At 37.8% G+C, this 72089-nt stretch overlaps 2 protein-coding genes across 2 annotated transcripts in view; both read right to left on the bottom strand.

The window, feature by feature from the left end:
- Positions 1–27590: 27590 nt before the first annotated feature.
- LOC145989076 (2-amino-3-ketobutyrate coenzyme A ligase, mitochondrial-like) lies at positions 27591–48174 on the bottom strand. Its single transcript, XM_083124370.1, has 3 exons — positions 48162–48174; positions 40745–41117; positions 27591–27594 (listed from the first exon to the last, which is right to left on the bottom strand). Exons 1-3 carry the CDS (start codon positions 48172–48174, stop codon positions 27591–27593), a joined length of 390 nt encoding a protein of 129 aa, XP_082980496.1.
- A 19905-nt stretch (positions 48175–68079) lies between these two features.
- The window catches only part of LOC145989403 (uncharacterized), a 4459-nt gene continuing 449 nt past the window's right edge, over positions 68080–72089 (bottom strand). Inside the window, exons 2-4 of the mRNA XM_083124743.1 lie at positions 70158–70277; positions 69608–69737; positions 68080–68445 (exon numbers count right to left, since the gene is read on the bottom strand). Coding sequence (XP_082980869.1) covers positions 68209–68445; positions 69608–69737; positions 70158–70222 — 432 coding nt within the window. The 5' untranslated portion in view covers positions 70223–70277 and the 3' untranslated portion in view covers positions 68080–68208. The remainder of the gene's footprint in view (positions 68446–69607; positions 69738–70157; positions 70278–72089) is intronic.

Raw genomic sequence — 72089 nt, 5'->3', positions numbered from 1 at the left:
GATATTCAATAAACATAGATAGATAGCATTTCTTAAAAAAAAAAATTTAAACTCGAAAGTTCTCAGATTTAAATTTGAATTCAATATTACTTTTGAGGCATCAGTATGGCAATTTATCATTTCGAGAATTTCAAACGTTCACTCTTACCTTGAAGCAATATTTGAAGCTGCTGCTATTGTTAGCAGGGAGTTATAGTTCACTGCAGTACCCATGTCTTTTTGATGCCACGGGTAGTTACTTTTCTGGAAGTAGTCAAAGCTTGCACACAATTTTTTACTTTCTCTTTTCTCAAGAGCAATTAAGCAATGATCCCACTAGAGTATACAAACATTAAGGGATGAAATATAACTTCTTTCTGCACACTCCACCGTGACCGTATATGAACGTTTTCCACTTTCAGATTCAACTCTTAACCAATGGCGTGAACGCACGTACTATTCCACAGGTGTGTGCTGGACTTAATCAATAATAACTTGCACTCTATGGTGCAATGGACGTAAATATATCTGTAGAGTGTATCGATTCTCGCACTTTACCCAACTTTGCCGACAGAGCAGTGGCTAGTATACAAGCCGGGAAATGACGTAGACGTAGACTTGATGTGCTGACAATGTGACCAGCGAGCTGTGTCAATTGGAATCCCGGAAACACCTTGGAAACTTCATTCTTGTATACTAATGACGCTTGGCACATTGACCCACAGCCAATACAATCCTCGGTTGGTTTGTGTTCTGTCTCCTGTCCATGTGTGTGCGCAGTGCTGGATCTACAAAGATTGCCCCCCCCCCAAAAATATTACCAAAGGCCCAGCTCTACCTACCTACATTTACACACACACACACACACATATCAGTCTCCTTGATGGCGCAGTGGTTGCGTCGTCACCTTGTAATCAAGGGGTCCCGGGTTCGATACCCGGTGGAGGCACATAGTAGTTTGGATCCCACTTTAAACTGTGGGTCCAGTCCCGATTAGCCTTACTGTGCATAAAGTGGACTTAAATCAATCAATCAACACACACATATCATATATAAAGTATGCGTGTGTGTGTGATTATTGATCTCGTGTTGACAAAGTCACATATAAGGGTCTAGAGATTGATTCCAAAGTCCCTTAACACACCCTATAAAAAGTAAAGGGGTTCGGCTGGGTACAATTGGTCATGATTGAAACAGGTTAGGTTTAGGGGGAAGCACATTGTTGTGTTCCAATCGGACGTCCAGCATATTGGTGGGCGCCATATAGAATTCAACTCATTTTTTTTAAATGGGAAGGGAGTGATGTCAGGGAGCGTGATGTGATATACGAGATGACACTTGGAAAATGATACATTTGTCACAATCATACAGTCGTAACTTTTTCTTGATTTAAATTTCTTGACGAAATCTTCACCCCTTCAATTCTCGTGAAATTCTAACCTGATTGGATTATATTCTGACTGCCACGCGGAAAACAAGGGGTGGGTGATCTTGGATTGGAATTATTCCGGCTTTGTCCCCGCATAATGCAGCTCTAGGAACCACCCAGCCTCAAATCAAATGGAAACGGGAGGGGTAGGGGGGCTAAAGGCGGCCGCAACTTTACTGATCACATCACCTCAAAGATTGCCGACATCGAAAATATGAGGGGCCCACATACCCTAAATGTGCCTTCATGGCACTGTGCTATATGCACAGGATACTTTACATTTACCTGTATATATTGTATTCGCTTCTGTACCCCAGAGTACGTACGTTTATTTTTTAAATAGGCATATACGAACCCTGTACTATGCCAATGGCTGAGGGCCCCTAAAGGCTTACTTGTCTCCGGGCCCACTCGCACTGAGGGGGTTTACGGATTGTAGATCCGGTACAGATTGCATCTCAGATTGTCAGTGGGACAGGCAATTAGTCAATAAACAAACAAAAAATGAAGTTCTTAAACTTCTTCCTTTATTCCTTGAATGGTACAAACTTATGCTGTAGCATTCTAAGTCATATAGATTGACTCAGTATTCTAAATTTTTGCTGTTGCATTTTGGAGACAATAGAATCATCATCCATCTTTAAATATACAGCGTGTTCAAAAAGTGACGCAACCTTATGGGAAATGTCATGAATTGTTCTTGTTTCGTTATACCTGAATACCCGAAAAGATATTGTCATTGGTTCATGGAATCTGTAACGCCAGAAGGGAAAGAACTCGATGATTGGTACTGGACTGATGAGGCATTGTTCCATCTGGATGGATACATTAATGCCCAAAATTCTCTGGAATGGTCCAGTGACAACCCACATGTGATGGAGTTGCCTCTGCATTCACAAAAAATTGGCGTTTGGTGTGCCATATCACGTAGTCGCGTGTTCATTACATTCTTTGAACAGACAGTGGACCTCTGAAGGGTATGTGACAATGGTGAGAGAATTTGTTAACACGTTGTCAGCTGAGAAGTTGGAACGCACATGATTATAACAGGACAATGCCACAGCCTACACAGCTGGGAACACAATGCGTTACTTGGAGTGTTTTCCAGGACGACTGATCTCAGTGGGGTTATGGCCACCGCAGGTAGGTAACTTGGTAGGTAACTTGCTTTATTTTACTTGGCTTGTGTGCCACTTTTGGCTAATTTGCGAAGATGGGGATGAGCGATGATATGATGAAGTTGATGAATGGACACTCACAAACATCCATGCCCAGGACGGGATTCGAACCCAGGACCCCTGGCATCGTAGTGCGCCACTTATGGCCACCGCGATCTCCAGATTTATCGCCTCCAGAATTCTTCTTGTGGGGTTATCTTAAGGACTCCGTCTACGTTACTCATACTCATCCGGAATTGAAAGACAATATTCGTAGCTGTGTTGGTAATATCTCACAGCTAACATTGAAAAGGGTTCGTCGTGTCCACTTGTGTGAAGAACAAAACGGCAGCCACTTTCAGCACTTAATGTAAAAAATGTATTAAGAAATGTTTTCCCATAAGGTTGCGTTACTTTCTGAACACCCTGTACAAGCAGAATAGACATACAAGTAACATGTAAATAAGTTTTAAACCTGCAAAATGTTATTTTAACAGCATGCGTATGATGTGAGGATGGTATACCATTAAATCAGACCAATGACCACATCGCAACTGGGGGCGAATAATACTGTGCCATGAAAATGGCGGTGTGCACACAGATCCTCTGGAGTAAATGGTGGTCAATGGTCTGGTTTAATGGTATACCATCCTCACATCATACGCATGCTGTTAAAATAACATTTTGCAGGTTTGTCTACAATTCAAAGGGGGGGGGGGGTAATGGGACTTTTGGTACACCCTGTATATATATTCTTCGTCATATTGGAATCTCCAACAACCAAAGAACAATATCACTGCCGCTGAATACATACACCCAGTGGCGACGATTGGGTCCAAAAACCGGGAAGGAGGGAGAGGGGCAAGGTGTCAAAACTGAGGGGGCAAAGACAGTTTTATTTCCCTTTGTCGAAAAGGTTTAGCATAGAGAGGGAACAAAAGTGGCGAAAAGTTGGATGGCAACTGCCACCCCTCACCCCCCAACCATAAACGCCACCACTGTATCCACTACCATGTAGGCAACAGAGTATCATGACAATTTAGTAGCAAGTTTGGCAACTTATTTAGTATCAAATAATCTGTTGCCATTGTTGATTCAGTCAGATCTGTGGGTGCCCCCCCCCCCCACCCCTATGCTTTTAGAGCGCACCGTAATAAAGTAATCTTGCGACCTTACTAAAGGAGGAAGTGTACGAACGAGTACTTGAACATTGTAATGGCGCCTTGACCAAATGGAAGTTTTATAATGGAAAATATTACATAAGAAAATGTGTAGTTTTTCTGTAAAAATCCGGAATGGGTGGGGTTTCAGGGGGCTGAGATTTGTCTCGGCGGCTTCAGCTCTCCCTAGTTCCCCTGTAGTGCCGGCCCTGCCAGTGATGCTAACGAAGATCAAATTAGAAGTGTGTTTTTAGATGTAGGCTTATGAAAATTGGTCCAAATTTATGAACTAAATTTGGAGTAGGGGGTTTAAGAATTGATAACTCAATAAATATTTGAGGAGGCAGGGCACCGTTTAAGCAGGAGCTGGAGAAATGGCAGCCTCTCAAAGCAATTTATTCAGCAGTTACAGCTTGCTAAAGTTTGGAACAAATTCATCACAATATTCGTATTTGCCTCGGCATTGAAAAATTACCTACAGAAAATCATCCCTGGTGCCCGAACCAAACTACTTATGAATCTGAAAATTTGCAGGTCTGCATGTGGCATATATTATATGCACAAACTGTAGAAGTTTCATCAAAATTGATGAGGTCCGAGGAAGGACCATATTTCAATTTAGGGCGCTTGAGATGGAATGACCCATTGCAACACGTGTTCTTAATGAACACGTCACAGACACTCCATTATAATAATCTTCCTGTGGTGAAGCTATTCAGAAACGAGGCTTGTTCAAAGTGATACAATACAAAAAAAGTCTGCGGATTTCCTGTTTTGCACACTGTGCTTGATGTCGCGTCAACATATTCCCTTTTATTATGCTTCACCCTCTCGTGCAAAGACATTGCACTTTAAAACAGTCGCTTCATAGTGAGCATAGAGTATATTTTCAGTATTGACTTTGCACGATTGAATATCAACATTTTCCACAACTGGATACAAATTTGAACATAGAACAGAAAAATTCTGATATATACAGTGCTCGAAGTGGGGACGGGGGTTTAAGGGGATGGTATACTCCAGCTAGCAAAATTGTTCACAAAGCATCCCCCCAGCTTTCTCATTCTCACCATGTTAAACCATAGGAGCATCCCTCATCTGGCCGCAAGGTTCGACAAAACACCTCCCCAGTTAACATTTTCCACTTCAAGCGCTGATATACGTATATATATATATATATTATATCCTGTGTGTGTGTGTGTGTGTGTGCAAAATGGAAGAATACTTGCTTTGAAAAGGTCTACAAAATGAAATAAGTTACAGAAATTTGGTTAGCTAAAACTTAAAAATAACTAAGCATTTAATGCCGCCGCCTATTTTTGATATGGCTTGTACACTCATAAGAAATGAAACAAACATTTAAAATTTAGGCAGGATTTATGTATCCCGGTATATAGAGGCACTGGCTAACAACAATTGTATACAATTATACAACTCTGTTCAAACTTTTAGGCAAAGTTATGTCAGATACAGTGTAGATAAAAATAATGATTTCTATTTAAAAATATCATTTTTGATAATTTTCATTAAATTGGATTTTTTAAAATTTAAATCGATTTTCTGGAAAACAGCCCTGTAAGAAACGTTACCACCAATTTACAATAGATGACAAGAAATTCGAAGCAGTAACAAACTTCAAGTATCTTGGAATGACGATAAATGACCAAAATAATATGCATGATACCGTTACGTATCCCTCATTTTCATTTTCGAGTTACGTTTAGCTAAGCAGCCTGACAGGAAGTATAGGAAAGTGTTAACTTCAGCACCAGCTCAGCAAAAAGCTTTCGCCAATATTTGCAAAGGAAAATTGATGAGAGAGAAAAAGGGGAGGAGTTTTGATGAGGAGGAAGGCAAGTTGGATCTGGCTCGGGAGAGACAGGGGAGTTGGTCTTGGGTTTTGAAGAGAAGAGGAGAGTGGTTCGGGAGTAAGAAAAGGGAGTTTTTGAGTTTTGGAGAGAGGAGAGTGAGTTGGATTTTGAAGGAGATTGAGGCTGGATGCAGACTTTCAGAAACTTGTTTGGAAGTGGAGTGCAGCGAAGCTGAGTGAGAATTTAAGAGGCGAACTTCAGCAAGCGAGTGACAGTTACTTTAGAAACTCTTCGGTCCACGCTTCTAAAGAGAGACAGGTAATATACTTTTATAATGCCATCCTTTGCCAATGCAGACTTAAGGTCATAGTAACCCAAATCATGAGAGTTGCCATTTTATAAAGGGTTCTGTAAATTTAAGTTTATTCAGGTACCTCCTGCAGTTAGCAGATGCAGCCAAGCGAGAGCTTACGAGCTACCGCTAACCCCCAATAGAATAATTACTTTAATCTAAAAGGCTCCAGGTTTGATCCCCGTACCTTCCTTCTGTTCACCTGTGTCACAATACGTGGTGCAGGTGCGGAATTTCATCAATTTCTATACGAAATGTGATGAAAATTAACGTCATTTAGCCCCCCTCCCTAACCCAACGATTTGGCTTTTCTTTTTACACAAAACCCCTTTAACAACAGGAGATTCACCCTTTCTTCCAAATTAGAGTAATTAGTGCACTACCAACTATAACTAATGCTATTTCAAATTGCATGCATTGAAGCTATCTAAATTTACATTGGTGAACGTGAAACTCTTAAAAGAAATTGGCAGCGACGATACGATTGTTAATTATGTAAGATGTTGAAATTTGAGTCACTTCCCACCCTGATAGGCTAATCACAGCCGCAGTCACGCGCAATACAATGCGGAGGAAAAGAAAATAGAATGTTTTCTTCCATAGCCGCGGGCGATCTGGGTACAGCCCAGCGCCCTAGCTTCGTCGCGGTTGTCCGCGTCGGGCTGGCACTGTGGTATCGGGAGCGTCCGTCATTCCGCTTCGCGGAAAGTTTGTTGTCGGACTTTAGGGAGGCCCATTTTGCCAAAAATGCGGCCGGCCCAGGGACGTCCTTGGACTTTTCCCTATCGCTTCGCTCCTGCTAGCGCTGTGGTTCGCTCGCGAACCCGGTACCCCGACTATGACAGATCTCCCATCTGGAAACTTTTCATCATTTCCAGGATTTAATCTACTCTTGAAAAGTGCAAATTCAAATTTGATGATCCTTTGACGCAAAATTTAGAATGAATTTTTTACATTACTTTTGTACGTGATTTATGTGATAAGTGATATAACAGTGCAGTAAGCTACAGAAATTATGTGAACGATTTTTTTTACATTTTATGTTCGCGATAATTTTGCTCAGATCATGTTTCAGTTTTACCTTTCATGTCTTTTAATTAATTATATCCTTAACTAAAAGTGAATAGTGAGATTATCGCTAAGGAGGAAAATAATTTAGTCTTGACTCCGACTCATTTGTACTATGTATTCACTGAGTCCAGCAGCGAGTATGCTGAGTCATTTTTTTGTTGTTGTTTATTAATTAAAGATCTTTAAAGATAAAATTTATTTTCGTTCAAAACTGACCGTAACTTGTCGATGATCAAAAATGCATGAGCTATAAACTGTTCAGATTATTGCCAAGAGGATATTAATTTTAAATAAATGTAGTTTTGGGAACGAACAAGGTTCCGCGGTTGACTCATTTATATTCGTAATGACACAATGCTCCTAGCTCCTCAAAGAAGGATGCTTAGCTTCAGGAGATAGTCGAGGAATTCACGAGTCAGTCGTTTTGCCTTACGTTACCTTAATTAAGGACTAAATTGTTTTATGAAACTATGTGTTGACATGTGAAGAAATGAAACTCTTATTATACTTCTGGCAATGAAGCAGCAATTATGTCCGCTACTGTACGCCGGTCGTACGTAGTTAGAGTGACGCTACCATTAGTTCAGAGTATAAACCGATCGATTAATTAGTGGATTCTGGTTTAGAAATACAAGGTGCTTTAGTGATATGCATAAATAGGCCGAGAAATGAATAATGATGAATAAAGCGCATATATAGATAAATAAAGCAGTCTGCTATGGCAGAGTGTAAGATGTTTTAAGCCAATGAATAGGCTTTAGTGATATGAATCAGTTCGTACACATATTATATATATATATATATATTTCTGTTTCAAGCACCCAAAAGTTAGGCAAAGCCAACTTATAATGATTTAACTGGACCCAATTAAGAGAGCACGGCGCGGATGTTTCTCACATGTTAGCGAGATTTTTTTTTGTTGATGTTATATTTTTTACCCTCTCTGAGCTATTGCTTTGATGGACAGTTGAATATTCCTCCTACGCATTCATTTTATAGCTCATGACAAATTTTAATACCTTAAATTTCATGTGTATTTATATTATATATATTGTTCAAACTTGACGCGCAATTACGATATTTATATTTCGAGTTACGGCATTCATCAATATCAACGTTCCTTAGCGTTAATTAACAGATTTGTGCTTCCCTAATCACGACGTTAATCACTTACTCACTGAATAACAGATAGACGTTAGAGATTGTTTAAATTAAGGTAAAATTGATTATCAATTTTCATTAAATAATGTTAAAGTTTTGCGAATTTGTACCTATATTTAGAATTAATAAAGCAGAATCTTGTACGCCTTCCGGCTTAAGACCTCATCGTGTTTACATTCAGTCAGACCCTAAACAAGCGGAGAATACGTAGGAATTTGAGCAACCACTAACACATGAGAACGCGTTTTAGCAGTCACAGAGGTTTTGTAACATCATCTCTGTCCATCACAAGAACACGAATAACAGGCAACAGCTATTTGGGCGATTTTACGAAAAGTATTAATTTTATATGTGAATATTTATTGGTTATTAAACACATGGATGTACTTTACTCAATTTATTTGCCAATTATGCACACTAGTTAGGCGGAAGAGTGTGACGTTCACAGGGCGACGTTAGAAGTTTATGCAATGCGCATTTATACAGTGAGATTTATCAAGTAGCTCCACATAATGAATAAACGGTGAAAAATACGAAATAATATGTAAATGCGCTTAGTGAATACCATTTTCTCCAGTTGCCCAGGGATCCCAAATAACTGGTGAAAGTACCTTCTGCTATCGGCAGAATGGCGATAATGTCCAGTCTGAATAAAGACTTTAGTAAATGTTACGTATATATAAATATTCAAAGCATATTTTAATAGAGACCCGTGAACAAAATGTTTTCTTGACCCTTCGTGTGATATAAAACTAGTAATGGCTGAACTATATTCACATAATTAAGGCATTATATTTTTTCCCCTTTTTTGCCCACCCACCCTACATATATTTAGTTCCAAAGAGAATAGTTGTAATTTGCATTAATATAAAAGAATAGGAAACGCATCGCTACGATATCCTTTTAAATATGTCAATATAGAGCTCCTAGCACGCCTAATTAAAGAGAATTCAGCGCACTAAGTGGTCCAAAAAGGATTGCAACCTTTTTCACTTTGCATAGTTTGTTAGTAAATATAATATTATATATTAATTTCCCGTCAGTTCAGATGTCATCATTTTCGGAAATATTTTTCGAAGCGTTTCAGTATTCGTATGTACTTTGCATAAGATATTAATAATAGCGATCCTTGCCATATATTTTCTTAATACGATTATTGTGTTCTCGTTTCCCGTGCTCCTAGCCTGCCGCGATGAATCCGAGCTGCAAATCAAGAATTTACCCCCCCCCCTTTTCCTTTTCCACTCCAGATTTCCAGTGAAGCTTCGTCCCACCCGGCGACTCAAATTTCTTGCAAGTTAATTTCCTCCATTCCCTTTTACCGGTGTCAGTTAATTCCAGCAAACTCCGAAGGCTGCGATTCAGCGTTCCCATACATCCAGTAACCTTGGACAGTTCCGGCCGAACGATGAAAATTGATACAATGACAGGATTGCAATATGACAATGCACAATGGCTAACTCCGCTCCTTTTCCAAGGAACTGATTCTGAGCAACGATACATCTCCCGTTACTTTTTCCTGACTTCGCATAATCTGTTGCCTAGCGGCGACTGTATTGCTCTCGCAGCCGGACAAGATCGAACCATGTTCCAGCATGCTTAGCTTTTAGAATTTCCCCACCCTAGAATTTTCCCCCTAGAGTTATTCTCACGTCATGACTTTCTTGCACTTCGGGTAATAACTCGATCCAGCGTTCGACGTCGAAACATCAATTCCAAGTTGGCACTTCGAAATCTTCATACATCTAAGACAAAAATTCAGTACTAATAATGGTGAACTGTTGGAGTTATTTAAATAAAGCATTCACATATATAATGTAGTATGGATATGACAAGTACCTTGACAATTTATTTTTGCTGATGAGATTGTTCATATTCCAATCAATGGACACGACAATTGAGATGAGGCATGTTCAATTACATTTTTAGTTTGTTTACAAATTTCTCTTCAACTAGTACCTAAGGGATACTACGTCATTATTGCGTCACTTCAATTCCTTTTACGTCACCTACATAATTAACATTTAAAGATAAATTCAAAGAATTTGGTTCCTCTCATTTACTTTTGTTTATTATCACCTCTTTAGATTTAGAGGCAATTATTGCAATTTTGTTAGCCTTCAATCAATATTTTCACCACGTTTACACTCCCGTAATGGTAAAATAATGTCTCACATCGTGAACCTTCACATTTTTAGCATATCAGTTATTTAAAATTGATTTACATTCTTTATTGCTTTTTATTATTAGTTATTATATTTTATTTGACATTAGGCCCCATGTTTAGTGATTTTGTACCTTTATTTGAATGGCATACTCTGGGTTATTGTCATTTTAAAGACTGTATTTTGAAACCTTTCCCTGTTCCTTTTTTTTTTAATTGGCCACCTCATTCCTATCCTCACCTAAAAATGTCTCGTATCTCCATGACGTCTACATCGCATAGCAGAGACTTCCTGAGACGCCTTCAACATTGGAATTCTACGCGCCGGTGACCTTCAGAGAGCAGCTCCATTTACCATCGCCTCTCAGTTCGTGGAGTCAACAATTTCAGTTTTCACCCGGCATACATAAACCCGCCGAGTACTTCGCATTACCTCCTCGAACTCAGGACTGCACAGCGACCGTCGGCCGATGGGATTTGTGCCAGCCACCCGAGCACACCTATAATTTTGTCCCATTTCTACGCTCCGGCCCTCAAGATGCAGCGGATACACGCCCACTTTTCGCAAAAGTACTGTCTTTATTTCCGCTGGAATTCCAGTCAGAACTACATTCCAGCTCAAAGTGATGCAGTGGATGAACACTTTTCCCGTCATGGGTCCCAGCCTACAAGTTTCAAGTGGCCAGAAGAAAACACGACACCTTACCCCATCTTCAGTATCCTTCGATTTGTTTACCATTCAGACGCCCGTACGCAGCAAGACCAGCCTTACTTTCATGTACGGTCCCCACCACAAGTGTGTTACCATCTTCGAGTGCAGTCATATGCAACCCGCCAGGCACACCTACTTTAGCTGTTACTTCTACAGCAAGGCAGACTTTACGAGACTAGGTTCCCTAGTCCGGTGAACAGCATTCTCCCCTGGATGATTAATTCTACAGTACAGTTAGCAGCACAAATTAATCCAACTGTTTCTTCCTTCTGTTCACCCGCCGACCTTCAAGATTTACCCCCCGCCTCATCAAACGTCCCTCACCCAGAATTTTACATCCAGTGGTACAATCATGAACACTTCTCGTTCCTTAAGCTACAAAAGGACCGATATTCTCACGTGATGATTGGGATGTAAATTGTGACACCCTCGTTCCGGGTTTCGCAGTTCCAAACACTCTTGCACGGACTCCATGGAATGCAGTGGATACTACACGCAAGTGCTTTCGTGTGTTTTCAGAACATTCCGGACCTTACATAGGAACTTTTACGCCATACAGCAAGGACTGTAGGATTTTAATTTTTTTTACTAATCAAGATATACACATATAATGGACATTTGATTTTAATATTCCACTCATTATGTATTTGTAGTGGCCTAAGTTGGGTTTCTTTACTTATCACGTGTGTATTCAAATATCTACTCATATTTAATGGACGGTGTTGGACAATTTTGGTATTTTAATACGTAATGCAGTATAGCATTATTCACTTTAATATGATATATTTTCAACAATCTTTTTTCTCTCATTTTTATTGGAAGATGGTACTTATATCTTCTATACATATATTATTCTCTCAGAGAGATTCAATGGACGGAGAAACTTGCGTGTGCTTCGATACAATATACATTCACCAGGATCCTCTTATATTAGTGCAAATTGCCTTGCAATTTATTGTGTCGTGAGCTGTTGCTCCCATATTCCTAATGTTTTGGTGTTAACCCCCCCTCCCCCACATGCTTAGTGGGTGGAGCCACAACTTATGGCTTTGGCCATTCTGACGTCAGTTCAGCTGACAAGTGAGTTCAGTGGTGTGTGTTTGATTTATCAACATCTTTTTCATGGTTCTCTGACCCGAGCTGACATTACCGCTTAGCTCGCGTTGATAAACATTTCTTGGAAGCCAATGTATGCGTGCTCAGCATAAATATTGTAGTACGCACGCGTTCATTTCATTCATGCAAGAGACGAACGAAATATGGCATTGGACTTCTCATTTTTGATTGCCATCTCGGCTTTTAATTTTAGTTTGCTCCCACAGAGCTTTTGTCTTGATCTTCGATAGTCCAAATTAGATTACGACTTGACACCTGTCAACCGAATCTAATTTTGACTGCATTTTTTTTCCTCCCCTATAGTTTTAGAGTTAGTCTGTAGTGTTAATTTTCACTGATGTGAAATGTATTTTTATTTTTCTTCACTAAATAAATAGACCTTCTAAGGGACTGCATTGGCATAACCGGCACTGTACCTGCAAATTATCTAAACGTTTTAAAAATTCAAAGGAATTTTTTTTCGCCCAGCTGGATACCGTTACGTATCCCTCATTTTCATTTTCGAGTTACGTTTAGCTAAGCAGCCTGACAGGAAGTATAGGAAAGTGTTAACTTCAGCACCAGCTCAGCAAAAAGCTTTCGCCAATATTTGCAAAGGAAAATTGATGAGAGAGAAAAAGGGGAGGAGTTTTGATGAGGAGGAAGGCAAGTTGGATCTGGCTCGGGAGAGACAGGGGAGTTGGTCTTGGGTTTTGAAGAGAAGAGGAGAGTGGTTCGGGAGTAAGAAAAGGGAGTTTTTGAGTTTTGGAGAGAGGAGAGTGAGTTGGATTTTGAAGGAGATTGAGGCTGGATGCAGACTTTCAGAAACTTGTTTGGAAGTGGAGTGCAGCGAAGCTGAGTGAGAATTTAAGAGGCGAACTTCAGCAAGCGAGTGACAGTTACTTTAGAAACTCTTCGGTCCACGCTTCTAAAGAGAGACAGGTAATATACTTTTATAATGCCATCCTTTGCCAATGCAGACTTAAGGTCATAGTAACCCAAATCATGAGAGTTGCCATTTTATAAAGGGTTCTGTAAATTTAAGTTTATTCAGGTACCTCCTGCAGTTAGCAGATGCAGCCAAGCGAGAGCTTACGAGCTACCGCTAACCCCCAATAGAATAATTACTTTAATCTAAAAGGCTCCAGGTTTGATCCCCGTACCTTCCTTCTGTTCACCTGTGTCACAAGACGATACAATTAGAGAAAGAATAAACGCAGGGAACAAAGCATATTTTGCCAATATACAATTACTAAAAAGCAAGTTGATTAGCAGATATACAAAACTATTGATTTACAAAACACATATAAGACCGGTAATAACTTACAGTGCTGAGGTATGGACAATGAGTTTAGAAGATGAACAACAACTAAGGAAAACAGAAAGAAGAATAATCAGAAAAATATATGGACCAATCAAGGATGGAGATTTTTGGAGAAGTCAAAACAGTGAAGAGATAAATTCCATCTTAAACCAAAAGGATATATAGTAAGATTTATTAAAGCCAGAAGAATTAGTTGGATGGGTCATATAGAACGTATGAATAAGGATAGAATGTCGCGAAGAATCATGTATGAGAGAATGTATTCCACAAGAAGAAGAGGCAGACCCAAACTAAGATGGCGGGATAGTGTCGTACAAGATCTACAAAGAATGAGTGTCCATGGATGGAGGGAGAAGATATTGGACCGAGATGCTTGGAGGCTGATAGTACAGGAGGCCAAAACTCACCTAGAGCTGTAGAGCCAGTTGGTAAGGTAAGGTATTTAAAAATATAATTTTTGATGATTTTTATTAAATTGGATTTTTTTAAAATTTAAATTTCTGGAAAACGGCCCTGTAAAATATTTGAACAATTTCATTAAAACAAAATAAAAAAAAATATGTGTAAATACACATTTATCTGTTTCTGATACTATATATATGGACTTACTATGAAAATGTTTGTTCAGTGTGTTAATGAAACTATAATAATTTCAGTAACTTTTCTTCCAGTGAAAATAAAACATTCTGGATGTACTATATGCTAGTAACTTAAAATATTTATTATAATCTTTGTAGCTGAATATTGGTGATTTTTTTATGATAATTTGCAAAATACAGCTGCCATGTTTCTTTATAGTTTAATAATAATGACACTAATTACGGTTTTACATGAAAAGTACAACACAAAATGTTTGATATTTTTGCCTATAAAAATTATTAAATTTAAAATCAAGAGAAATGTAAGTGTGTTTACAGGTTACATATTACATTTCCGTTCGTATGAACTTCACCCCATCAGTACATATATTTTATTTCCTGTCTCTTCATATCTTAGAGCCTAGTAAACACCATTAAATGATTACGAGATTAATGCACTTTCACCAACAGTGATTCTGATATCTACAAAATCCTTATTCTATAAATTATTTTTTTCAAGGGATTTAAATCAACCTGATTTAAATCAGTCCACCTTGATCAGATAGTTATTTTTTTAATTTTTTTAATAAATCACAATTCAAATGTCCCACTTCTCCATTGGGTGGCTCTTTTCAAAGTAACTCCCCCCCAAGGTGGAGTTTTCTTTTTGCAGAGTTCGGTGTTGTAACCTCCACGTCAAATATGTCTGGGCCTTGTGAGGGAAGAAAAACTATTTCGAAATTGCCAAAATCTGAACATGTCATTCTGTATAATCCAATCCAGTTCTCCTTTTTTAAAATTTTATTTGCTTAGCCTGTACACAATGTGTCAAAAAGTGTAGACCTCTCACCAGTATGTTCTATAAAACTTTCTGTCTCAAAAGATCTTTCCATTGCGAACAATGCAACTCACAAATCTGTCCGCACTTACACCTCAACACTTACGCCACGACATTACTGGTTCATCCGTTCATCTGCCAGGAACTACTAGAGTTCGGAGATGAAACTTGGTAGACGGGCGGACCTAACAATTTGTTTGTACAGTCACGGACACTTCTGGGTTGTAACGACCCCATTGACTGTACTTAGTTCTCTCTCAACCACATAAAGATCATGTCAACGTAAATATCTATTATTTATTAGAAATATCTGGTACGCAATTTATTGTCAGATGACACGTGGGCGTGTAATTCGCGTGGAGCATTTGTGTGCGAGTGTGCACCCAAATGAGACAGAGAGGCACAGAGAGAGAGAGAGAGAGAAAGGGAGTAGCGAGATAAGTGGCAATTTTAGGAGCAAATACGTAATGCAGATCGAAACGAAAATCTCAAAATTTCTCTTCACATAAATGTGATTATCGTATTGTCAGATGCATATGTGTTTTCTCTAAACGTCACAAATTTCTGATTCACGATTTTTAAATCGTGCTTCTCTATTCGTCATGTTTGCTCTTTCAACTGACATTGTGAATGCACAAATTAATGAGCTTGTAAGAATAAATTGAAAAATGAATTCAGTATTTATACATTTATTCTTTCAATAATATACAGAACATTACAAATGTATTTCCTCTAATAAAAAATATATGGTATTAGATCTAAGTCGATTCGACGTTATTAGTGAAACAATTGGTTTTTATTATGACATATGCCACAAAAACTATAAGAAAAGTAACACCCAACTGAAAGCAAAAAATAAAATTAATTGTTAGTCAATTATAAAAATTAAATCGTATTACATTATCTATTATTATTAAATTCTTTGACTTCTTATATTTTATAATTTTCAGATAAACCGAAGTGTGTTTATAGCTTAAATAAATTGCAAGGTTAGTGGGTATTTACAGTGTATCTTACATATACATACATACATTACAAACACACACACACACACACCATCACTTGTGTGTGTGTGATGTGTGTGTGTGTGTGCATACAGAGTTTTCCTAAAGTCCTTCCCACATTTGAATTCACTATAATTTTATAAAGAACAGAGATATTTCAGTAAATAAAGTTTGTACTGCACAGCAGTCTTTAAAGTTTTACCTGGCAAAACTGCACATTGAGAGGATCACGTGACTGCGAGCGATCAGGTGATTCCAGGATGACGTCGATTCAGGAGAAGTCATTGCGTTTTGTGGTATGCAGAGCTGAAATGGTGAGTTTTGGTGCACGAATTCCAAACCTACGAGAGGGATAGCTCAAAATTGAATGTGTGGTGCGCTGTGTCGACGGATCATCTCATCCGGCCTTTCTTCGCAGAGCAAGATATCGACCTCAACACGCTGCAGACGTTCTTCCTTCCCCAGCTGATTGCACTTGTTATCAAGGATGACATGCACTTCCAGCAAGACAGGACACCTCCCAATTTCGCTCTTGCAGTCAGAAACTACTTGGATCGGGAATTCGGAGGCAGGTGGATTGGTCGCACAGTACCCACATCATGACCCGCAAGGTCGCCAGACCTGGCTCAGTGTGACTTTAGCCTGTGGAATATGTCAAGATGGAAGTGTACGCGGAAAAGCCAAGAGATCTGGATGACCTGAAAGCTCAGATAACTGCAGTCATCACAGGGCATTTCGGATGAGCAGCGCCGGAAAGCCATTCTGGTTGATGACGACAGATATGCAGTGTTGCCAGGTAAAATTTTGAAGACTGCTGTGAAGTACAAACTTTATTTCACTGAAATATCTCTGTTCGTTACAAAGATATAAGGAACTTAACTGTAGGAAGAAACTGCCTGTTAAAATGCACTGGAAGTAATGATTAACGTGGAAAGAATCTGGAAGAAGAATATAGCAGATGATATATTATAATACTAAATTAAGTGGACCGATCCTACGTTGACATGAAATGTAAGACGCAGGATCGCAAAGCCTAGAGGTTGCAATGAGATGTCTGCCTATGAAGGCAGAGATTGATGAATGAATGTATGTATGTAGACACGCGCGCACGCGCATGCACATATACATATGCCCAGGTCGGGTTTGTCCACTGGACAATAGCAAGATACGCACTTAAATATCTGCGCGGGCCGACTATCTCAATAACAAAGGGCCTCCCCGATGGCGCAGTGGTAGCGTCGTTGCCTTGTAACCAAGGGTTCCCGGGTTCGATTCCCGGTGGAGGCACATAGTGGTTCGGATCCCACTTTAAACTGTAGGTCCAGTCCTGATTAGCATTACTGTGCATAAAGTGGACTTAAAACAACAAATCAATCCAATCCAATCAATAACAAAGGTACCCGGCTCGAGCTTTGGGGTGTTATTGAGATGGGCCTACAAAAGAGACCATCAGCTCCGACGAGATTTACAGAGACACGACCAAGAACGAGACAGAATACCTTAAAAATAGAGACGAGGTCGAGACTTTTACATGACAGTTGAAAAATTTACCTACACCAAGTTTACTTTGAATATGCAACTTCTTCAGATATACTAAATGGATATCTCCCCATTATATCTCACAAGCTTCTCTCGTCCATTGAGAACAATTACACCATTACATAGTGATGCAAAACTTAATCGGCTCCAGCTGCCGGAATTCACAAATTAATCATCGGCGCGAGCAAGAATTACAACAAAAACACTATGCAATAAAGAATACTACACTCGCACGACCTTGCAATATAACATACGCTCCAACAAATTAAAAGACTAATCAGTCGACCTTTGACAAGCTAATAGACGCGACTGGGCGGTTAGTTACACAAAAATGGAGCACACTTTGACAAGTTACAAGGAAAATTAACGTAATAGAAAGGAGCTTCTAACTCTAAATGCAGACAATCAAATTATTACATATGAACATGAAATGACCTTTTATATAACATTACTCAAAAATATCAGACACGGAAGTTAGGTTCGGAGTTCCTGAGTCACTTTGCAAATCAATGAGACTTCGGCTTTAATGGTACGGCGTTGATACAAACAATAAATGCGTACATGGACATGAACCAGCTGAAGAATACTCTACCCAGACTCTACTACATCGTGGGATCGTTCATGTTTCCTGAATGCGGGGATTTGCACAAGGTTCCTTTGCGGCAAAAATGTTCCTTTGAGGTCGACCGCGACGAAGGGTGGTTCCGACGATATCGGGCGCTTTCACTTTCACAGAACGTCGCGTATCCCTTCTTCTCACAAGCGTCGGCTGTACGTTCTCACACGTCGGTCCGGAATCTTTCTTGTGTATCGGGCATCTATCAAGCGTCGTCCTAGAATCATCTCTCTCTCTCTCTCTCTCTCTCTCTCTCTCTCTCTCTCTCTCTCTCTCTCTCGGGTATCGGGCTTCTGTCGGGCGTCTCTCTGGAATCATCCTTCTTGGCGTCGGGCGTTGATTGGCTTCGCGGCATTGTGCGTCGATGGTGTAGGCGTTGGCGTCGGCTGGCTTCGCCGGATGGTGGTGGCGCAGCGTCTTTGCGGGTTTCGGGGAAGGCCGACGGTACCCTTTCTCTATCGTGTTAGCCGCCCATGGGTATGATAGTTCTTGTTTCATTAAAAAACAAAACACCGCGAATGGCTTCAGAGGACAAAGCACACACTGTTCACTTCAGATGCGGTCACTTGCTGACGGTCCGCAAATAAAACAAAGTCCGCGAAAACAAAACAATAAGTGCACGGCAGTCTAGCGTGGAGATGCTCTTTCTACAAAAATCCTGACAAACTGTGTGGCAAACTTGAAGTCCTGCATATTTATATGAGATACAAAAATGTCAGTTGAAAGATGTTAAGATGGCTTGACTTCGGTTTTTGGGCGAGGCGCAATAACATCGGCCCTATTGTCTCGAAACGCGGTCAAAGGGCGTGTCTTCAGGTTGGTGCGAGGAATTAAGTTCTCGCCTGCCTGGCGCTTAACTGGGAATATGTGGTCTGCCGTGTAGCTCTGATGAAAATCAGCTTGCCCTCCCGCGGCGAATTCTCTGTTGGTCCTGACGAAAATAAGTCCATCTTTCCTCCGTGACGAGCCGCTTCGGTTGCAAAAATGTCATGTACTTTGCCGTGTTGACGGTTCGTGCTGTGACTCAGAAAACCTGTCCCCCAACTTCCGATGTCTTGCTCCCCTAGTTTTACAAACCCTCCTATTAGAAACTCAAGGTTAGTATCAATCTGACATATCAAAAACACGCTCCCATTTAACCTTGCAGGCAATTTAAAAATTACTTCAAAATATTCAGCATTGCATAATTTCAGAGGATACAACTTCCATTAATATTAACAATGAGTGTGAAGATAATAATTTTGTGTTGATGAAATGCACCAAATTTTCTTCAGTCGTTCGTTAGAGTAAAGAATTAACGGAAAATGTACAGATATCAATGCTTTGCCTATAATTTGAACCACAGGCTCTGGTTTTTAGAGCCTTTGATTTGATTTGATTTGGTGTTTTAAGTCCACTTTATGCACAGTAAGGCTAATCGGGACTGGACCTACAGTTTAAAGTGGGATCCGAACCACTTGTGCCTCCACCGGGTATCGAACCCGGGACCGGTTTTTAGAGCCGCCAAACAAAATCTAATATCAAGTAGTCATACCTTCTGTCCAGAATCATCTTCCTCCATGCAGAATTTCTCAATGGTCTTTTGAGAATACGTGTTTTTCTTCTTCCTTCTCTTTGAATCATTCTGCTTACTTTGTTTGTCATTCCTGAAATACATGTTTAGTAATTATTTGGTTAAGTTCTAATAAAGTAGTGGTAGTAAATCCCCCCACAGGCAAAATTTTTGATAGTTTTCTGTCTTCTCCGACCCTTATCTTTTTAAGTACTTCGTGTAAACTAATACATATAATATAATAATTTGATACAGCAAAAGAATACGAGTAACTTAGTTCTGAATTTCAAACACAAAATCCACTATAAGATCGATACTTATTTTAGATAATAATATTTTGCTTGCAGCGCCGGACAACCAGTCTAGCAAAATTGAGTCGACAAATTTGTCAGTTACATACAGAAATCTAAATTTCTGCGTATTTCACTCAAATACTGATCGCAAACACTAGAGCCTCTGAAAGCACTGACATCAACCAAACTTCCGTGGGCCGGCTATCCCGGTGGGTGGGTCGCTTGAAACTTGTAAGATTGTACATGGCAATTTGAAAACAACGTTTCGTCATTTTTATTTATCACATCCGTCAATTCGAGTGTCAAATCTCAGGAAACTTGACCAGTATTAATTTCCTCCAACAAGAACATGATTAGAATCGGATAGTTCAATCGATAGAGGAAATGGTTGAAGGAACATGTAACGGAATGCGCCTTGTCTTCATTGTGAACAGTATTTTAAAATGAATTAGTCTGATACTTAAGTGCGAAGCTTCCTAAGATAACATGCATAGTGGAAACATTAAAGGTAAGGAAGTACTTGCCGTTTTGTTTGTTCATTTATTTTGGGTACTATATGGATCCATGTAATAGCTGTGATAGCTGCTACGAGTACTCCTATAAGTATAATAGCTTGAACAGTGTCCATTTCTGGTTTCAGGTTCCCTGCAAATCTGCAATGGACAGTCTTGGCATGAGTTTGTTACTAACAGAACATATAAATTCGCACATTTAAGTAAATAAGATATTTTTAAAATAATTGCACCAAACATAATTTCTATTGTTTATACTAAACAAATGCTAGTTTAGTCTATCGTGAGTGTTTTGGTGGGTGTGACAAATTACAAAAATAAAACACAATTTGCTTTCAGAATATTCTTTCTTATTTGTAGACAAACACATCCTCTGTTCCAGGATTATTTTGCTAGAGTATACGTTGCTAATGTTAACTAATGCACCAAACTTGCAAAGCCAACTTGCATAAGCTCTTCACTCCAAGGTTATTTGCAAATATCGTTTTACATGGTATACCTATGCACATTATCTTGCGCATCGAAGAACCACTATCTCCAACGGATTTTGGACGGAAAATGTGTCCTGATGACTTATCTCTTACTCCCGACCCTTGCTTTCGGGAACTACTAGACGATATCGCCGATATCTGTAATTGCAAGAGCTGTCGATTTAAACGATGCAAGTGTCGCAGTTACTGTGCAATTGCAAAAAATCTTGCAGCAGTACGATAAAATATTAACACATGAAATGATGAAAACTCTTTAGTTGCAATCTGCGTGTGTACTTCATTTCTGTGTTAATTCCCCGTTTCTTTCATATTGTTTCACCACATGAAGTTCAAATGACAGACATTGTCTTCATTCATATCTGCCAGAGATCCTGGGCTCGAATCCCGCCCTCGACATGGTGTTCTTTGTGAATGTTCCTTCATCAATGTCATCATATCATTACTCATCCTCATCCTCGCCGTTAGCCAAGGGTGGCAAAGAAGAGATGCTAAATATAAAAAATGAAAATTTAAAAAGTAAAAACTATTCATATCTGTTGGACGACTTTTTTTTCTGTTTCTTGATGTAATATTATTAGTAAAAGGTCTGAGTAGTGGCCTTATATTGTATAAAGTTTAAGTAATCCAAAATGTGTCATTTTAGACGTAGCTAAACTGGACAGTACAGAGAAGTAAAGAAATTCATAACTGGTCACTTAGCATTTATGCCAAAAGCGGTACGAAATGAAATGGGGCCCCAGAAAACTTGGATCCGGGAGCCAAATGTCTACCCAAGATTTTTACCTTTCTTTATGAATGCCATAGAAAACTCGTGCATTTCAAAATTTCTGCTGGACTTAAGGGCAGGGACTGGATCATTTTTGCATTGGAACACCATTAATTTTGATTCATTTATTTAGAGTAATATAAGGATAAGGATAAGTGGAAATTCCATAACGTATTAGATGGTAGTGCATCAATTATTCTGTCAGGATGGGGGAAGAGGGTGATCGTTAGAAATTGTGCAGTAGTGACATTGAATAGAAAATTAATGTGTTATTTGTGAGTGTCCCTTTATCAGTTTCACCTTATCATCCTCATATCCACGATTAGCCAAAAGTTGAAGGAATGTGAAGTAGGTAAAATAGACCAAATCAATTAATATTATGAATGAAACGGATCTATGTAGCTTTGTGTTTCACTCATAGCAATTATTATAGCAATTATTAACACATCTGTGACGTAGCATATCACCTTGCAAAACACCATTTTGTTAATGTAAATTAATTGTAGTGCATGTTATTATTATATCTAGGCTGTTCGGGGAAAAGAGCACTTATGTCAAAAATACAATTTTACAGCAGGAAGTTATTTATGATTATTCATTTAATACCAATCATTACAGACATTATATAAGGTACCTGTACCCAATATGGCATATTTTCTGTTTTCAAGTAGTTACATGGTAAATTCAACAAATGACGTTAGTATGTCATTTAGACTGTCCGAATGACGTGATTGAACCTGTTGGCTATAATTATAGTCCAGTGACTTAAAGAGAAATAAGCGAAATGATTGAACCTCATGATTGTATCCTACGTGATCTAATATTGCATAGTCAAGTTATTACTTACTACATCTTCCAAGTGATAGATGTTTATATCTCTAATACATATTATGATAGCTCATAATTTGTACTTTATAACAAAGTACTTAGTTTAGACTTTAATCTAAAGTATTGTTTATAACGAAGGAAAAAGGAACACTATGTAAGGTGTACTCAATATGGCCTACATAGGAATATATCGTGAAAGACATGCGCAAATACGTATGACATTTGTTTCTATTATGTTCACGTAGTGTGTGTGGAACTCACTAAGGATGATAAAGGACCTTTCATTTGACCAGACTGTGATGTGTAATCCATTGTCTTCTGGTAACAAATTGTGACATGTCCCTCCCTTGTTTATTGGATTGTAAACAATGTTATCTCTTTGTGCAAATCTCATATGCCATTATGAAAATAAAATATAAGTGTATCAATGCACTTATTTATCTATAAAACAACATAGTTGTACTTCTTTTCAATTGCTGTTGCATATTTTGATGTAAAAGAACAAAATATATGACTAGGCCATATTGAGTACATATGTACCCAATATGACCTAAACGTAACATTTTAATAGAATCTTCCCTGCACTTTTTTTTGCTCCAATTTTCAGTAAACGTCCAGAAATGTTCCTTCTTTTGAATCTTGCCACTCGTTTTACCTTTCTGACTTTGTACATCATCAGAAACGATCGCAAACCTTAGGTAGGCCAAATTGGATACAGGTACCTTAAATGTTGTATTATCATTGTTTAGATTCTTTACACGTGCCCAATATAAAATTATAATATTTTCATTCATTGATTCAGTGAGACTTAATTGAAAGTAACAGAAAATCGCAGTTTCTGACTTACGTGCATTTTCCCGAACACCCTACATTTTCTATAGATAAGCAACATCCAGAAATTAATCTGCTCCTAATAGTGTCCACTGGAGCAAAATGATGGGTGCAATGCATTTGCGCCAAAATCGCGTGTTTTCGCCAATGAACAAATTGTAAATATTAGTGCCACAGTATCTTTTGCGCCAAGAATGTTTTCCGCCACTCTTGAATGTCTAGCCGAGCTAAGAATTGTATAGGTTGGCAATCCTGTCTCTCAAGGGCAACGACTGATCGTGGCTTTCGTCTACCTCCCTGTGTAGAATATGCGTTGACTTTGAACAAGGGATTCACAGTGCCATTAATGAAGTATGGTGTGGGAAATGTGTTATAGTAGGATGTAGGTTTCACCTATGCCAAGCCTGGTGGCGAAAAATGAAAAACCTAGGTCTTTCGAAAATCTGCAAGGAAAGAGGTCCCGAAGGTAAATGGCTCAATTATATTTTTGGTTTGTCTTACTTACCTCCCCATGATGTCTCTGATTGCTTCGCAATTGATATGTTCGAAGATAAGCCATCAGATGAGAAAATTACAAAGTTCTGTGATTATTTGGTAGAAAACTATATTGCAGAAGATTCTACGTACCCTCCACACATATGGGCAGATTTTTCTGCCTCGGCCTATCGCACAACAAATCCACGTGAAGCCTTTCACAGTAAACTGAATGCCATGTTTTACACCAACCATCCTGATATTTTCAAATTTGTACATGCATTGATTAACCTCCAGACCGACACTTACCTTAAAATAAATGGCCTCGAAAAACCCGCTCGTAAGAGGAGCGTTTTAAGAGAAAAATACCTCAAAATTGAATATTACATTGATCAATATAATCGCAAAGCAATTTCACGCATGCATTACGTGAAATTGATCTCACATGCCACAAAGGTTCCATTGTAAGAGACTGCAGTTTGACAAGTGCAATTTTGTATACTTATGGTTGGTGGTGCATAATTTTTAACCACGCCATCTCGGTGACAGTCCGCAGCCTGTTTAAGTGGGACGGAAAATCATGCTTGCCAACCTAAGTCATTGAATTACGATTTTCTGTAGTGGCGCAAAACCATGTACGGAAAGATAAGGATTCGGTAATTATTGGCGCAAAACCAAACCATTTTTCAGAGTGATTGGCGCAAAGCCGTGCACCCCAAAATGATAGCTTATAACTTAGTAAGTGTAGTTTAGGAGATAATTTACTTACGTGGTCACACCAGGTATGGCTGTCTTATACTGTCAACTTTTTAACTTTGTCATGACGTGGCGTTCTCGATGATGTGGAAGTTAGAGCGTCAGCTTCTATACAATTGGCAAGTGTGGTGCAATCGTTACAAGTCGATATCCTGTTTTCAGGTGTCTGCGTTGCACGTCCTACGCAGTTAATTTTTCTGTAGTTGGGGGTGAATATTTTATGCGGTGTAAGTTCGAATCTACTTTAACCGCGAGTGGCAATTTTCTCAATCGCGAATATGTTATGAAGACGAAGGCAATTGGAGACTTTTTCGTTCGTTTCAAGCTAGCGGTGCTAGTGCTACCAAATATTGGAACACGATGCTGCAGTACATTGCACAGTCATGTACACTTCTGGGTTGTAACGAATCTATTTACTTTCAATGTGTTTGTTGCAACCTAGAACTGTTCATAACCGTACAGAACAACCACTATCTAAATACGATATTTTTCTTTATCCAAATACCACTTACCTAGACTTGGCCTTATTGGCGACATTAAAACGGGGGTCAGGTTGGACCACTGCCCTCCAAAATAGCAGCTACTCATAGTTGTTATTTAATATTTCGAATATTAATATAGACTATAATGGCAAAGCTATTATTACATGCACTTTCTATTAACTTTGGCATCTTCTGGGAAGATATGTAAACTGAGCTTAGAAAAGTTCGGAAGGAGGCAATTAATAACATAATTTAAACGAAAACTAAAAATATCCTGAGGCCGACCCTTATCAACATAAAAGTCTCTAGGTTCGAGTCTTGGATTAAGCCTATGGTCTTTCACATCATTCATTCTCATGGTCCCGATTAACCTAAATACCTAGGTAGATAAATAAAAACAATTACATACAACATTCCTTCTAGACAACAGCTATTGCTCATACGTTAAAATTCTGATTTTAAATTATCCAGTGTGGAAGCACAAGATCATGAGAAAGAAAGCCTGAGGCAAGTAATTGTGAACTTCTCTTTATTTTCCTTTTGGTATTGAATTAGTAACTAATTATTCGTAATCAATATGTCCTTTCCGTGACGACTGCAAGATTGAAGAACATCAAAATCTTTTGAATCATCGGAAAACACGATGGCGAACTCTTCTTGAGGTTTTAACACACTCTCCAAAATGGAAAAAGGACGCTTTTAGCAAACTGACAAAGATACAGTAAGCACCCTTCGTCAAATTCGTCTTGATTGTGAAAACCCACAAACACGTGCAATAAAGCTGGTACGCCATCTTCAAGAGCAGAGTGAGCATGTGTACCACCTCGTGGGAGACCGTGAAGAACATGAGGACCGTCTGACACATCTGAAAGAAGAAGCTTATGAAATACAGGAAAAGTTGCAAGAGATATTTCTAAAGGAGGAGTCCTTGATATACAAATTAGAAATTAGAAAGGAGTAGGCTTAATAATGATATAATCAATTATTAACTATTAATTTATACTTGGAGGAGATTTTCATTTGCGATACTCCCTTTATTTGTCTCTATCTCATTCTTTCTTTCAGTCAGACCATGCATGGGAGGTGGGGGGAGGGTGGAGTAAGGTAAAGCCTCCCCCTCAAGGGAATTTGCGGGATGGTTTTTAAACGTTTCCTGATTCAGTGTAAAGTGTATTTTCAAATGATTGTGTACAAGAGCTGTCATAAAATGTTTCCCAACGTCACAAATATAATAAACCATGGGCTAGGTGGGAAATTTTCTTAGTTTAAGGTCTATGAAATGATATTTTTCAAATGAACACCATGGGCTCCCCTCAGCGCTTCACTTTCCAGTTGACAAAAAAAAAAAAAAAAAAAAAAACTTGATTATCTTCCTCACCAAGCTTTAAAAAATAGTATTTTTGAAATTAACAGCATGCGATCTCCCTCCCCACACTCCTACCTACTTAAGTTTTTACTTGAAAACAACTTGTTCAGAACGTAGGAAAGGTGATATATTAAATAATCCTATAATAGATTTCTTAACGAGATTATGTGGGTTGGAGTTGATGCAATATCAATACCATGGTAATATTCAATATTTTTTATATGAAAAACTTGTATTCTTCCCTCCCTCCCTTCACCTAATAAATATTCAACTCAGTTGATGAGAAACTGCTTTGGGTTTATATTTCTTATTAGAAGGGTTAAAATAATCGCAATTTCATAATTTCCGCAGAGGGGAATAGAGATGTATTGGTCCATAATCAAAATCGTGGAATTTTATTGAATTAATAGCACTAGATGTACTGCCAATGAAGTTTATATCTACACTATTCCTAGACTATAGTATATATGCATAACTTTTTAGAAGGCGATCAACTCAGTATTTGAATAACGTTTCTTTTCTTTAAATATATGATTAAAAACAAGATCAATCTTGTTGAAATAAGGGAAAATAAAATTAAACATACTTACCGTGTGTATGATAGCCTCTTTATTCACCTTCCTCTTTGTTCTATATGGTGCCAAGAGATACTTTGCCTTTCGGAATAAACGTTCATTCCAGCTAGTTTTTGCATGTCTTTGGGCGTTTTTTGCACTGAAATGTTACATTCACAAATAAGAGCAAAGAATCTAATTAAATAGAATGCACTCTAAATTTACTATAATACAAGTTTTGTTTATTAATAAATAACGATGAAATGTTTACCATGATGCATGAAACAGGATTGTCCTGATATTGTAAATTGGGACATATAGATTAAGCGCTTGTAAGGGTAACAAAAGATGCAGTAATTTATATGGAAATATTTCGTACAGAATTTCTTTTTATCTAGTCCATCCCCTTAACTACTTTGTAATCTTCAAGTATACTTATAAAGTTATGTAAACAATGAATAATTGATGCAAGTTGGTAAACATAGATTCAAATAACGTTAAATTTACACTAGTTTGTTTCCCATAAAATAAAATTCAATAATATTTGTTTTGTTTAGTATCAGAACAATATCTACTTACTTCACAAGTTCTTTGATCACAATCGCCACTAATGCTGCGATGATGAGTCCTACTATGATAGCCATTGCGTCTGTGCAATTTAACTTAATTTCGATTCTATCAAGATAACTGAAATTTCACCTGAAATGAACGAAATACATGTAATTATATTTAGTATTGAGTAACTTATTGAAAATAACTTTATTTAGATTCCTATCCAGCAGTAACAAGTTACTTTGCACTATACAATGTAGCACCTCCTAACATAACATCTGGGTAAGTCACCACTGGGATGTGCCCCGGTACCAGGCGCTTGCATCAATTATATCAGGCTGCGAGAGTCTTCTGAAACAGTCTTCCTCCATCTAACATCATTTAATCAAATTGATAATGTAGTTAAAATTTTTCCGAGCATAGTTATAGATAGGAGATTTCTCAATTGGAAATTTTCGATGCTCAAAATGCAGCATGCTAATGGAAGTCAGCACTTACAAAATTCCTGATGAGGAAACAACAAGATTTCACTAGAGCCAGCGGTACAAACTAATTTAAACATAAATTTTCTGTCAACAATCCTAAACATAATCGACGTCTTAGTACTCTAAACGATTATTAGATAATTTAATTTCATACATATTAATTAACGCATAAAGTAAAAAAAATAGAAAGACATTTAGGAGTAAAATTGTTGGGATTTGGGCATCGACTTAAAGAAAAGAATTTACGGGGCCAAAGTCTCGCTTTGCCTGAGAATAACTTGTATACAATATGTGGAGGCGATAACAAAAGTGACGTAATACTATATGGAATGCGTTATTAAAATCTAGTTAGGCACCAGATGTCGGGGGCACTTCCCCCAGAGATATCTGGAAAAGTTCATGTAATTCGAGTGGTGAAATTCTAACAAAATTTTATTATAAAGAATATTGTTTTCTGCAATTTACAGCAATTGACTGCCATGTCCAACAAAATAACGAGAGAGCCATTAGACTCATGCTGATTGCCGTGACTAGAGGTGTGTAGGAGGGGAAAAAGCTTTGTCGGGATGGGATTGGGAAGAAAATATTAATAATTCTGACGTTCAGGACTGAAAAAAATCTCCATTTCCCTCTTCGAGACGGTAAATTTTCGAAATTACCCGATGCGATATAAACCTCGAATTCTTCACACTATTTACTCTGCAAGTGATTGTTTGTCCACTTCTGGAATAAAAACTGTTAATTTCAAGAAATTTCAGACACTTATGGTGCAGAAAATATCAAGAATTAGCCTACTTTAAGTAAGATCCTTTGGAATTTCTAGGCCGTTCGGAATTACGAAAAGTCGAGATCTGCCCTTGATAATTCACACCCCGTCATTTTCCAATTATTACTTTTTTACAGTACACTTCGACATGTGAAAACACACATTAGAGATAACATGAAGTACAGTAGATTAAGTGATTTCATATCTATTCACCAGATTCTAAGTTATAAGGAACTATTTCGTAGATGTTCATGAAACTGTTATAAAATTACAAATAAAATATATTTACAAGATTAGATATAGCTACTAATACGAAGAAAGGAATTCAGAGTTAAATTTCAAATGCATGTGTATAATGTAATTCTAGAAGTACAAAGCTATATCTGACTATTTAACTTCTTTTTTGCAGGATAACGTTTACAATATTGAGGCGACAGAATAATTACGAACTGTAGCTCCAAGAGAAACAAAGGGCATAGTGTATTGGTTAGAGTTTTTGAAAGCATTGCGGTCCCACGTTCGATCCTCCCCTTCCATTAAACAAGAGCATGGTAAATTATTTGTAATAGCAGTGTATAGTAGCTACATTGTTCTGGATATGGAATTTATAAAAAAAATTAAAAATAAATGAATTGACACGTTCAACGGGATATTTTACTCTAACGATAATTGTGTAATGCTTCAAAGACATTGACAAATATTAATGAAATAACTATTTATATGTGTGGCAATTCAGGACATGCTAATTTTACCCCTTTTCCCACTCGAGTGCAATGCAAGGATACCTCCGCAAATATCGAATGAAAAGTTCTCACCATGTGCAATTCTCCATTAAATGTTTTCGCCGAGTCGTACTACTTTCGTTTTCTTTGTTACAAACAATACTTGTTTGCACATTACATGCAGGAGGAGAGTTGCATCTACATTTCACATTGGTCAGCTCCTTCTACCTGGTTTAAGGAGCGAAAGCTTGTAGGGTATTGGCTACCGTTCAGGATTGTCAATCTGATGGTCGTAGGTTCAAACCCTTCCGGTGGCAGAAAATTTTCGTAAGTTTTAGACATATCCCATTGTGTTCATTGTCCACGCAGTGTGAAACGGAATGATTCAGTTTGGAATTAACTATGGGGGGAGGGAAATTACAAAATCTCCATTTCAACGAACCGAGAAGTGGAGAAAAATCGAATAACTCTTATAAATATTAAAATTACATTCATTTTTTTAGTGGTATAATCGCAGGTAAAATCAAAGATCTTACATGGAAGATTTTACCTTCCTCTGAAATCAGCCAAAAGACATTTCGCACAGATCTAATATATTCTCCAATACATTTCAAAATGTTATTGAATGATTCATGCCGATAATTTGATCAATGTATCAATTCTAGACGCCGAGACGATATTTTCTGCAACTACCTCTTCTCTCCTCTCATCTCCAGTCCCTTCTGTTCTTCTCTTCTCCTTCTCCTTCTCCCCTCCCCTCCTTCTGCTGCATTTATCTCATATCCCTACTTTTCTCGCATCTTATCTCCATCCCACTCTTCTCCACTCCTCTTATCTCCTGTCTTGCCTTAGATTTCCGACTCCACTGCACTCTTCCCTCTTTTTTCGTTCTTCTCTTTTTCTCTCCTTTACTCTACTCTCCACTTCCCTCTTCTCGTCTCCTCCTCTCCTCTCGTCTCGTTTTCTTCCTCTTTTCTCTCTTCTTTGCTCCATTTTCCTCATCTCTCCCCAAATCTATTTCCATTCTACTCACTACATCCCCTCTCCTCGTCTATCCTCTCTTTCTTCTCTCCTCTACTTTTCCCCCTTCTCCTTTCGCTTTCTCTTTCTCCTCTGCTTTGTAACCTTTTGTTTCCTCTCACCTCTTATCCTTACTGTAGTCTTATCAGCGATGAAATGCTAGAAAATCTATTTTTTTTTCTTTCAGAAAGAATTTTGTCATTTGCGATATAATAGTGATATTTTTAATAATTTTATACAATAATAATTGTTTATATTTGTTTCGCGTATTTTATAAATATCTATTGTGCATGTGGCAACCCTGAAATTGACCCTAACTCTGCAGGCAACCCACCAACGGCTTGCGTAAATTGGGTTGCCTAGTTTAAAATGTCGTTGTCCTAAAACTTTTGAGAGACACTGTACATATCCATTTATAATACCCACTAAAATACTATAAATAAATTATTATTACTACTATTACGTGCGTTTATAATCAAGACTGAAATTTTGAAGGAATGATGTTCAATTTATACCTATGGAATGTGATGCATGGACGACCGGAAGGCGGGGGGGGGGGGCAAAGGGAGGCGCGGCCCCCCTGGAAAATGGATGTCCACTTAATAATTATATATTTCACACATAATTTATTTTCAGTCACAGTAATTTATGTAAATTTTTATAAAGAGGTTGAAAGAAGATGATAATTTCAGACTGAGATAGCGTTTTTTGAGGGGGCATCACCATTATGGGAATAAAATATACCTCCTTTTCCCTCCTCGAAAAAAACCTTATTTGCCCCTCCCTGGAAAAAAATCCTGCGAACGTCCATGGTCATAAGCAAGCAATTTATCGTACAAGAATTAATTAAGCACAAAATACTTGCATTCAGTTGCGACTACTTTGACCCTAGCTGATATTCAATCGGAAGATAGCGTTTCTTTAAAAATAAATTTTCAAATTCGAAAGTTCTCAGATTTCATGATAGCAATTGAAAATTTGAATTCAATATTACTTTTGAGGCATCAGTATCGCAATTTATCATCGAGAATTCCAAAAGTTCACTTTTACCTTGAAGCAATAATTGAAGCAGCTGCTATTGTTAACAGGAAGTTATAGTTCACTGCAGTATTCATTCTTTTTGATGCTGAAATGTAGCATTGAAATACGTGTAAATGAGGAGTTCTCTTAGACTGTTGTATCTTCCATATCTTGAACTTATTCCCAATTATCATTTTATTTGGACGAATGATGCACTTGACCAGGATTCGAACTTGGAGCTTCTGACTTTCTAGCGCGTTACTTCGACCAATCCGCCATGGATTGTTACTTTTCTGGAAGTAGTCAAAGCTTGCACACAATTTGTTGCTTTATCTTTTCTAAAGAGAAATTAAGCAAGAGTATACAAACATTAAGGGATGAAATATAACACCTTTCTCCACACTCCACGTGACCGTATATGCATGGACGCCCAGAAGGAGGGGGGCAAGGGGGCCGTGACCCTCCCCTGGAAAATGAATGTCCAACTGAAAATTATATATTTCACACATAATCTCATATCAGAAATTTATGTTTATTATTATAAATACCTTGAAGGAACATCATAATTTCAGACTGAAATGGTGTTTTTTGAGGGGACACCACTATTATGAGAAAAATATGCCTATTTTGCCCCCCCTGGAAAAAATAATACGTTGCTTGCCCTCCCTGGAAAAAATCCTGCGGACGTCCATGCGTATATGCACTTTTTCCACTTTCAGATTCAACTCTTAACCAATGGCGTGAACGCACGTACTGTTCCACAGGCGTATGCTTGACTTAATCAATAATAACTTGCACTCTATGGTGCAATGGAGGTAAATATATCTGTAAGTGTATCGATTCTCGCACTGCCGGGAAATGACGTAGACTTCATGTGCTGACAATGCTACCAGCGAGTCGTGTCAATTCGCATCTCGGAAATGGCATTGCGGTTTGAGTTCATCTACCCACTCAGTTGAACCACAGACAAATGTACCTTTGTCTGTGGTTGAACGTTGTCGTTCATCCCTTATCTCGGTAAATTTAAATCTAAAAAAACATGGGTAAAGATTAAAATATTGTTTTTTCGTGTGTGTAAATACTCCGTCCAAGAAGTCTGTGGGTTATAACAGTAGAGAAGGGAGAGTTGGCGGAATCAAGCAGTGCGCGCTGCTACTGCAAACGTCTGGTACATACAGTAGCGTTTTACTCCTCCATACAATCCCTTTTCCTCTCTCACATTTATTGGTGGAGCAATCTCGAGTCACCACTTGCGTAGAGCAGTGGTTCTCAACCTTCGTGAGCCAGGTGACTCAGTAAATTCCCTTTTTTAAGAGTCGATGCCCCGATCCCAATAATTTTACTGGTAAACAGCTTTCTATTTCTTGAACTTTATACTTTAACTAGCTGATTGTCCGGCGTTGACCGGGTATTTAATTATCCAAATCTTCTACTAAAGTTGTCCGTGGGAGAAATATGGCGATCTTAAATCCACTCCGCAGTACTTAATATACTGCCCCTGTAACTTGTTGATCGTGATCGAGAAAGCAAGTCTCTCTCTCTCTTTCTCTCTCAAATGTCATCGTCAATGTCACCAATTAGCTTAGCGACTCAGAAAACTATGGATTCGACACTAATACAGGTCATTTTTGACATTTTATTTTTCACCCCCCCCCCATGCCAATAGGTGATGAACTTGGAGTTGAACGGCATTCGTAGTGTCACTATTCATCTGAGCGACCCCGAAACCTGTGGATTTCACACTAATATCGATCGTTTTACATGTCACCCCCTTCCCCCAACCCCTAGGGGTGCCAGGGGTGACTTGGAGTTGAACGGCATTGGGAGTGTCACTATTCATCTTAGCAACCCCGAAAACTATGGGTTCCACACTAATATCGGTCGTTTTCGATATTTTTTTGCATGTCACCTCTTCCCACCCCCACCCCTAGGGGTGCCATGGGTGTCTTGGAGTTGAACCGAATTGGGGGTGTCATTATTCATCTTAGCGACCCTGAAAACTATGGATTCCACACTAATATTGGTCGTTTTACATGTCACCCCCTTCCCACCCCCACCCCTAGAGGTGCCAGGGGTGTTTTGGAGTTGTTCGGCATAGGGAGTGCCACTATTCATCTTAACGACCCCGAAAACTATGGATTCCACACTAATATCGGTCGTTTTTGATTATTTTTATGTCACCCATTCCCACTCCCTCCCCTAGGGGTGCCAGGGGTGTCTTACCCCCACGGTATTTCTTTCCAGATTACAAGTGATACGCGTACCAAGTTTTTTTGAAATCGCTCCAGGCGTTCGAAAGTTATGCCGGAACAAACATACATAGAGTGCAACACACATATCTTTGCCGTTGAGCATATACCAATTTTCGTTTCGTCTCCCTCTCTCTTAGCATCACGTGTTCTTCGCTGCTCGCCAACCTTCGCCATTGTTGCCATATTTTCATTCCATTCCTGGACACACTCGCGCAAACGTCATTGAAAACAATTGAATAGCGCTCCATGTAACGAACCCGTCTAGTCACAATTTGTACGAGTCGCACCTCTATTTTTGTGACCTTTCTGATAAAAATATGTAATAAGAAATGTATCAATTTAAAAACAGGTTACACCTCTAATTTGGTAAACTTACTTAATATGTAATGTAAGATTATACTTTAAATAGTTTATATTTCTTCCACTTGCTTACGCTAGCGTCGCCGACCCAATATAAAGGCGAGAGCGGGGCTAGCATCTCAGTTTGACTCCGTCTGCGGACGAGAGAAGTAGGGCTCTGCCTAAGAGGTAAACTCCTCCTAACAGGAGAGAGAAAAAGATATCCCACTCCACCTTCTGGTGAGAGAAATTTACTCCACTTTAGTGTGAGAGGACCCACTCCGCTTTCGGGCGAGAGAAACCCACTCCGCCTTTCGGGCGAGAGATAATCAGGTAACTAGACCTTTTTCTTTCATCAAACCCTGTCATCTCGACATTGGGGATGGTAACAGCGAAACCCCGTCTCCTCGATGCTGGGAAATTCGCTTCTTAGAATCTATTGCTTATTTTTTGGCCTGTTACTCCTACATGTAAACAAAAAGCTGTTTCCAAGGTTACACTAATCTTTCTCTTTTAGATGCTTTGTTTATAAACCATTTGTGATTGTTTTTCTAACAAGAGTACTAGGTGTCATATAATTGGTTGTATGGGTTTACCTGCTCCCTTTTCTTTAAAGCTTAAAAGTTTTTATAGTTCAACTACCAAAGGCCGTAACTATATAGAGAGGCCCCAAATATGAATATATATCTGTATCTGTGAAACTGTAAGTTGGATGTATAAAACTACTGTAAAAGGGTCTAAGTTCCTTTCTTGCTTGAGTTTGTGATGAAATAAACCTTTATATGTTTTAGTTAATTTTAAGTTGTCAATGAACTTAACTGGTCAACTACGTCATAGTCCACTAAGTGCAACATACACCCGAACCCTGAGTGTAAATGGAGTCTCATGCCTCCGCTGGAGAAAAAGGTTAGCATTATGGGTAGACTTGAAACACTTAGCTAACTAAGCTATTGGTCATCTTTCCTCCTCCGAAGGACGTTTCATCCAGCTCGCGGTTCACACCGTTCGGCAGGGACGGTAATGTGGCAATATAGCATGACGAAGTGGTTGCTTCTTTTATGCAGTGCATGTTCATTGGCTAGCTAGTAACTAGTGTTGCCAACTGTAAAAATAATGCACTATTTCTGTCACGGAAGGAGAAAGGCAGTTAAAGTGACGGTGAGTTTTGTTAGATTGGAAGCACCATATTTTTATTTTATACTAAGTATTTGACCGGTTTGACGTTGTGTGCGTGTATTGCGTGTGTATGTGAAAGTGTGTGTTTGTTAATGAACGTTAAATTCCATAATGCCTCCAGTTCTGTCAAAGTTGAAATCAAAAACCTTGCATAACCAAGTTCGGGAAATTCACAAATTGTTCATATTTCATAATTTTGGAATTGTTCAAAAGAAAGAAATTATGTGGCTCCATGAGCATTTCAACTCTTGGCTCCGGCACGTGTTCTTGTAGAAATTGCATAGAGGAGGCTGTCATTTTTGCTGCTCAATGCGATGCATATTATTTTTTGTGTTAAAATTGTCATACTTTGGTGGGTGACAAGTTCATAGTAAAAAAAAAAAAGCCGCGCAGCTTATCGTCTAGTGGCAGTATATGTACTTGTTATTTTTGTGGAAGCCGGCATCGTTTGTAAATGTACAACAAAGGCAACATACTCGCCGATCAGAGAGAGGCAATAATACTGCTTGAGGAGGGGTGTTGTGGTCCAATTGTCGCGGTTTAACACGTTCGCATATTATTAGTTCTCAAATCAGTGGTAGTGTCGGTCGTGTATTATCTGACGTTGCAGTTCCGTACCAGTGTAGACGGGTTTTTGGAGTGAACAGTTAGAACGCCACCAGAGCATTAATGCAATGGAAAATAATAAAGTGTTTATTTTGTTTGAAATCACTCAAATAAGGAATCACTATGATCTTCTTTGCAGCATTTTTGGTAATTTTACGTATGTGTTAGTCCATATTTTGCGAATTTTTTATCCTTATGTATGTAGCTACATACAAAGCCACTTGTTAGTACATATTAATCCTAGTCCTGGTATAATGCATGACGTATAAAGCTCAACGTTAGATAGACCTGAATTGTCTAATTTTCTTGTTGTACGTAACAGCTGTGCATCGGCGCACTGCAGCGATTTTTCTATCTGCTCCATTAGCAACACTGCTTCTTGAGTTGTGTCGCGCATCGCACGGCAGAAATATATGTGTTGGGCTCTACACACATCCATTTTTATAAATTACATTAATGTACCCTTCAAATTTAATATTAATAAATAAATTATGGAATAACCATAGATTTCTTATCTCTAATCACTGTTGAATCCAGAATGAAAGGTCATTTTCCCAGGTGGTTGCCAGCTTGGGCTGCAAGTCGCAAACTTCAGGAGAACCTCTCGCGGCCAGGCATAATTTACGCCAGAGCCTGGCAAATCTGGAAAAGCCAACGATTTTGTTTCCAGACTATGCCTTTTGTAGTGCCCACAGTGACGCACGAAGCAACCTTGCCGGCTTCATCAATTTCATCATGTCATCAGTCATTCTCATCTTCGACATTAGCCAAAAGTGGTAGAAAGCTAAGCAAAATAAACAAAATCAGACGAGATAACCATGTTTAATTGCATCAAGAGGCAAGCATGCTTTTTTTTTAGTAGTATGGACCTTTCACTATATTTTTATTAAGTTATGCAACATGATACTTTACAATATGTAACTTTTGATCGAGAATTTCATTATTACATTTGGTTCTTAATACCTATTCTCACTTTTCTTTATTGGTATCTAATATCTTCACACATACTCTCTCTCTCTCTCTCTCTCTCTCTCTCTCTCTCTCTCTCTCTCTCTCTCTCTCTCTCACACACACACACACACACACAAGCGAGCGTGTATTTTTCCAACGGTGTCTACGCATCGTATAAATACTATATACCTATGCAACTTCCGGTCACAGCCCGGGGCGCTAACTTTTGAAAAACATTGGGTGGGTTCAAACACTTATAGCCTACGTGCACAGAAAATCTCATAAACCCTTCCTTCCATGCATCATCATGTGGATATATTATACAAGTTGGCGCTACTGGTCACGGCAATGAAGTATTTTTCATCAAATTTATAAACTAAAAAAAACATAGCAACACTTGCAGCTTTCAAATTCGGGGTGGTTCAAATTTCCGTCTGCATTGTGGCAAAGAGAGCTCTTTGTAACTTTCGGAAGAAAAAAAAAAGCGTCTACAGAAAGAAAAATTGAATGAAAATACATAGCTCCTTTTGTAGTTTTGTACAAGGGAACATATTGTGTAACTCGCTACGTACAGGAAAGTAGCTTTCTTGTCCACCGATGCCAAGTTTCTAGGTTCTTTGCCTAAACCTAAAAGCGATACGAAAATATGTAACCAGAAAGGGGAGGGGAGAGATACTCCAGCATCTTTCGATAAGTAACAGTTCCCGTATTTTTTTTTCTGTCTTCAGCCTGTTTTTCGACTTGGCAGTCAATTTTAAGTGACCGTAAGCACTATGCATCTTATTGATTAGAAAATTTGACGCCTCATGAGCTACAAATTTTCTTTATCATGTTTTAGTAGAGATCAAAAATATAAAAAAAGGATCAAGATAGAAAAATTACCTAAATATGTTGTTTTATGTAACGTAAATTAGCAAATATGTAAAATATGTAATATCCTGGCAAATATGTAAAAATATGTAACAAAACTTATGCAAAATCATGTTTGTTATATAATTCGTTGACATATTCCTGTTCAAGGTAAATATCTATAAAGGAATAGAAAATGTAATTACAATGTACATACAAATCCGAGCTCTAGTCAGGAGGGAAGTTGATGAAATGTCATCTCTTTTCTGACATCCCGGACGCAATGCCCATTAAATATACACAATATTACACCTCGTCTAGAACCCAAAAAAGGTAATTTTAAAGTGCATTTTTTGCATTTTTTTTGCCAATTTTCAGGTTTTAGGTCATTTCCCCCGATCTTGGCATTTTCTCTTCATTTTTCGCAGCATTTGGTGTATTGTTTCGTCATATTTTGTCACTTTTTTTCATTTTGGTAACATTCTTGAGTTTTAAAATTATTCGGTTGTTTCCATTGGAAATCCTCGTTGCATATTTTAATTTAATGTGCATGTGGTATCATTTGGTGCCTTTCTTTTTAAAGCAAGATTACATTTTGTTTAATTTCCTTTTGATTTCAAATTTTAACCTGAAACTAACAAATTTAATGGTCATTTCTTGCATTTTACGTCATTTTTTTCCCATTTTTTAGGACATTATATACAGTGATATACCTATATTTTTTAGGTCATCAACTTCCTAGTCATTATACATTGTAAATAGCTCTTGAGGCAGCGTTAAAAGCAAACGCACTGGTCTATCTACTTCTTATGTGCAAGAATTGCACTAAATAAAGTTTTTTATATGCAAAAAGGATGAAAATTAGAAATAATAACAACTCATATACTTACCTACGTTCTTTCTGGAACTGCTTCCCTCTTACGTACATGACACACACTCTCAATTATATTAATGCAGTGTGGATGTTCAGCAACGAATTCATTCAAAGTGATTCAATGGCAGGAAAAAAGAAAAGATATGCGAATTTCCTGTTTTGACCATTGCGCCCGGTGCTCCGTGAACATATGCTTTGTTAAAAATGTTTCACATTCTCATACGAGGACAATGTATACGGTCACGGACACTTATAGGTTGTAAAGATTCCATTGCAAGTTAATGGAAGTGTTACAATCCAGAAGTGTCCGTGACTGTACTATAAAATATAGCTGCCGTCTGGGTGGCCGAGCACGTTAAGTGATCAACTTTCGATCCCGGGTTCGAGTCCGGGCCTGAACTTAGGTGTTCTTTGTTCATAAAATCATCACTAATCCTCATCCTTATTTCCTCTTTAATATCATTTTCATTTGTTAGTATTACTCCTAAGTACATGAATTTGGAAACTGGTTCAAACGAGTTGTTATCAATAATTAGATTTTGATTATTACCTACCACTTGGTTTCGGCCTGTAAGCATATATTTAGTTTTCCCTTTGCTAAATTCCAAACCTATCTCTTTAGCTGCTTTGAAAAATATTTTAGCATTATTCTTAATTGTATTTATATCATCCCCTAATAAGTCTACATCATCTGCATATGCTAACAACTGAGTCACAACTCACACCGTGTAATTTTAGTCCTTGGTTAGTTTCTTTTACCTTCCTAACGGCATATTCTAAGGAAAAATTAAAGAGGAATGGAGATAATGCATCTCCTTGTTTTAACCCATCATAAATTTTAAATTTGTCAGAAACATTAATACCCACACGAATTTTACTTTCTGTTTCACTGGTGCATACTTTTATCATATTAACAAGCTTCTTAGGTATTCCAAACTCGACTAATATATTATATAATTCTCTTTTGACCGAATCATATGCTTTTTTGAAATCAATGAATAGCTGATGGACACTTTGATTATATTCCCACTTTTTCTCAAGTGTCTGTCTGATGTGAAAAATTTGATGTGTAGTTGATCTGTTACGTTTAAATCCACATTGATAATCACCTATGACTTCATTAGCATATGGGGTTAGTCTTGTTAAAAGAATGTTAGATAATATTTTATATGTTGTTGAGAGTAGAGAAATTCCACGGTAATTATTGCAGTTCATTTTATCACCTTTTTTAAACACAGGAACAATTATGGATTCTTTCTACTGTTGATGAATTTCTTCTTTATTCCATATTAAACAAATTAATTTATGAATTTGACATATTAACGAATTTCCACCACATTTAATTAACTCAGCTGGTATTAAATCAATGCCAGGTGCTTTGTTATTCTTTAGCCTTTTAATAGCATCTTTAACTTCAGTCAAGTTAGGTTCTGGAACTAAATGTTCTGCTGTGTGAACTTAATTTACTTCTGATTTATCTCCTACATGAACATTTAAGAGGTTATTAAAGTAGTTCTTCCATCTATTTAAAATATCACTTGTATCAGCCAAAAAAAATCACCGTCTTTATCTTTTATCAAGTTTACTTTAGGTTGCCACCCCTTTCTAAATTCATTTACACCTTTATATAAATCTCTGATATTTTTGTTTTTGCTATTTGTTTCAATTTCATTAATTTCGCTTTTCAAGTAATCTCTTTTTTTTTTACTTCGAAACGTGCTGTTAACTTCTCGCTTTATTCTATTATAATTGCTTAATTTGTATCAGTAGAGTTATTTAACCACCTAAGTCTAGCCTGATTTCTTATTTCTATTAGATTATGACATTCGTTATCAAACCATGGCTTACTTTTTCTTGGTTTATGGTATCCTATATTTTAGAACTTTTAGATTTTGTTGCTTATGATTTATCACTGCGAGTTTTTCCCTTAATTTAGCAATTACTAAATAATGGTCACTGGCACAGTCAGCATCTTTATGTGTAAAAGTAAAAAGTAAAAGTAAAAAGTAAAAAAAAGTAAAGTGTTCCCCTGTGCTTAGCACCACACCATGAAGGCGTATAGGGGGTGTGGGGGTAACGCCCAACACTTTCTTGATCCGGTCGTGAGTGGGGGTGATGTGATCAGCACCACGCCCCTGACCGCCTTTACCCCCCAGGGTTTCCCCCAGGTACCCATGTTATTCGACGCTGGGTGGGCGCCGTCCTCTGCCTAAACATAACATTATTGTTGTACTAACCTCCCTGATTTTCCAAAAACTCCTGTAGCATGGCATTCATCCACAAAGACAACAGCTTTATATGAGTTTGCCAACTTAACTATTTCTGGGAGTGGAGCCACATCCCCATCCATAGAGAACACGCCATCCGTTGCAATTAGTTTCAATCTGGCATCTGAACACTCCCGGAGCTTCATTTCTAAATCTTTCATATCCATGTGCTTGAAGCGGTGTTTCCTTGCTTTGCACAGGCGGATTCCATCAATTATGGATGCATGATTTAATTCATCAGATATAACAGCATCTTTTTCAGTTAGCAAGGCTTCAAAAAGTCCTGCGTTAGCATCAAAACAGCTTGGGTAAAGAATAGCATCTTGACGGCCATGAAATCTTGCTATTTATGTGAAGGAACATAAATTATACTAGTATGCCTTCTCTTATCGATGAGAATATAATCTATCTGGTTATGAGTTTTACGATCTGGAGAAGACCAGGTATATTTATGGATATCTTTATGTTTAAAAGTGTCACTTTTCGCAATTAAATTCCTTGAGGTTGCAAAAGTAATTAATCTTATACCATTATCATTACTTAATTCATGAAGACTTTCTTTACCAATCGTGGGTTTAAATGTCTCTTCCTTACCAATCTGTGCATTACAGTCACCTAACAGAATTTTCATATCATACTGGGAAAATTTATCAAAGACCTGTTCTAACTCTGCATAAAAACATCTTTAGTATTATCATCTTTATCTTCCGTTGGTGCATGTATGTTTATTAAAATAATTCTACACCACCTACCCTGTAAAACTGCATATGATATCCTATCATTAATAAATTCTACTGTTTTAAGAGCAGAGATAATTCTATTATTTATGAAGAAGCCTGTTCCAAAATTATGATTTTCAGTACCACCATAGAAAAAAGTATAATTTTTAGTTTTACAATTACCTGGCCACCTAACTTCCTGGACAGCTACTACATCTAATTTATACTTAATTATCTCATTAACTGTACACTGAAATGCCCCAGGCCGGTAAAGGCTCAGAACATTCTAGGTGCCTAATTTAATATCCTTATTCCTAATGTAGATCTTATCCTTAGTCCAGGGTCCTCCCAAAGTAGTCCCCAACCGGAGATCCGAATGGGGAACTATTTTACCTCCGGAATATTTTACCTTGGGAACATCCATGTCCTCATATTGCTGTTTCTTGACATGTCTTTTTACAGTGCAGAGTTGTCAGCTCTACGCCTAACCCCCAATATGAATGAAGGACCTCACCTGTCGTTGGTCAGCGGATCCCTCGGATCTAGCTGGGAGGATCACATTGTAGTCCACCAACCATACCCCACTTTTGCCAATTGTGGGACGCTCATAGAGCCATGACAGAACAGCTCTGTAAATCCCAACAGAGCAAAATGTTGACCATTTCACTCTGTTGGTTGACCAACTGCAGTGAACAAGCCACTGGGCGATGAGGTCGTCACATCCCTACGCCAATTCATCCCCCTCATCCCGCCAAAACTACAACCTACGCCTACACCAAGCCCTAACCAACCGTGGCTACCCCTCCACCCTCATCAACAAACACATCACTAGAGCTATATATATATATATATATATATATATATATATATATATATATATATATATATATATATATATATATATAAACACGAGCAAAACAACAACAGACCCGCGACTCCTGTGCACCGTACCCCTGCGAGTAGGGGAGGGGGAGAGTGAACTATGCTTCCTTATGGCCCGAGGTGGAGGGAAGAAGGGAAAACTGCGCGGGGACTTTTCGTCCCAAGGTTTTTTTCCTTGTGGTTGATCTATACCTCCCACACCGCACCAAACAACCCAAAACGAACCTTCCAGCTCTGATCACCCAATACCATCCCCACATTACGAAAATCAGACATACCACTGGTTTAGTTAGTTCTTGCATTAATTGTGTAATCAAATAAACAACATTTCAACATTTGTAAAGACACTATAGTGATTGAAATTTTATGTTAATATCAATTAGGTGTTTTAAAAATAAAAGCTGAACTGTAACATAAATTAAAGGTACTAAAACTAATATTGTCAAGGTTACTACACTTAACATACATTAAGCCAATGAATGCGATTATCAATAACAATAAATATATAATAATTAAATTATAATAATTAAAATTGTACTATACTTGGGTAGGGTTACCAGATCGTTATAAGGGAAAAGTAGGACACAAAGCATTCGCAATAAATAATACATATTTCTAGATCATGTTAGAAAGTAATTTAAATTGACATTTTTCAGTAAATCGACACTTTTCAGTTGAAATAAATTATCCCAAACTTGTAATCATACTAAACAATGCACCCCTTACTACAAGTTTTACTGGTACTTCTCAGATTAGCCAATTTTTCTCAAAATTTCAGTTTTAGTCAAAATATATTTATGAGAGACTGGACAGTCAAATTCTTTGAAATTATAAGGACCAGTACCAAACGTTTTACAGAATTTGTGAACAAAATATGAATCTAATGAGCCCGTTGTCCTGATGGCAATGAAAGTAATCTCTCAACATTTTCATTATGACCTGTAATGCCAAACAGATATTCAGCAATTACTGTAATTTGAAATGGTTCCAGAAGTTTCATCTCCGGTAGTTTTTAGTTCAATAACTTTGTACTCTATGCTCCCTGCTTTACAATCAAAATACTGAATAAGAATGGGAAACACCTTGTTCCACCAGTATAAACCCCAAGACAAAAAATTCCATTAAGAAACTGAACAGTGACATCATCAGAATGTGGTCCCAAAACTTTGTTCATTAATTGCTTCCGTTGTTCTTCTAGCAGAAACATTTATTTTCTTCTTGGGCAATGACTGAATCAAAATAAAATTTCACTATTGAGTTTTGGAGCGTAGTCCACAGACTTGTAACTTGCATGATTTATCTTTGTTCAATTGAAACACGTATTATCCTAATTAATATTATGTGACGCTCAAAATGTAGGACATTTATGATATTTTTCAAATTCCTCCCGGACGCCGGACATAAGGCTAAAATGTAGGACATGTCCGGTAAAAACTGGACGTCTGGTAACCCTATCCTTGGGCTGCTGTAAGTTGAACCCCACCCATTACTTCCTGTATATACATGCTTGTTAACAAATAATACATATTTGTTAATGAAAATTGCTGCGAAGCAAAGTGATAAATTTCTGAAGAGACTCTCTCGGCCCGGTATAAATGATACCAGGGCCTATACTCTCCCAGGAATCTCTGGAGCAAGGCCGCGCATAAGGGCAGAGAAGGAGAGAAAGCGAGTGGGCAGAGCTGAAGTAGTACACGGTGCTGCAAATGGATGGTAGCTGCAGTCGTTTCTCCACCACCCCGCAAACCCGTTTAGGTTATACAAAAATTATTAGGCAGTTAGCTCTAAAAATTAATTCCAGTGCATCAAAAATGACACTTCTAAAAGCTGCATCTTCATAACCAGACAGACAACCCAAATTACATCAAAATACACATGGTTGCATACATTGCGCGGATATGGCTTCCATTAGTGCTAACAGTGATGGTGTAAGTCATCGCGAGTTAGGAAAGGTCGAGGGGTATCGGACAGCGGCTGGTATCGGACAAGAGTCATTTCAAGCATTTGCTGCTTGAGGTAGAACTTGTTATGCAACTGGTATGTTCACTGAATTATGAGAGGTGGGACATATGCGAAGTCGAAGCCTTGCCGTTTGTGAGCTGTGGTACATTTTGTTAAGTTTCTGGTGTTTCTTGCTGCACGGAGATAATTTCAACGACTAGTAACTTCATCTGAAGTAAGTGTAACTAGTTTTTTAGTTCACTATTGCAAACATTACCTATTACGCTGTAAGTTGTATTATCTAAATTCCCCTAGTTTTACTAATGCTTGTTTTGTTGTTGTTTTTGGAAGGCGTGTCGTTCGGGTGATATCGGACAAAGAGGTCACGGGTGATATCGGACAATCTTTATGATCAGTGTTTCTGTTTTGTTTTAGATAACTATGGAAAAGATTCGAGGAAAATGGGAAGAATGAAGCATGAAAGGAGCTATACAGAAAGTAATGACTAAGGAAATAACAATTAGGGAAGCAAGTGAGACATATTCGGTTCCGAAATGTACACTAGGGGATAGATTTAAACATGTGGAAGCAGGGCAGGAAATCCTAATAAAAGCTAATGGTGGGACCTTCCAGAGAACCTTCTCCGATCCTTCTCCCACAAATAAATTGTGTTTATCAAGTCAATAAACAACTTTTTCCTTGCATACTGTTTCTGTCCGATACCAACCTCCAAATATCACAAGTACACAAAAAAAACAACGACTTTGGAAACAGCAAAATAAATTAACTGTTAACAATGTGTTTTAAGGTATGGATTGGAATAAGAATGAAGTTTCATACAATGTGTAATTCAATTAATTTTAGCTGTCCGAAAAAATGAAATCTTGAAAAAAGCTAAGGTGTCCAATACCACCCGACCTTCCCCTACATTTTCTGTTCCTCAAATACAACGTTTCCCATAACAATTCGTTGGAGGAAACAAATGAATGAAAAAAAGGTTATCACACTTTACACACGATTCATAATAATGGCTTGCCTTGTAGAGTCTAGTATAAGTCTTAAATCAAGTGGGAATTTGTCATAGGTACTTGCCGACCTCCATGGCAGAGTGGTTAGCACAGCGTAAACGACGCCTGGGTCCATGTTCGAATCTCGGCCTGGGCATGTGTGTTCCTTGTGAGTGTCCTTTTTATCAATTTCATTACTCATCCTCATCGTCGCAATTAGCCAAAATTGGCAGAAAAGCGACGCTAAATAACAAAAATCAAATCAAATCAAATCATAGATGCTTGTTCACTTACGCATAGGCGTAGTCCAATGCTAAACAGTTCTCCAATCTGATAAAGTAGGCTTCCAAGACGCCTGAAATACATGTTTTGTAAATGATAGGTTAAGTTCTAATAATAAGGCTATGGTACTTAAATTCCAGTAGAACAATTTTTAATACGTTATGTAAGCTAATGTAATATTTTGAAAATATCAAACAATTACTTATTTCTAAATTTCGGAAACATAAAATTTCACAAACTCAATTCACTTTTTAAAATTTGTAGCCCTTCTTCTGAGAACCAATTTATACTTCAATGATAGGTATAAGAAATGAGCAACTCCACGCAAACCACCCAAACCACGCAGGGTTAATCACCACAAATTTCTTTGAAAATATTATGCAATAAAGTAATTATTCAGGCATACATTAAAATCTGCTGGCCCCCGTTGTGGAGTAGTTAGCGCATCGCGCTGCGATGCCAGGGATCCCGAGTTCGAATCCCGGCCTGGGCATGGATGTTTGTGAGCGTCCATTCATCCCCATCTTCGCAAATTAGCTAAAAGTGGCACCAAAAGTGACGTAAAATAAAAAAATCAATCAATCAATCAATACATTAAAATATTTTTTCTGTAGCATGTGACAACAAATCTCTAAAGATGCGGGGGGAAAGTTACGTTATCGAAGTCATATAAAAACATACTTATGATACGCAGATATGAAATGTGGTAGAAACTTCCATTTGAAAGAACTAAAGCACTACTTTCTGTTAATAACAATAAATCAAGTTTAGTAATGATTTGAGACACTGGAAAAAAATTGAATCTGTGAAAGTTTATTTTCTCTCCATTTTTTTCAAAATCTATAGAATAACAAAAACATCTGTTGCATTGAAAGTACTCCAGAATTGTATTATGGCTAAGTCCATGGGCATATAGTTCACGTAAGGGATGGGGGTCAACTTTTGGTACGGTTAGGGTTCCTATATTTCATATGTAAAAATCCGGGACACTGCTGACCAGAAACTTGTTGGGGAGCCGGGGGAGGGTCGGGTGGAGGGGTGGCTGGACGTGATAAAGTTGTATGTATGAACAACATAATTATTATTTATATTTGTACTGTCCCATTATCGTGCATCCCGAAGAAACTATTTGGGACACTTGGACAAATGGTATCATTCCGGGATTGTCCCGGAAAGTCCGGGACGTATAGCACCCCTAAGTATGATCTGGCTATCAAAATCCAATCTTACACAATATGAAAGGCCACAACTTTATAAAATGAAGTCTATCTACGAACTTCTAACTTCTCTACATAAAATGAGCAGAAAATGCTTTTAAAAAAGCTATTCCCACCCTCGCTTTCAAAAATAATTACAATATTAGAATTAGTCTCTTCCTCCTTGCTACAAAATTGAAAATAACATCATCGGTGTTATTTTACTATTCCTATGTACACTTAACAGTCCATGGTACATAAGTCTAGAATCTTCCGTTGAGTTGCGAAGACATTATTTCAACCTCTTTAATGTTGAACACGTCCTTTCGGGTGTTGAAGTTAAAACTGGCAGTGTAGCCAAGATCACCAACAATTTGTGCATATTTGGGTAAAAGAGCTTGTCACAATTTTCTACTGCCTGTAATGCAGACTCTGGACATGTCTTTTCAATTACTGTTTGCCACTTTTCTTTGCCACATTTGTCATTCAGATTTGAAAATATAAAAAATATCAACTAGGCCATCCAACATTTTGACCCACTGTTCCAATGAATGATGAATAGTTATTTCACATGTTGCAATTTTGCAATGTGTTTACTGTGTTGTTCAGAAAAACGTGAGTTCATTTCTACTATAAAATGATCCAAAAATGGATGACAAAGCAGAGGTTTATCTTGTAATATTCTTTTGTGCTCTCAAGGCTGGGTGTTCTAGGTCTCTTCATTTCTTCATCATATTCTCTAAGTAGTTTCTCTGCATTTGGTTAAAAATTTCACTAAAGTTCTCAGAACTTTCTCTTAGTTTTTTTTTTTTTTTTTTTTTAATATCTCTCTTAGAATACTGACATGTTCACAATACTGAACAGTCCACCTTTTGAGGTGCCCAAAGTAATGTTGTACTGCATGAAAACAATTTGCTTAGAAGAAGTGGAGATATTTCAAACTCCCCACAGGTTACACAGTGAAGAAACTGAAGAGCTTGCTGAAATGTTTCTCTTGTACTGGTAAATTGTAAAGTCTGTAAAGTTTCTACAATTAGTGAATGCAATTCCACAAGTCACGCTACTTAGTATTGATACTTTTCTGTCCATCTCGAGTCAATCAACTTGAGAATGTTACGGTGTTTCCCTGGGTTTCTTGCAATGTGTTTTTAAAACCAAATTCCTTTGAGAAGACTCGAGGGAAAAAAATCTAACTGATTTGACAGTCTAAATGCAGTTTCTTATGGCAGGAATTTCACATGAATGGCCAACAGCTAGAGTTAACATATGTGCTGAACAATGTACGTACAAAAATTGCTTTTTTGAAATTATCGATCTCACCCTCTTAATTCTCCCACCAATTATATCAGCACCATCTTACCTTTCACCAACATTTTTTTAAAAAAAATCCACACCCAACCCAGAGAGAGCAGAAGTAATGGCTGAAGCTAACTCAGATGGAGTTACATCTCCAATAGGGACAAATCGGAAAGAAAAATTCACATTCCGATCTAGACTTTGGGAAACGATTTATTAACTTTCTAGATTATCAAACATTTGGAAAATTTCAAATTGTCAAAAAATTAATACCCGAGGAATACTTAATTCTTGAATGGTAGCACACCATATCGGGAACTCATAATGAAATGGTAACATTTGCGCTATATGTTCATAAGCAGCTGCTTCGGGCAGAAATTACATGTAGCATTCTAGAATTTGCGAAATGTCAGGAACTTTCTGAGCATTTTCCAGAGAAATTCTGAAACCATCAGGAAATTGTAGACATTTGGTCTGCAGTCCCATCTGGTGTGTGGAATTAATTTATTTCCCATCCGTATCGCGTCCTATACATCTCTAATTTAGGAGAACAAAATAAGTCCGAAGAAATTTTTGCGAACAAGTCAGTGCACATAGTGGATAGAACAGGTAATCTAGTAATTTTACTGAACCAAAGAGGGTGGGGGGTTTGGACCCGTTGAACACACCCCCTTAAATACGCCCATGGCTAAGTCATGTATTAACTTTTATGTTCACCTTTATAACATACTATTCACTTATTGCTAACAATACATTAATACAATTAAAAGAGATCTGTGCTGTAGGGGAGAGCGGGGTCAATTGTAACACGGGGCAAATGTAACAATCGCTACTGTGCTGCTCTCGTGAGGTATTTTTTTAAACTATTCAAACCTGTAGAAAGGAGACGTCAGTTGGGAGTGACTCATATGGCGGTGGTGCTTACGTAGCGATTGTTCCGGCTATTATTGGGAGTTTTTCAAATTTTCAACACGTAAGTAAAAACATAAGGTTCCTTTTTATTTTTTAATAGTGATTTCGCGATGTCGTCTGATCAAGGTTTGTATATATCATCGCAATACACAATATTTCATGTATTTGTTAAGATAGTTGTGATCAATTTCTGGTGTCGGGGTTAGTAGCTGCAAGCCAGCAAACAATATGGCGTCAGGATGGGGCAAATGTAACAAATGTAACCGGGGCAGTTGTAACACTGTTACAATTGCCCCTTATGCGTTTCTTATGTAAAATATTCACTTGCATTGTAATAAAAAAACATTGTTCAACCAACCTGAATTATTACATCCTGTATGTTTCAGAATAGTGAGAGACAGAAAAAGAACTACCGAACGAGGCCCTTCACAAGATAAGATGGAAGAAGCTGCAAAGTTAGTTTTGGAAAGCAATGTTTCAATCCGACACGCAGCAAAAGCGCACAATATTTGTCATGTGACATTGACCCGTTTTGTTAAGAAGAGACAAGAAAAAGGGAATCCTGTTATGGGTTATAAACCACACAATAAAGTGTTCTCTGCCTACATGGAGACCCAGTTAAATGAGTATATAAAGACATGTGCAAATATATTTTATGGACTCACCCCAAAAGAAGTCAGACAGCTAGCCTACCAATATACAAACCAAAATCAGTGTAACTTTCCAGAGTCCTGGAGAGATCGTCAAGTGGCTGGTGCAGACTGGTTTACCGCATTTATAAAGAGAAATCCTACTTTAGCAATAAGGACCCCAGAGTCAACATCCTTAGCGCGTGCTATGAACTTTAATAAAGAGAATGTTAAAAAAAAATAATTGAAAACCTATCGAAGGTTTTGGAGCAATATCAATTCGGACCTCAAGACATCTACAATGTCGATGAAACAGAACAATCAAGTAACTTGGAAGAAACTAGTTGTACTCAGAACAAAGAGCAACGCAACCTTTGCAATGAACCTCTTCCGTCCACCTCAACAGCTGTTTCTCCGGCTGACATTCGACCTCTGCCTCATGCAGAACCTAAAGAATCAGCACCTCGAAGGAAAAGAAAGAAAAGTGCTATATGGACAGATACACCTGAAAAAGAACTACTTATGGCACAGCAAAGATCGAGACAAGAAAACAGCAAAGGGAAAAAGAGGCTGTTCGACAGACGTGACAGTCGTCAATCAAAACAAAAGAGAACTGCAAGCAGAAGCGCAAGAAGGTGTCAGGAAAGCAGCTCTGAAGGCGACGAATGTTTTTGTTTAATTTGCCTTGAGAAGTGGTTCAATAGTGCATCTTGTGAGCAATGGGTGCAGTGCTTAACTTGTGACAACTGGTCACATGAGAAATGCACCAGAGGAGACAGCTTTTGCTTTTGTCATAACTGTCAGTCAGAATGATCAGATATATCTTTGTTAGAAACAGTGTTTGGGACCTGGTATGGTTCGATTAGCCTACTTATTAACGAAAGCACAGTTAGCTAATTCTTAATCATTGTGTAAGGGTACATGTTATTTCCAGCAAAAAAATAAATTGTATTTCTGGTAAATGTTAGTATGTGACATTTGCCCCTGTAGTGTGTTACATTTGCCCCCGAGCAAGGGTCAATTGTAACATTTGTCACACACTTTTAAAACATTAATTATGATAAGCATATTATATATGGCGGGATCGCGACTGCATAATATCAATAACAACATATTGTAGTGTTTCCATGCCGATTTTCACGCTGCAAAGATAAATAGTTTCATAGGAAATGCATCATTTGTCAAAATTGTTACAATTGACCCCGCTCTTCCCTACCTGTCAAGTTTTATGACACGCTACAGTGGGAGGAGTGTAAGTCGTTCAAGTCATGATGCGGTCAAAATGAATTCCTCATACAACGGCAGCGATAGAAATTCCTGGTGTGACACAAAGCTTTTCATACAACTTTTTCGTGTATTGCGTATTGAATATTTACCTGCAATCTCAATGTTCGAATATCAACACCTAGCTACGCACAACTGGATTATTCGGAACAATATGTTTTTCAAAGGAAATACCGCATCATTTAAAATCGGAATATAGCCAAGATTTCATGGTCTTTTCTTAAGGATTCAAATTAAAGCATTCAAGCTGAAGTCGTTTAGTGGTATACATTTTTAGTGTGAATGGTGTAAATGAATGGCACGCAGCATGCTACTTTGGATTGAAGCTCCCTATGATAATATTTATGGTGGAAATACAATAGGTAAGGAAATACTTGTCTACGTTGAAATATACATACTCCTGCTACGAATCCTAGGACAAGAATATCCATTTAAGCGTCAGTAAGTCTGCAAGATAATTCACGTCATGAGTTTGTTGCAATCGAAACATGTAAATCCACACAAATTCTAGAAATAAGCTATTTTAAATAAATACTTCCATCGAATTTAATTTTTAAATGTTTATATTATCAAAGGAACATATTTAGGGGATGTGGAGGTAGGGCCCCACACATTATCAATCTCAGCCATTTTGAAAGTGATGTGATTAGCACTACGCTCCGGAAGCCTTTACCCCCAGCGTTGCACCCAGGTACCCATTAATTTGAGGCTGGGTGAACCCCAGAGCCGATTTGTGCGGGAACAAGGCCAGAAAAATTCCGACCTTAGATTACCCACCGAGAATTGAAATGTGCCTTCATGGCACTGTGCTATATGCACGGGGAACTTTACCTTTATCAAAGGTGCCTCCTCGATGGCGTAGTGGTAACGTCGTCGCCTTGTAATCAAGGGGTCCTGGTTTCGATACCCGGTGGAGGCATGTAGTGGTTCGGCGGATCCCATTTTAAACTGTAGGTCCAGTCTCGATTAGCTTATCTGTGCATAAAGTGGACTTAAAACAGCAAATCACTCAAACCTTTATGAAGGGAACACAAGTTTAAATTTAAAAATATATGAAAGTTCTATCTACAGGATGGCTCAATAAGTCACTTAACACCCCCAGTACAAGGCCACTGCAGCGCGCATCATGGAAATGGTGATGACCAATCGTTATCAGGCCAAGGGGGAACCACATTGACGCCACCCACACGGTCGGTGGCCATCTTGATGTCCGCCATCTTGAATTCAACTTCAGAATTTTAAATGGGAAGGGGGTCGTGCGACATATCAGAATGGTCTAGAATTTCACGAGAAATGCAATGGTGAAGGTTTTTTTCGACGTATCTTTAACCAGTAAAAAGTTATGACTGAATTCTTGTACCAATTTGCTCCTTTTCGAGGTGTTAGAAAAATGCCTTAAAATTTGTTTAGCGCTTCGGTAATGCATCGAGATCAAAGTGACGTCTATGGAGAGACGTTCGCATGCCATTGCACATTATTTTAATCGGATACATCCATGAAGAGCTGTGCATTATGAATGGTTGTCGCGAACAATTTACAGTGTGACGCTTCCATTGAATTAAAAGTCCTTCACAGTGACAAGGCTAATGTTTATGTTCATAAGGAAGTTTATAAACAGAATATTCGATGATTTTTATCTGATAACTAACTTTGGACAAAAACTGGTTCATAACGTTCCCATAAGTGTTCTGGTGTTCTTCCCTATTGAAAAACTCTGTAAAAAGTACCTTCTTCCATAAGCAAGGATGAAAAAAACTGTTTATTTAACAAATCCAAGAAGCCCTAAGCATTTAAGGTTCCGTTGATGGAAAATTGACTAATCAATCGTGTTCCACACAGCACGCCACACCATTAACTTACCAACACTAACCATTCAGCTTTGATCTGTCGAAAATGGGTTATCAGATAAAAATCATGGAATATTCTGTTTATGAACTTAATTTATGGACATAAACATTAGCCTTGTCACTGTGAAGGACTTTTAATTCAATGGAAGCGTCACACTGTAAATTGTTCGCGACAACCATTCATAATGCACAGCTCTTCATGGATGTATCCGATTAAAATAATGTGCAATGGCATGCGAACGTCTCTCCATAGACGTCACTTTGATCTCGATGCATTACCGAAGCGCTAAACAAATTTTAAGGCATTTTTCTAACACCTCGAAAAGGAGCAAATTGGTACAAGAATTCAGTCATAACATTTTACTGGTTAAAGATACGTCGAAAAAACCTTCACCATTGCATTTCTCGTGAAATTCTAGCCCATTCTGATATGTCGCACGACCCCCTTCCCATTTAAAATTCTGAAGTTGAATTCAAGATGGCCACCGACCGTGTGGGTGGCGTCAATGTAGTTCCCCCTTGGCCAGATAACGATTGGTCATCGCCAATTTCAAATTCCATGCCGCAGTGGCCTTGTACTGAGGGTGTTAAGTGACTTATTGAGCCACCCTGTAGGATAATTCTTTTAGAAGAGATGCCGGAGTTTCGCTCTGGAAGCTCAGTATATTTGATTTATTTATTAGCTAACGTAAGTATAAACATATTAGGTGATGATTAGTGTATTGTGTACCTTAAACTCAAATAGTATTTGAGTTATTTTTCGAATTTCCTTCTGGATAAGTAGAGCTGGTAATGCTTTGAATTTGTGCAGTAGTAACTTTAAATAGAGAACTAATTAAAAATTCACGTTAAATTAATTATGTTAAGATAACTATTTCAAGCTTAATTCATTTAGTAGAATTTGCACTTACAACTTCTAGGGTAGTAATATCATTTACGTTTATATTTAATATTTCCATACGATAAATTTTGAAAACTTAGAATTTTTCTCATAGTATCTGGCTGATTGATGAAGACGATAATCATTTTTGTCATATTAAATATCATTCAAGCATTTTTTGACAAAGGCACAATGCAGTCGCACAGTCAGAACTAACTGAGAATTGGAGGAAAGGTACTCGCGACAGATAGCAATTAACTGTTAATAATCACCATATTGTTGTCATTTCAATACACAACCCCAGATGTTTCAGACTGAAAAATTAGAAACTTCGATTTTTGTCGACATTCTTGAATTCATATCGTATTATGCCAAAGGCTTGATTCGAACCCGGAACCCCTGGCGTCAGAGCTCCATAGACCAATCACTTCGCCAAGGGGTCCGGCTGAGGCGCTGGAAGTAACTTGTTACAAGCATATTACACCGACGACCTTCAGTGGATCTTTAAACTCCGCTGACTGGGGAATCGACAGGAAATCATAAGAAATAAAGTAAAGTCAGCGACAGGATGGAACTGGCTCAACGGTTTTAACGATCGGAAATTTGAATCTCCTTTAAATAGATTGCGATAACAGATCTCGCCGGAGTTGTAGTCCGAAAGTTATAGAGTAAACAGTTGTTGTCTCCAAATTATACATTGAATATCGGTGCTATGCTAGAGTTAGAAGCGGGGAGTTGCGCTCCTTAAAGACGTCTCATTTCAGGACCGTGCCTTATCTACCAAATCAGCGGAGACGATCATCTCTACAAGACTCTAGAGGTAAACGAACATCCATCCTTTCTATTGTTATCATGATCCCGCCATGTCCAGTCAATAGAAGTGTTAAATATTGAATGTCGTTCACAGGGGTGAGTCCCGTTACATATAAAAGGTACCTCTCGTAGAGGCGAGTTGCCTCAAGCTGGCACAGCCTTGATTCGATCCCGAAAACTCAGTGTGGGTTATACGATATGAAGAATTTTGATTTTAGGCCCCTAGGATATCGTATGTTGCAGGACCCGTCCAGGCTACTGTGCACTTTTGTCACAAAACGCCAGGCTATGTTTGTGAACACTTTTATTTGGTTTAATTTTTGTTCAAAGGTGCCTGAATTAGTCCTTTGTCACACTATACAGTTCGTCTGCTGGTGCTAAACTGGTTCTCTTGCTTGCTTGCTTGGTTCCTTTTTTGGCTATCGCCTAGTTGTGTGACTTTTTGACCAGTATATTTCTCTGGTTATTATTATTATTATGTTCTAGATCTAGATTTTACTTTGATGAAAGTTAGTGTTATTATTTTACTGTAGAGTGGGGTGTATATGTATATACTTACTTTACTTACTCCGGTCCTCTTCTACCCAAATGTGTTGATGTGGTGCATAAGTATTACCAAACAAATTGTCCATCACCATGTATATTTACTTTGATTTACCAAATGAAAGCTTCAAGAATTTACATAAAATGCCAAACAAGCTGCTGACAACCTTCGAACCAGTAAATTCATCCCATAAAAATGTGTAGAATGCAAGAGAAAAAAAAATGAAAACAGTCATGGACAGTTTGGCGAGTAGTATTTTTGCATCCCATGATACTAATCTAGTTCGGAATGTTGAAGTACCCACCGACGTTTTCATGCTGCGGTATACCAGGCTAACCGGACGACTGGAACCAAGGTAAGAAACAAGTTATTACACTTGGTCAGACTGAACGGTTGTAGATAGTTTTCAACCTAGTTTGATATTGTGTTTCCAAGATTAATTATCCCTTAACCGAGGAATTAATCCTAGTTTTATTATTAACATTAATATGCCGCCTTCCTTTGGCTTCATTTTGGAACTAGAAAATGTTCCAAGTGGATCAGGCCCGTACCCAGGATTCTTTTTAGGAGGGGCAAGCCCGACACCGTGGATATATATATATATATATATATATATATATATATATATATATATATATATATATATATATATATATATATAATTGTCATGAAGTATGTCAATTATTAAATAATCAATTAATGTAATTAAACATGTACAAATAAATACATTTGGTACATTTATAAACTAGCAAATTAATATTTTTAACAACTGGTTCAAAATGACAAGAAATTAGAAAATAAGTGAAACTTTTTAATAAGTGTTAGATTTGATTTAATTATTCCTTTCTATTAATAATTCAATAAAATTTCATACTTTTATTGTGTTACGTTTCTATAATGGTGTAAATCTGTTAATCTCTCGAAAGAAAATATCTCCTTATCAGAGCTGTACCTAGAGATTTCAGCGCATAGCACGGGAATAGATTTTCGCACCCCTGCACCGAATTTGCATCCCTCTGCCTAGATGTAGCTCGCATACTTAGACATTGAAGAAATGTTATATACCTACTCTTTTCCGTTGAATCCGATGAAAATAAAACTTAGCATTCAAGAAATGTGGCTAAAAAAGAGCAGTCGGTTATGCATCCCACCTCATCTTCATTCAAGCAGTATCTATGTGGTATTGTTCACATCTGCAAATTCGATTTAAAATTAAAGTATATAACTAGGTGGAGGGGAAGAAATAAGAGACTTTGATTGGTTGGTTGATTTGGTGTTTTAAGTCCACTTTATGCGCAGCAAGACTAATCGGGACTGGACCTACAGTTTAAAGTGGGATCCGAACCACTATGTGCCTCCACCGGGTATCGAACCTTGGACCCCTTGACTACAAGGCGACGACGCTAACACTGCGCCATCGGGGAGGCCTAATAGACTTTGAGAACACATTAGTTTCCTATTAAATTAACATGTAAGTGCTATGTTTTATTTCTGACGAGAGGTGAGAAATGGAGGAGAAATAGCAGGTCGGTCTAATTTCTGTGTTTCAGGCGCCTAGGGTGACTATAATGACAACCGCCTCCGCAGCTACAGCTCCGTTCCTCACTGATTCATTTTGATATAATTATAAAACCTTATCTATGACTATAGAAGTATAGAAGTACTTTTTAACCTCATGCTGTTACCAGCTCTAAAGAGAGAGAGAGAGAGAGAGAGAGAGAGAGAGAGAGAGAAAGAGAGAGAGAGAGAGAGAGCAAGAGCAAGAGATGTATGCAACATTCACAAACAGACAGACATTATTCTTTGTTCTTCCTTCTTTGTATGTGTTTCTGATATTATTCTTAGTAAAGTCTGTATGAAGTCAAAACTAATTGCGATACCCGGTGGAGGCACATAGTGGTTCGGATCCCACTTTAAACTGTCGGTCCAGTCCCGATTAGCCTTACTGTGCATAAAGTTGACTTGACACCAAATCAACAAAAACAATCAACAAAAACTAATTGCTTACTTCTATTGTTTGAATTTGAATATTTGGGTGCGTCAGCACTTAAAGGCTATTTTGCACCCGTCACGTTATACGGGGTCCAGCCCCTTATCTTACCTATATTAACTGTAATGTCGTTTACGAAAATATTAAAACATTCTGACTGACTTCGGTTGAAAGCAGAGGCTGTAAAGGGGCACTCAGCACAAATATATGGACAAAACACAGACGCCAGAGCCTCGTTAGTTTGCAAAATGCAGTACAGGAAGGGGAAGTGAGGTTGACAATTGGGTGTCCTAAGTGGAAGGATCACCTCTTACACCCCTATTTTTATTGTTATAACAATGAAACTTACCCTCCAAAAATTTTGATGGGGAGGGGGGGAGGGCTGAATTTTAATAGAACAGGATCGTTGGTGGGAAGGTGGGAGATCCCCCCTCCGCCATAGGAATTCATACCCTGGATGCGACCACCAACGCTATGGTAGTATTGCAGCTGGATGTATAATTGTAGTGTTGCAATATTGTGGACCAAAGTAACGGGGGAAAAAATCAACTCAGTGATAGCCCCCCATCCTCTCTCCCTGGCCTGACAATCAACAATACAGTCGCTTATAGAGAAAAGCTGTCACATTTGGTACAGCTCCGTGCTTATTGCTTACATTCCATTCTCAATCTCAAAAGTATTTGAATTATACAATATTCACAAATTAACAATGTTTTCAATTTTCTTAAATCACCACCATTGATCAGCCATGATTTGATATGATTTATAATAAAGATAATCTATGTTTACAAAGTAATATATTTATAAGTTATATGACATGTATTAGGAATGATTCTTATAATGAAGAACATGTCTGAATGTGAATTAACCAAAAAAAGGACATTTTCTCATCAAGACTGCATGCAGTTCGAAAAAATCAGGCCTGAACTGTCCCGAAATTGGGATGTTTAGCAACTTTGCATAAATGGTTATAAAACTAAAATTGCTAAATATACTACACTGCACTTGCATTCATTAATGCAAGAAAAAAATTGAAATTCTTGCAAAATCTGAAAAATCGTCCACGTTATTTTTGTAGTTTTTTGTAGCTTCTCTTTAAAATATTTCATGGTTCGGGGGGAAGGGTATGGGCCCCTTGTCCCCCCCCCTTGGTTACGGGCCTGAAGAGGATACATTTATTGAACACTTAGGAGTTGGCAGAGTTTTTGCATAAAAATTGACGAAATCATGTACGGAAATTGGCTGGGAACTATCTCATCTATAACTTCTATGATCACCTTTAAAATCTACTGTTCACGAATTGCTTATAATACAATTAACAAAAAATCATTATTGTAACTGTTGGGTTCTTGACACAATACCAGTTTTGTGGCAAGTTGTTTAGGTCATGCCGTAGCTAGTGTTCCAACATGAACGCGGGGATCTTAAATAGGGATGTAACTTGCCCCTCCCGATTAATACTGTTGATGGTAGAGACAGCCCTGAACGGGCAGGTACAAATATCTAACTTAACATTAATATAGACTCATGATTGGGTTTTATACTGAACTGAGCAATGCGAATAAAGGGTGTAGGATAGCTTACCCTGTTCGGTTTAGAAAACAGACCAATAGCTCCTGCTTCTCCGATGATTCCAAGTAAAAATACCTCGTGTCGCTCTCATGCGCACTTATTTAAACCCTCGCTTGGCCTCTCGTCACCTCTAGCCAAAGGCCAGTGTTCTTACCATTTCCTGTAAAACACTTATCCTAAACATTTCTGAGCAGGAGCTGACAAGATCTGCCAGGGTCAATATTTCTTAACCGAACGAATATGCTACGATGCATGTGTGGTCAAAACGGGTGTCTGATATCTCCGTGGTGGAGTGGTTAGCAGAGCGCGCTACGACCCCAAGGGGTTCGAATTCCGGCCTGGTCCCAGTGGTCTTTGTGAGTGTCCCTTCATCAATTTCATCATATCATCTCTCTTCGCTATTAACCAAAAGTGGCAGAAAAGTGAAGTGAAATAAACCAACTCAATCAATAAATCTCATAGCTGTAGAAACACAGCATTGTTTCCGTGTTACCAGCGACTATTTACACCTATGGGGCGTTGTGCTTAGTTTATCACTTTGCAAGTGAGGGGCTCTGAGTTAGAAAATTGACTGATCACTATCTCATTGCTTCATCAGTCATCAATCACCCTAATTCATTGCTATTAACAATTAAAGCAGAAAGGCAACTGAAACTATAAAAAAATAGGATTAATTCTTGTTGACTGGTCTGAAAGCAAATATCATTCTCAAGATTATGGATAATGTAATTAATGCTTTGTTATTTTACAAATTGGATATATTTCGCTGGTCGATGATGTAGTGTAAGTTGTGCTATTATTTAGAACCCATTGTCGTACTAGAGCTTGGCTGTTTTTTTGTTTGGGACCCTACAAATTGTTAAAAGCAAATGTATTAATGCAAGGTGTAATGCATGTTATATTCTTCTCTGCTTCCAGAAACTTATCTGCTACTAATAGTGTCTATTCAAGCAAAATATAGCTTATACAAGGTGCAGTCTAAAAGGATCATTCACTTACTTGGTCACTTGGTGTTGGAATCTTACAGCCTGCTCCCTTAGGTAGTTGTGTTGTGACGGCGTTCTCGATGATGTGGAAGTTAGAGCGTCAGCTTCTATACAATTGACAAGTGTGGTGCAATCGTTGTAAGTCGATATCCTGTTTTCAGGTGTCTGCGTTGCACGTCCTACGCAATTAAGGTTTCCGTGGTTGAGGATCAATATTTTATGCAATGCAAGTTCGAACCTGCTTTATCCACAAGTGGCAATTTTCTAAATCGCGAGTATCCTATCTGGAAACGAAGGCAATTGGGGAATTAGTCGTTTCGTTTCAAGCTGAAGATGATACCAAATATTGTAACACGGTGCTGCAGTACACTGTACAGTCACGGACACTTTCGGGTTATAACGAACCCATTTACTTTCAGTGTGTTTATTGCAACCCAGAACTGTTCATGACTGTACAGAACAAGCACCCTCGGAATACGGTATTTTTTCTTATCCAAAGACCACTTACCTAGACTATACTTCGCTCTATTGGCGACCCTAAACGGGGGTCAGGTTAGACCAACCCACCCGGAGAAGCAGCTACCCTAGTTTTTCTTTTTTTATATACGTATATTTCGACTATTAATATAATAATAATAACCCATGGCGCGACAGTCCTCAAAGGGCCTTGGCCTAATCTCCCGACTACCAGTCTCCCCTCCAACAATCCTACCTAGAGGTGTGGAGTTTTTCAACCGGTAATGGGGTGACGTGTGGTCAGCACGTCGAATCCCCAGCCGTTATAGGAGATATCCGCGACCGGGTTACGCTACTCACTCGTAGCTCCCCAATTTCTTCACGATGGTGGGTTGCCACCGGCCCTATACACAGGTCGAGAACCCAGATTTTTTTTCTCTGATTTTTCTAGGATTTCCAGGCTGGTAGACACCATGATAACATGCTTTTGGGCACCAAATTAATGCACAATTAAAACTTTCAGTAAAAAAACAAAAACAACTGAATCACGGTCAACAAATCTCAACAAAATTAGAATATTCCACACATTTTTTTTCTTCCTGTGAGTCTTGCGAAGAAACATACTTTGTATGGAAGTTAGGCCATAATATCGAGGCATTTTTTTGTGTGCACTATTAAAATTTAGGAACTACTACTTGCAGGGGTTTATCCAGGTTTTTTCCTTGAGACGGGGGGGGAGGGTGTTGGAAACTTTTGGGTGTGTAAGATTGAGGATGTTAAGTGCATATTTTGGACCGTTTTTAAAATGTTTGCTGTAATTCAATATCCTCATAGATGTTTTCAGAGAACACCCCCCCTCCTTCGCTTCACGTAACATTTCAGAACCAAAAATATGCCAAATGCAGGAAAAGATGGAAAATAGATTTTTATGATAATGTTAATATTTCAGTCTAACGTTTCAAATATTGCTTTCCGATAATGTGCAGTACTTGATTTAATCAATCTTTAGATAAAACACATGAGATGACATTGAAAAAAAATTAAAGATATTATTACCAGGAATCATTCATGCAATTCTTAAGCTAGTTACAAAGAAATTAGAAACATTTGCGCAATATTTTTTAATTGTATTTCTATGGTTCTTGTCGTAGGTGTAACTCTGAGTTTATCTTACGGGGTGCCCAATTCATCGATGAAATATCACTGCATGGGTTCGCTAGCCTGTCTGAAGTAGTAGTAATAAGTACAGATATACAGGGTGACTGGTAATTAGATGTATTCCCAGAAATGGGTTAAAGTAGAGACAATTTGCAATAAATTTGACCATATGATACCCCGTCCGAAAATTAGTAGTTTTCGAGATAATCGAATTTCAATTGTTTTTGAAAAAAATGACAATTTTCCACATAAAAAGATGAATTGAGAAAAAACTGCTCATTGTATGGAACTTATTTCAGCGTTTTCTGATAGCTAACAAGTAAGTGGTTCGTTTTAAAAAATAGTTTTTCCCAAATAACAATCACATGTAAGTAACGGGTGGGTCTAAACTTACAAGTGATGATAAAAAAATGCACTCTTAGTTTACTAGGCAACGTATTAATAACAAAAATGGTATGACATGAAGCGTACAAATTACTTTAATTACTTCCTTGTGTCATCTGCTATCCAACAAGGTATAAATGTTGCTAACATTTACATTTGTGTACAAGAAATAATACTTCATTCATCTTCATGTGAAAGGAATCAATGAACAATACAATTAAAGAACATTACACGTCTTGCTCAAAGTGGGCACCTCCGTTACCAATGCAGGCACGCATTTTTTTACGGACATTTGGTATCTTAACTCGTGATGTGATGGTGTCCTTGATGTGTTGACCAGCTGTTGAGATCCTCTCCCTGAGCTCTTCTTGCGAGTTTACCGGTGTCTTGTCATGTGGCTCCAAATGTAAAAGTCGCAAGGCGACAAATCGGGGTATCGAGCCGGCCAGGGAATCGGTCCGCCTCGGCCAATCCATTTCTTTGGGTAATTTTCATCCAGCCACTGTCGCACGCCCAAGCAGAAGTATGGATGGGCGTAATCAACAATCATTTGATCGAACCATTTTTCCTGCCCCAAATCTTAAATGGCATCACTTATGAACATTTTTTGCGGAACGGGATGGCAATGTTGTTGGAGGATGTGCCTCTAGCTACAAAACGTGACATGATATATCAGCATGATGACTGCCCAGCTCGATCCCCCGATCGATTTGACATTTGTACCTTGTTGGATAGCAGATGTCACAAGGAAGTAATTTAAGTAATTTGTACGCTTCGTGTCATACCATTTTTGTTATTAATACGTTGCCTAGTAAACTAAGAGTGCATTTTTTTATCATCACTTGTAAGTTTAGACCCACCCGTTACTTACATGTGATTGTTATTTGGGAAATACTTTTTTTTAAAACGAACCACTTATTTGTTAGCTATCAGAAAACGCTGAAATAAGTTCCATACAATGAGCAGTTTTTTCTCAATTCATCTTTTTATGTGGAAAATTGTCATTTTTTTCAGAAACAATTGAAATTCGATTATCTCGAAAACTACTAATTTTCGGACGGGGTATCATATGGTCAAATTTATTGCAAATTGTCTCTACTTTAACCCATTTCAGGGAATACATCTAATTACCAGTCACCCTGTATTATGACTCTTGAATAAACGAACACACTGCGAGCGAAGCGAGCAAGAACATTTTTAGAAATATTTCTTTCCAAACTGATTATGCTTTGATTGAGTTGGTGTTTTAAGTTCACTTTATGCACAGTAAGGCTAATCGGGACTGGACCTACAGTTTAAAATGGAATCCGAACCACTGTGCCATGTGTCTCCACCAGGTAGATTTTTTAGAATCTTGCTTTGCTCGTTCGGCGTCCTCTTGACCTCAGCACATGCCCCCTGCTCCCTCCTGCTCTAGCTTCAGTTAGAAAATATGCATAGGCCTATATATAATTTTAATAGTTCTATGTAGCGAGTGAGTTCCAAATTCTGTTGGTGTTTTCAAATCTCTGTTTAAACAATGATTCACAAACTGAAATTAAGTAATGAAACGCTCTATATATTTAGAGCATCACCATGAAAACTTTAAAATATAGTGGGAAGTTGGGATGCACGTTTGATAGATACCTGGTATTGCTTTTGAACAAAATCGGTCAAGGACTTTCATGAAGTCTTATACCCTTACAAAACTTTGGAAAATATGCTTGACGCTATTGAGAGTGTATCTTTCAAATACTGAATAAGAGACTCTAGGGAATTAGGAGTCATGTGCCTCTTTGCCTTAAAAGAAAACTAAATAACATATGCGAATAAACGCATGGCATGTTAGCTGCAAAGGAAAGGCAAGGAACTTTCACTTCTAAATTGAGGTAATGCTTTATTTTCAATTATGTAAATAGAATTTCTTTCACTTTCCAACACAAAGAGCACAATGAACAAAAAAACAAAAAAATCTCTCCACATTTTCCAGCAGTCAGTGGCAAGCGCCGTTGTGTACCTACTGGTGCGCCTATGGTCAGATGTAAATTTGGGACTTAATGTAAATTAAATTTCATTTTATATTTAATTCCTTATACTTCAAACGCTGAACTGTCAGCACTGCGGTATGTGCTCCCTGTAAAGAAGGCGAGAGTTCAGTTTCACATTTTTCAGATGGCAATGTCCCTTCCCTTGAGCTGACCGAAGCCTTGTCAAGGGAGCTAGTGTTTCCAGGAAATGGCCATGCTGCACATTCCCTTCTTCCTTGTCACTTTGTTTTTTGTTGATCGAAAGGTCCATTGGACTACTCTTCTTGTAGAGCTACAAATGGTTCCTTTCTGTTAATGTTGAAGTATTGTCATTCTATTGTTGATATAATAATCCATATTTACACCCCCCCCTACAGGGGGGTGTTCCACTTTCCTGCTTGGGGGTGGGTGTTCGTCAAAATTTGGGAGGGTGTTGGGGTGTGTGGTTAAATCACTGACTGCTTGGCATGCCAACAATATGTTCGTAAGTATGGAATGTAGATAAAACTAATATTTTACGACAAAAAATCTATCCGGAGATTTATTATTTTAATTCGCTTTGTTACTTCTGCTTAGCTTCTCTCCATGACTCAATTAATTTCATATATTTATAAGTTATGAAAAATTCCAATTGGTTATTATAAAATGCAATTTCTTGCGACAGTGTATGAAACATGTGGGTCTAAACGCATTCGAAAGCTTTCGCTATAACATTTAATTACCGTCATCAACTTCTAATAAATACATTTAGGCGTAGTATACACATATTTTAAGAATCATACCGATAAAAAGTGGATCCCGGGCAATTATCTAAACGATTCTTACACCCAGACGCCGAATACGACCGTACCATGTTAAGCCCACTTAAGAAGACTGGATAAATTGTAGCGAATAAACACTTAATAAGACATTCATTTATAGCCCTGAATGCATAAATATGGTAAAATTAGGTTTGTTTTGGTACTATACGAAAGCCAAGAGGCGAGTAAATACATGTCAGCTTATGGGATCGCCACGGTTTCTTCCCTTCTTCCCTGGAGAAACTAATCGCAAAAGTGGCTTCAGTTTTCACGGCCTATCAGCGTTGCAGCGAGCGTTCCAGGTACATGTATATAGTTCAATGGCATATATGCAAAGTGAGAGAGAGAGAGAGAGAAAATGAAGACGCGAGAGAAAGTGAGAGAAATAAAGAAACAGGACTGACAGACAGTGTGAGAGAGACAAAGGAAGAGAGGCAGGGTGTGATGTTACATTTAGTGGTACAGTATATTAATTGCAACCCCACCCCCCTTCTGTCTTCCCAGTCGTATATATTGTGGTGCCCTCACTGCATAGACCATTTGAATTTATAACTCGGAAATTAATCCATACCTTACGATTAGGATGGTGTAAAATTTTTAATGGGATGTAAGAGTAATTTTAGCTCAGAAATAACATAAAAAACGCCTTTTTGCAAAATTTTATCATGGTGTCTCAAAAAAATTAGAGGGTGTTAGGAGAGATTGAATAAATTATTGTGATCAGTACTCTAAAACAAATTGCTTATTATTGCATTTCGCTAATCTAATAGCTTCAAATCTGAATTTGTAAAGGACATTTAGTCTCTATTACGACGTATATTAAGTATGTATGCACATTCAAATACTACTGGCCTTGGTTTCTTATGAGATTAACGTCGTTGCCTTGTAATCAAGGGGTCCCGGGTTCGATACCCGGTGGAGGCACATAGTGATTCGGATCCCACTTTAACCTGTAGGTCCGGTCTCGATTAGCCTTACTGTGCATAAAGTGGACTGAAAACACCAAATTATAATGATAGAATCACTAACTGATTCTTTTTTAAATTTGTTTTTGTGTATGTTCAATATTATATTTTGTTTAGTGACAGTAATACTTTTTTTATGCAGTTTCCAATGTAACCTGCTGTAGGGATGGCCCACTTGACGTTGAAAGCCAGCTTGCAGAAAGTGGTTAGTTTTAAAATGTTGTCCTTACAAACCTGAGGGGGTGGAAAAGTCCAGTTTACTGCCCTTTTTCGAATCGCCTATATAAATGAACCGATTGAGTAACGGAGGTTGGCATTCTTTGTTTTTTTGGGCGAGAGGGAAGACCTTGGAAGGATCTCTCGGTCCTGGTAGAGTGGCTATGGCTAGTCTAGAGGTTATTTCATGGAAAAGTAAAGATAACTCCACGCAATTTATTGATTCGTTTGGTGACAAGCCAACGCTTAGTTTCGGTTGACATTGTTAATGTTTTTTTAGAGAAGCATCTTACGAGCCACAGAAAGGGAGAGATTTCGTAATGGTATCCGAGTGGATTAAGGGATGCATTTATTTTTAAGTATTTCTCTGCCAGTTGGTGAAAAGTCAAGTACTTCGTTGCGCGAAATTATTAGTTTGAAATTGTAGATTCGACACTGTCAAGGTGTCTGGTATTTATTTAATCTGGGATTAAAGTGACAGGGTGGCAATAGAATCAACACAGTTTTATATATATATATATATAATTTCAAGAATAGCGCATAATTATTTGTTGTAATTTTATACAATTTTAGTATCTTTTTGCGTGGCTATTTATAGAACAAACAAGAAAGGGAGGGAATTAGAGAAACATGCCATGTATACAAGTGACAAGCTTGATACATTTTTAAACTAGTACTGCTGGTCTAGGCCAGCCTACGAACCTCTCTTATATATACAGGGTGTTTCCGGGCTGATGATACAAACTTTCAGGGACGATGGAGAAGGGCACATGTATCAATTTGAGATAAGGAACCCTGGTCCGGAAACTACTTGGTCGTAAGTTATGAGCGAGAATCGGTTTATGAAGATGTAATACTTTTATTATCTGCACAAGATTCACAAGCTGCTGCATCCACAACAGTTGTTCAAAGTTGCGTACTCCGACTTCCCTGCAGGCACGACATCGTCGCACAAAGTTCTGGCGTACCCGTTGGAACAACCCCGGGGTCGTTCGAACAATGTCACAGGAAGCGAGACTGCAGAGGATCTCCTCGCAATGAATTCTCGCTGCCTGGGTACGCCAAAAACTTTGTGCGACGATGTGGTGCCTGCAACGAAGCCGGGCACACCACATCGAACAACTGTTGTGGATGTAGCAGCTTGTGAAACTTGTGCAGGTAATAAAAGTATTACATCTTCATCCACCGATTTTCGCTTATAACTTTCGACTAAGGCGTTTCCGGATCAGGGTTCTTTATCTCAAATGGATACATGTGCCCTTCTCCATCATCCCTGAAAGTTTGTATCATCAGCCCGGAAACACCCTGTATATATTTCAGAAAAGTATTTCAGTGATTTAATTAAAGAGGGTCATATAATTTTTTATGTGGGGTTATTTCTTATGTAATTCTTTGCATATATTTAATCCACGAAAAAAAAATAGTATTTTTATATATTTCTAAACTGAACGTCTCGGTTATCATTCAAAGATAAAAGAACTGAGTTTTCCCCTAATATCCATGATAAAGAGTATGGTAGTTATTCAATGGCTTTTAATTCGATTGAACCGTATTGTTAGTTTTTAAAGTGTAATGCTAACTATTTTCTGGGGAAGTAACGAAAACAAGTAACAGGTCGAGCCAAGGCAGATTATTCTCTCCAGAAGCAAATAGAGCATAACAAAATCAACCAACCAATCTAATGAGGTCATTTAGCAGTGAATGTCATATTTTACCACATTCACTAGTCTGGCACTTTTTGAAATAAGAAAAAAGGACCAATGAGGGAGATATCCTTTCGCCCTAAATTAGCATTGATTAAGGTTTTACATATGTAACGGTAGACACTTTAGACTATTACAGTGCACGTGCAATTTATCTTCAAGGTATCATAATTGCATAATTTAATATCGCTTCATGTAGGTCTCAAAATACAAATTATTACACAAATATGTAATTTCTCACTCAAAATATTTCATACATAAAATCGTTTTCTATGCAAGTATCCAGTTTGATATATTTTTCTATCTGTATATTCTAGTAGTTTGATTTGTTTCTAAAACTGTAATGTTTTTTCAAGATGTTTAAAACAGTAGAAAAGTGCTGTAAGCAGGATATATATATATATATATATGTGTGTGTGTGTGTGTGTGTGTGTGTGTATGTGTGTGTGTGTGTGTGTAGTTCAGCATTATAAATATCAAGAAAGGAATAAATAAATTCTATGAACCTATATGTGACCAATCCGATTAAACGGAGAGGTCTAAAACAAAAAGAAATCGATCCTTATCAACATAAAAGTTTCTAGGTTCAAGCACAGACAAGCTGTGGTTCAAATCTTGGATTAAGTTTGGGAGTCAATTTGTCTATGTTCTATCACATCATGCATCCTCATGGCAACATTAGCGCAAACATAATAAAAATAAAATAGGCTATATACACACCTTGTGTTAACAGCGATTGCTCATATGTTAAACTTCTGATTTCAAATTACCCTCTAAATTCCTAATATATGTAATGAAGATAATGAAAAAGAAGACCTGAGATAAATAATTGTGAACTTCTCTTTATTTTCCTTTTTTATTGAATTAGAATTAATAATTATTCGTAATTAATCACGAAACTCTTCCCTCCAATGTGACCTTTCTGTAATGATCGCAAGATTGAAGAACATCAAAACTCTTTGTGTATCACCAGAAAGCGCGGTGGCGGACTCCTCTTGAAGTTTTAACACACTTCCTAAGATGGGGAAACGCGGATGTTACCAAACTGACAAAGACCAAGTAAGCACCTTTCGTCAAATTCGTCTTGATTGTGAAAACCCACCAACACGTGCAATAAAGCTGGTACGCCATCTTCAAGAGCAGAGTGAGCATGTGTACCACCTCGTAGGAGACCGTGAAGAACATGAGGACCGTCTGACACATCTGAAAGAAGAAGCTTATGAAAATACAGGAAAGTTGCAAGAGATATTACTAAAGGAGGGGCCAGATTCTTGATATACAAATAATTAGAAAGTAGTAGGCTTAATAATGATATAATCAATTAATAACTATTAATTTATCCTTGGGAAGAGATTTTTATTTGTAATACTCCCTTCTTCTGTAACTATCTCATTCTCTCTTTCAGTCAGACCATGGGAGGGAGGAGGGGGAGTAAGGTAAAGCCTCCCCCTCAAGGGAATTTCCGGAATCTTTTTTAAAAGTTTCCCGATGCATTGTAAAGTGTATTTTTAAATATTTGCCACAATCGATTTGCACGTTAATATACGAATGGTGATCATAAAGTTTGTGGCATGAAAAATTCATTAAAAATTGAAATTTTTGTTTTTCTCAACTTTTTTCACTTTTAAATTAAACATTTATGAAGCATATAGTAGATATACGGTGTACAAAACCATCATAAAATGTTTCACAACGTCACAAATATAATAAATCACATGCTAGGTGGAGAATTTCCTCAGTTCAAGGTCTGTGAAATGATATTTTTCAAATGAACACCATGGACTCGCTCCAGCCCTACCCATTAAAGCTTCTTTTTCCAGGTGGCAAAAAAAAAGTGTTATCGGAATTAACAGCATGAGACCCCCCACTAAACAACTTGTTCAGAAAGTAGGAAAGGTGATATATTAAATAATCCTATAATAGATTTCTTAACGAGATTATGTGGGTTTGAGTTGATCCAAAATCAATACCATGGTAATATTCAATATTTTTTATATGAAAAACTTGTATTCTTCCCTCCCTCCCTTCACCTAATAAATATGCAATTCAGTTGAAGAGAAACAGCTTTGGATTTATATTTCTTATTAGTAAAGGTTAAAATAATAGCAATGACATAAATTCCGTAGAGGGGAATAGAGATTCATTGGTCCATAATCAAATCGTGGAATTTTATTGAAATAAATAGCACTAGATGTACTGCCAATGAAGTTTATATCTACACTATTCCTAGACTATAGTATGTATGCATAACTTTTTAGAAGGCGATCAGATCAGTATTTGAATAACGTTTCTTTTCTTTAAATATATGATTAAAAACAAGATCAATCTTGTTGAAATAAGGGAAAATAGAATTAAACATACTTACCGTGTGTATGGTAGGCTCTTTATTCACATATAGCTTCCTCTTTGTCCTATATGGTGCCAAGAGATACTTTGTCTTTCGGAATAAACGTTCATTCCAGCTAGTTTTTGCATGTCTTTGGGCGTTTTTTGCACTGAAATGTTACATTCACAAATAAGATAAAAGAATCTAATTAAATAGAATGCACTCTAAATTTATTATAATACAAGTTTCGTTTATTAATCAATAACGATGAAATGTTTACATTGATGCATGAAACAGGATTGTCCTGATATTGTAAATTGGTACATGTGCGCTTGTAGGAGTAACAAAAGATTCAGTATTTTATATGGAAATATTTCGCAGCGTTTCTTTCAAACAGAATTTCTTTTTATCTAGTCCATCCCCTTAACTACTTTGTAATCTTCAAGTATAATTATAAAGTTATATAAACAAGTTGATGCAAGTTAGTAAACCTAGATTCAAATAACGTTAAATTTACACCAGTTTGTTTCCCATAAAAGAAAATTCAATAATATTTGTTTTGTCTAGTATCAGAACAATATCTACTTACTTTACAAGTTCTTTGATCACAATCGCCACTAATGCTGCGATGATGAGTCCTACTATGATAGCCATTGCGTCTGTGTAATTTAACTTAATTTCGATTCTATCAAGATAGCTCAAATTTCACCTGAAATGACCGAAGTACATGTAATTATATTCAGTATTGAGTAACTTATTGAAAATGACTTAATCAGTTATTTAGATTCCTATCCAGCAGTAACAAGTTACTTTGCACTATACAATGTAGCACCTCCTTACATGACATCTGGGTAAGTCCCCACTGGGATGCGCTTGTATCAATTATATCAGGCTGCGAGAGTCTTCTGCAACAGATTTCCTCCATCTAACATCATTAAATCAAATTGAAAATATAGGTATAACTTCTCCGAGCATAATGATAGATAGTAATAGATTTCTCAATTGGAATTTTTCGATGCTCAAAATGCAGCATGCCAATGGAAGTCAGCACTTACAAACTTCCTGATGAGGAAACAACAAAACTTCACTAGATCCAGCAGCTGACAATTAATTTAGCCTCCCCGATGGCATAATTTCAATATCGTCGTATTTTAATCAAGGGTGGGCCACATAGTGTTTTCAGTCCCACTTAAAACTGTAGGTCCAGTTCCGATTAGTCCATCTGTGCATGAAGTGGACTTTAAATAAAATACAAACTAATTTAAACCTAAATTTTCTGTCAACAATCCTAAACATAATCGAAATCTTAGTACTCTTTATGATTTTAGTTAATTTAATTTCATACATATTAATTAACGCATAGAGTTAAAAAAATAGAAAGACATTTAGGAGTAGAATTGTTGGGATTTGGGCATCGACTTAAAAAAAATAATTTACGGGGGCACGATCTCGCTTTGGCTGAGAACAACTTTAACTACAATGTGTGGAGGCGATAACAAAAGTGACGTAATACTATATGGAATGCGTTATTAAAATCTAGTTATGCACACATATAATTGTTTCAATAATAACCATGTGCACTAACTAAATAAAATCGAAATAGATGAGACTGCAGGTAAGCAAATATCAATGTATTACTGAGAATTCGAACGCAGGTATCTTGAGATACGGAAGTTTTATGTTAATTGTTTACAACGGTTTCAATGGGGACAAATATTGTGGGAATCCATAAGAGCCAATCACAAGATTGAACTTGACTTCGCTAAATACAGAATGCTGAAGCCGCCAGGAACATAAATCCACACAACGAATTTCATCATCAAGGAAATTATTTGAATGTTCACCAACTCTAGCATTGTTACGTGTTATCATTTTTTAATATTTTTTTTTACTTACACGGACACTATTTATGATAGGATAATCCGATATTAATCTCTTACCTTTAGTATCTAAAGGTTCGAAGGTCCAGGGTTTCTAGTCCCGACCTGGTCATGGGGTTTTCTTTATAAGAGTTCATTCATCAATTTAATCTAATCATCATTCATCCTCATCTTTGTGATAAGCAAATAATGGCAGAAAAGCAAAGGCCCAAGACCCCTATTCATGAAAGAACTGCTACATGCCTTGCACATTCATATTCCAGAATCACGCAAATACACTATTTTGAAGATGCCCAGTGGCATTTCGAAGGATGTTGGTGGGAGCCATAGGCATCTGTTTGGCCCAACATTAATTAAAAATAACGTAAAAAAAGAAGAAAATGGAAAATGTAGGACTAACTATTTAAACAAGAAGACCTAACCCCTCGTGGCCAACCACCGACAAAGTCCTGGCTACGCCACTGACCATACAAGATCATAAATGGAAGATTAAGACGCAGCATCACACACTATAAAATTCATCCAGAGTTCCTCAGTGGCGAGAAGGTGTGTGTAATGCGCTACGAAGTCAGAGGTCTCAGGTTCGAACCCTCTCAAAGTAATTTTTTTACAACTGCAACTCCGTGTCTCAGTAATTCAAC

This window comes from Lepisma saccharinum, chromosome 6, assembly GCF_977018435.1.
Source record: "Lepisma saccharinum chromosome 6, izLepSacc3.1, whole genome shotgun sequence".
Taxonomy (NCBI): domain Eukaryota; kingdom Metazoa; phylum Arthropoda; class Insecta; order Zygentoma; family Lepismatidae; genus Lepisma; species Lepisma saccharinum.
Note: the sequence above shows the minus strand (reverse complement) of the source record. Positions and strands in the feature narration are given on the sequence as shown.